Below are 58,526 nucleotides of genomic sequence, written 5' to 3'. Positions count from 1 at the left end.
TTCGGGAAACAATGGTCTATAATCTTGTCCTTGGAAGATTGCCTATTTAGGAGATCTGACCTTTGATCTTGAGAAAGGATCTCTACTCTTAATGAGTATTAAGAGCACTATCTGAATACCCAGCAGAGTTGGCAATCCTGTCTGTGGGATTATTTGGCTGGAAACTATTAAGCGCTTGCTGAAGGGCAGAAAGGAGGAGTTGACCGCAAACGGGAGCCAAAGGGAAACTGGCAACTCAACCTGTTTTTGAAATTACACCTTTGTGGGAAACGATTCTGGCTGAAGATGAACCCCAAAGCCTTAAAGGCACCTCCTGCCCAAGGGCGGGAGACCATTTCTCAATATTTGCTAGGCCTGACTGGGAGAGTTGGTTTGCCTTACTGAAATCCCTCTGTACCTTAAGCCGGAATCAAATATAAGTGGCAAAGGGATTTCATTGTGGCAGAGTCCTTTTAACTCTACTGACCCTCCTTTGATCGGGTGAGAGCCAGAAGAGTTTTGGGAATTCTTGGCTTCAAAGTGCAGAGATAAGTTGCAGCTCAAGTTTGGCCAGAGGCACCCACCCACAGGACAGGGACTCCTTCCCGCCAGGCAAAAGCCCCACTGGTAAGGCTGGTGTGGAGCAGGGCTAACCGCAGCCTAGGGAAAGCACTGAGGGCCAGGCAAAGGCGCCTGAAGGGCCATGTGAGAATTAAGGTGGCTTAAGGTAAAGGGACCCCTGACCATTAGGTCCAGTCATGACCGACTCTGGGGTTGCGGCGCTCATCTCGCTTTATTGGCCGAGGGAGCCGGCATACAGCTTCCAGTTCATGTGGCCAGCAGGACTAAACCGCTTCTGGCAAACCAGAGCAGTGCACGGAAATGCCGTTTACCTTCCCACCAGAGTGGTGCCTATTTATCTACTTGCACTTTGACGTGCTTTCGAACTGCTAGGTGGGCAGGAGCAGGGACCGAGGAATGGGAGCTCACCCCATCACGGGGATTCGAACCGCCGACATTCTGATCGGCAAGTCTTAGGCTCTGGTTTGACCCACAACGCCACCCGCGTCCCTATTATTAAGGTGGCCTACCAGTCGCTTATTCAACACTTGTTCTTACAGTAACAAACAATATGAAACAGAGCTTTGTCTGAAGGGAGGGGGCAGATTCACAGCCGTGAGTACAAATAATATGGAGTACCCGAAAACCTTATTTCGAGGTGCCAGGGGCATGTGGAGTTGAGTTCCTTTTACTCAGACTGAGCAAACAACGTTCACTTTAAGGAATCAGGCAAAGTCTGCTTTGGTCTTGAGATTTTTGTACATTAAACATACTAAAGGACTCAGAGCATCTGCTTGGCATGCAGAAGGTCCCAGGTTTGATCCCCGGCATCTCCAGGGGAAAGACTCCCTGTCTGAAACCCCGGAGAGCTGCTGCTGCTGCCAGCCAGTGTAGGCAATACTGGCCTAGATGGAGCAGTGGTCTGACTCAGAAAAAAGCTGCCTAACTCAGGCTCTGACCTTTATGTCACTGCAGAGGGGGGAACACTCCAGCACGGACCTAGTGGGAAATGGATAATGGGACTGGTCTGGTGTAGTGGTTAGAGTGCCAAACTAGGCCCCGGGGGACCTAGACCCTCTCCCCTCCTGTTGTTTTCAAACCACTAGTATTCAGAAGAATCACTGTGTCTGTTTCTGGAGGAAGAACATACCCGTCATGACTAGTATCCGCTGAAAGATAAGTCTTTATCCTCCACCAACCGGTCTAATTCTCTCTTAAAGCTACATCTTGTGGCAGTGAGTTCCACAGGTGAACTGTGTGGAGAACGACTTTCTTCTTTCTTGCCCCAAATCTCCCAACATTCGGCTTCCTTGGGTCCCACACGTTCTAGCGTCACCAGAGAGGAAGAAGAGAATCAGCCTTCTCCGAGACTGGACATAATTTGTTAAACTCCTGTGATATCACCTCTCTTGAGGTGTGGGGATTCGGCTGCCCCCTTAACTTTAGGACAAACTTTTCAGCCAGGAAACCCCCCAAAGCAGGTGGCAGGCAGGAATGTGATGCTTCTGAATGCCAGAATTGACAACCACTGTACCTATTTCCCCCGTCACTGTGGGGAGAAAAACGAGTTGCCCTCGTTCTGTTTTTCTTTTTTTCCATGCATGCTGTTTTAATGAGAATACGGTACAGATGTCAGTCCTGGGCTCGCATCCAAATTTCCTGCAGTGGGAGGGCTGAGGCTTTTCTTCCTAGGCTGGTGTCAGGGGTGGAGAAACTAGGTCTGTTTTCTACGGACTGGTACACAACCCAGCCGAGCCCTTAAAAGTAGCTCTTGCCTGAAAGGTAACCTTCATCTCTCTTTGCAAATGTTAAAATTAAGGGTTCTTTTGCCTGGATAAAGCAGGGAAAGTGTTGCTGCTCGTGTGGTTTGTGGGTCGTTTTGCAAGGGCGAGGAAGTGTGATTTTTAAGGGGGAATCTCGTCAGATTTATTTTTCTTGCGGTGGTTGCCTGGGTAGAAAATTCTTTCCACTTTGCAAAGCTGGGTTTCGGGTTTGGTTTGGTTTTGGTTTTTTTTAATCAAAATATAAAGGGAGGGCGGATCCGAGAGAAGAACCTTGGGTCGGAAGAGATTTCTGTTGACTTTGTTTTTGTTTAGAAAGCCAAAACTCAGAGCCAAGAAAAAGGGAGAGAATTGCTATGTGAAGAAACAAGGGTGTTTCTTATGCCAAGATTGGGCCTTCCAGAAATGGCTGGGTCAGCAGAGCAGCTACTTTGCATGCAAAAGGTCCCGGGTTCAAAAGTCAGGGTGGGCATGTGCCCCTTCCTGAAACCCTGGGCAGCTGCTGCCAATCAGTGTGGGCAGTATGGAGCTAGATGGACCAATGATCCAACTCAGTTTAAGGCAGCTTCCAGGGTTCCTGTTTAATTCAACCATGAGAACTGGAATCTTGTTTTATTTGTAGAGGAAGGGCTGTAACGCAGTGGTTGAGCATCTGCCCTGCCCAGGTTCAATCCCTGGTGTCTCCAGCTCGGACTGGGGATGCCCCTTTCTCTGAAATCCTGGAGAGCTGCTGCCAGTCAGTGCAGGCAGTACTGAGCTGCAATGGTCCCTATCCATTCTTTCCCAGAACTCGAAGCAAGCACCCCACTGCCTTCGCTGGAAATGGGCTCCTGCACTGGGATTGAGCCCCATTGTACCCACTGGCAGTTACTCCTGAGTAAACAGGCCCAGGAGTGTGCTATTAAGTGGGCCTTTGGGAGGGAAGAAGGCTGTGTAGCCAGGGGGGGGCAGGGAGGGGTAGATGCCCCCTCTAAATAAATAAAAATACATAGCAAACAGGGGTTCTGCTCCCCCAACAAAAATCCTGGCTACGCCCATGGTAAGTGGCAAGATTTACTCCTGAGTAGGCATCCCTACTCAGGGATCCTGAGTAGGGATCCCTACTCAGGGATCCTGAGTAGGGATCCCAGGGACGCGGATGGCACTGTGGCTTAAACCACAGAGTCTAGGACTTGCCGATCAGAAGGTCGGCGGTTCGAATCCCCGTGACAGGGTGAGCTCCTGTTGCTCGGTCCCTGCTCCTGCCAACCTAGCAGTTCGAAAGCACGTCAAAGTGCAAGTAGATAAATAGGTACCGCTCCGGCGGGAAGGTAAACGGCGTTTCCGTCCGCTGCTCTGGTTCGCCAGAAGCGGCTCAGTCCTGCTGGCCACATGACGCTGGCTCCCTCGGCCAATAAAGCGAGATGAGTGCCGCAACCCCAGAGTCGTCCGTGACTGGACCTAATGGTCAGGCGTCCCTTTACCTTTACCTTTAGGCTTCTCTAGGCTTGCAAAGTTCAGCTGCTACCCTTTGCCCCCATAAGCAGGGAATCAATCAGGTCATCTGAGCACTGTATCGTTTTTTTGCTGCATCCTCAGGATCTGAACTGGTGCTGTTTCTGGAACAGAGAGTTTACACCCCAGATCTTGCCAGACCCATCATTCCTAAATTGGGGGTGTGTGTGCGCTGGGTGGAAGCTGGAGTCTTAACAGCATCTGGAGGGCCATTGCTGTACTCCCAGCAGCAAAATGGCTAGTAAATTTGTTGAGGAACAGAGGTTTGCCTTCCTCTTGTGTGGCTTGGCTCACTTACGTGAGATGCTCATATATCCCTGCAGCCAACAGCACCTTTTGAGCATAGTATTTTGGTTGCTTTCTGTGGACCAGGGTAGTGCGTGGGTGACGTTGTATATTTTGCTGTTTCTTCCTTGCAGCTTTCCCAATTTTATCTGTGAAGCTACGTGGATGTTTGCATTTCTTAAAATGGCTTAAAAAAGAAATTAAGAATGTTGTCCTGGGGTATTGAAAACTGCCAAAAATTCCAAAGCGCTTGAAAGAGTAAAAGTGTGGGTCTGTCAGACTGCTTCCCCCCTCCCAATAAAGCGGCAGGGCAGCTGGTGAATGATTTGTGAAGGATCGGGGCCCGCATGGCTTCCCCAGACAGGCTGGTCTCCCCCAGAAGGAAGGCAATGGATACACTGAGCCACAAAGCTACATAGAAGGCCCTTTGAGAGCTTCCATTAATACGAGAAATTCGAAGGGTTAATGATGTGATGATCCAGTGCGTGTTTTTTTCCTTGCTGGATACCAAAGCAGGCGCCATTCCAGACTGTGTTATCAAGGAAATAATACGAGCAAAGGTTAGCGAGTCTAATCAGATGGCCGATACTCTTCTTGGCGTTCCCAATCCGCCAACCATATTATCTGGCTGTTTGTTACCTTTGACCATGGATATTTGCCACATTGGTCATCCATTAGCTGGGTTGATTTTATTTTTAATTTGGTGGATGTGGCGCATAAAGTTTTGATTGCATATACAGGGGCAAGTTGCTTACACGTGAAGAGATGTACAAAAAGGGTGTTGTTACCGGAAAAATCCGAGGGCTCCCTTGGACAAAAACAAAGACACCAACCAGGATAACTTGGAGCAAAACAGCAGTCTGTAGGCTTGGCCTTTCTTGAACTGTTGCAACAGGGTGCTCCCCTCACTTGCAGGAGAGAGGAAGGACCCAGAAAAATGGCGCACAAGGCCTTTTGAAATTGCCACCCTGTAGTTCAAGACTACCCCCAGAAACATCATGCCTACATCACAGAAGAGGTGTAACCTAAGACCACCCCTCAGATACATACATCACAGAAAGGACGGGTTGAGGGAGGAGTTGTGGTGGTAACCTGAGTGTCCTGTCACCTGGCTGGTTCCCCCTTTCCCCCTCCCCATGAGTACTTTCCAGGTGACAGAAGGGAGTTTGCAGTTTCCTGCCCCCAGAGGGAAGAGCTGATTATTGTCCTTTGTTCCAGTCCTGCTGAATCCAGTTCTTTGTGATCTTGATGGTCTTCTGTCTAGGACCCATCAGGGTTGGCATAGCAACTGGGCAGGGCTCCTGTGTATGTACTGGTATGCTCAAGGATTATGGCTGGCCTGTATCAAACCTTCCCCATTTTGTAGTCCTTCCTTCATGGAGTAAAATAAAAGTGGAACAGTGCAAATCTGATGTATGGTTGATTTTCTATGAATTTATAACAGAAGTGTAGTGTGTGTGTGTGTGCATGTGTGTGTGAAGTTTGTACAAACTGAATGATTGGGGGGGGGTCCCTGCTACAGTGTGAAACTGTATAGTCAGGAAAACCTGCTTACTTAGATTACTATCCGCTGATTCAGATGATTATTCTGCATTAAGAATGCGTTTGTGCAGGAAAAACTCGGCCTTGGCCACAAACACCTTGTTCTTGCTGCCGAAGCAGACATTTAGCCCTGGTAACACAGACATGCTTTTTTCCTTGTGAGAACGTGACTTAATTTTTACGCACTGGTAAAGCAAAGGCGAGGGGGTGCTTCTCTCGAAGCCTGCTTAATTTACAGTCCAGTGAAGTCAACTTTTGTTCGAGTAAAAACTGCCCTGAACATCCACAACACAGGCCACAGTTCAACAGGCGTGGCTTCTCCTGTGATAGGAATTTTGAGGTCTTAAGATATATGGTAATGTTCATAAGTGTACCAACCAAGCAGGTACATAGATCAGCACAGGAAGACCGACCTGAAACCATTTTGATTCCTAAACTCAAGAGCCAGTGTGGTGTAGTGGTTAAGAGCGGTAGTCACGTATTCTGGGGAACCGGGTTCGCGTCTCCGCTCCTCCACATGCAGCTGCTGGGTGACCTTGGGCCAGTCAGTGGCGTAGCGTGGGTTGTCAGCACCCGGGGCAAGGCAAGTAATTTGCGCCCCCTAACCCGTGGATTTCAGTAGGGGCAGAGAGCTGCGAGTGCGAGCGCGCCCCCCCAGATGTTGCGCCCGGTGTGGCCGGCCCCCCCTGCACCCCCCACGCTACGCCACTGGGGCCAGTCACACTTCTCTGAAGTCTCTCAGCCTCACTCACCTCACAGAGTGTTTGTTGTGGGGGAGGAAGGGAAAGGAGAATGTGAGCCACTTTGAGACTCCTTAAAGGGAGTGAAAGGCGGGATATCAAATCCAAACTCTTCTAAACTGAGCAAATGTTTTCCCTGTGGGGTGGAGGGGGTCAGGGAGCCTTCCCATTGTCTCAGGAATTGCTTAATGAGCATCTTAATGGGTGTCAGACTATCAGGAAAGACAATCAGGAAAGGCAATCAGATAACCTGGCAAACAAGAAAAACAACATTCAAATTTCTGTTTTAGACCGCCTTTTCTGTGATGTAGGTATGATGTTTCTGGGGGTGGTCTTGATCTACAGGGTGGCAATTTCAAAAGTCTTTATAAGGCCTTGCGCACCATTTTTCTGGGTCCTCCTCTCCTGTGGGTGAGGGGAGCACCCTGTTGCAACAGATCAATAAAGATCAGGCTTCCTAGCTGCTTTGCTTCTCAATATTCTCTGGTTGGCCTCTGTAATTCTCTCCTACCAATAGGGAAACTACGTAAGGACTCTATATGGGCTCTTGGATACCCCATAAGGGAAAAGGGCAATTTTTGTTTACAACACTCCCCACCACACCACCATTTCTGCAGGAGAAAAACCAACCCTGGTGGACTTTGCCCTCTACTCAGGCAAAAGGTGCACCCTTGTAAAGATATGCATTTGAACCCTATACTGAATCCTGTTGCTTATATTCTCTTTTTTTGGAGGGGGGTGTTGTTCAGGGTTCCCTCTGGGCTCTCCCCTCTTAAAACTGACACCCCCTCTTCCAATCTCTGCTCACCTACTTTTAAAGGTAAAGGTAAAGGTACCCCTGCCCATACGGGCCAGTCTTGCCAGACTCTGGGGTTGTGCGCCCATCTCACTCAAGAGGCCAGGGGCCAGCGCTGTCCGGAGACACTTCCGGGTCATGTGGCCAGTGTGACATCGCTGCTCTGGCAAGCCAGAGCTGCACACGGAAGCGCCGTTTACCTTCCCGCTAGAAAGCGGTCCCTATTTATCTACTTGCACCCGAGGGTGCTTTCGAACTGCTAGGTTGGCAGGCGCTGGGACCGAACAACGGGAGCGCACCCCGCCGCGGGGATTCGAACCGCCGACCTTTCGATCGGCAAGCCCTAGGCGCTGAGGCTTTAACCCACAGCGCCACCCGCGTCCCCTATCACCTACTTTTAACAGCCCTCAAAATTGGGTAAAACTGTGCCTGATGTAGAATAGTGGGAAAGCTTAACCAGGTGGATATCTACCTGTCTGGTTGCTGTCAGAAGCCCAGGAGCAAAGTGGGAGAAGACAAGGTGTAACTTTTACCTTTCATCTACCCAGGGAAAGGTATATTTGACTGCAATCGTAACCCCACTTACCTGGGAGTTATCTCCCTGCCCCGTTTAATTAAAGAGGATTTACATCCGAGTAGACATAGCTAGGTTTGCGCTGGCTTTTTTGCGGGGTGGGTGTGATTTGCCTCCTGAGGAGAGGGATCCAGTTCAACCCGATCCTATGTCGCTTTACTGGGAAGTAAAAAATCCCCCTCTGTTCAATGGGGCTTACTCCCAAGTAAATTCGTTTTTAGGATTGATCTTGACACGCTTATTTGGGCGTAAACTCCATTGAACACGGGGGAGATTTACTTCTGAGCAAACGTGACTAGGTTTGGGTTGCACGTAGTTTCACCGTGCCTTTAATAAACTGTAGCATTCTTAATAATAATAATAATAATTCGACATTACTAATTAATAAATACTAATTGATAAATGCCAGTTGATTAAGCTTTTGTGGATTTTGCATTGATTTTAAATGTGCGGTATGAGCTTCGGGGGGCGGGGGCTGCTTCCGTGAGGTTTTTTTGCGGAGAAGTGGAAAATCAACATTGAGCATCAACAGACGCACGTGCTGGGGGAGGGGCTTGTCCGGGACCGGAAGTGGGTCGAGGTCGCCCTCAGGACCGGAAGGCGGAAGTCCGCGCCTGGAAGGGTTGGGAAAGATGTCAACTCTGGGGAGCCGCGTCCAGACGGACACGGGAGGGGGGTAAGGGAGATGCGTGTTTTTTAGGGGGGCGGGGCTTGCAGTGGATGTGCGTTTAAGTAGCTGCAGGACAGGCAGGAATTCACCAGGGACAGCTTTCCCTAGTTTACAGCACATTAAAGCACCCAAACAATCCAGAATAATAAAAAAATTCAAGCTTCAAGGGGAATATTTCAAATCCTCCTCCAAGTGAGCATTTGGTTTCCCCCATATTTGTTTGCCTACTTAATTTATAGAGCTGCCCCATAGGAGGATGACTCTAGGAAGGCAGTGTGGTGGTATGATAAGAAAAGTTAGGAAATTTGATTATGACCGGAATATTGTTATATGGAATAATGATATTGGAAACTGCTACATTTAATTACAAGGAAATTCAGTTGTAAGAGATCAGAGGAAGTCAAGTAATATGTTTATGAAGTTGGATTTTAATTAATCAACTAAGTCTTATTGTATGTGGTGGTATATGTGAGGTTTGAAATATTTTATTTCTTTTATTTATTTTTTCTTTTTCTTTTATTATTGTTTTTTTTCTTTTTTTGTTATGTTAAAGTTATGTTTTTGTATGAAATTTAATAAACATTATTGGAAGAAGAAAAAAAGGAAGGCAGTGTGGTGTAGTGGTTGGAGCGCCAGACTAGGACCTGGGAGATCAGGGTTCGAATCCCCCACTCGGTCAGGAAGCTATTCTGGAAGACCCTGGAGTCAGTTGCAACCTCTTCACCTGCCTCACAGGGTCGTCGTGGGGATTAACTGAGGAGGGGGCGTGAATCACGGCCTCCTGTGAGAAAAAGATGGGAGTTTAATGCAATGACTAAGCCCTCTTGCTGACTTGTGAAATGTTTCTGGGTAGTTCTGACATTCTAAACCCACAGCTTTGCTGGGAAACCAGTTTGGGCCAGCAGGTGACTGGAGGGGGAGGGCGTGCCGCCTGGATTCAATTTATTAAGGAGTGGGTGTGAGCAGAGCCTCCTAAACCCAGGAGCAAAGCTTGGCTTTGGAAGGGGCCATGGGGCGTTCTCCTGACCCCGAGCCAATGGAGAGCCTGCCCTTTTCCCTTTTGCTCTCCGGTTAGGCTCTCCGAAGCGTGTGTCAAGTTGAGCAGTCGGCTTCCAAGGGACCTCCTCTGCATCAGAAGATCCAAACCTTTCTGTCTCCCCTGCAGGTGTCTCACAGCAGCCATGGAGAAAATCAAGCTAGCCGTGGAGCGGGCCCGGGCAGCTTTCAACACAGGAAAGACTCGGCCCTTAGAATTCAGAATCCAGCAGCTGTTAGCCCTCAAGAAGATGATAAAGGAGAAGGAGAAGGATATCGCGGCAGCCCTCATGGCAGACCTCCACAAGGTCTGTGGCGCGATGGCCGTGTCTTTCTATAGCGCCCGTTGGGGATGGATGGCCTCTGGGGGGTCCCTTCCAGTTCTACCGTTCTATGAATTGTATGTGGGGTGGGGGGAAATCTGAGGCCAGGGCTCTCTGGCAACAGGGCCCTGAGGGGGGGAATGTTTGGGGACCCCCCTATTTTCTATTATTGTACTTTTTTATTGTAAGTTTTAAAACTGTTCTGTGTTCCAAGGTGTGGCTCACTTGCCCTAGCACCTTGGAGTGCAGGGCGGGGAATAAATTAAAATAATCATCATAATTTTGGACCACTTGGTGTTTCCAATTACAGATAGGTAGCCGTGTTGGTCTGCCATAGTCAAAACAAAAAAAATTCCTTCCAGTAGCACCTTAAAGACCAACTAAGTTAGTTCTTGGTATGAGCTTTCCTGTGCATGCACACTTCTTCAGATACACTGAAACAGAAGTTACCAGACCCTTCTATATAGTGAGAAGGTGGGGAGGGGTATTACTCAGAAGGGTGGTGGGAATGGGTGATGGGCAGATAGCTGTGATGAGCCTGTTGACAACTCTTAAGGACTGCAATAGGTCTTACAGGAAAAAGCAAGGGGTGAGAAGGTGAAAAATGGCTTTGTCATGTATATATATAAGAGTCGTCAACAGGCTCATCACAGCTATCTGCCAATCACCCATTCCCACCACCCTTCTGAGTAATACCCCTCCCCACCTTCTCACTATATAGAAGGGTCTGGAAACTTCTGTTTCAGTGTATCTGAAGAAGTGTGCATGCACACGAAAGCTCATACCAAGAACTAACTTAGTTGATCTTTAAGGTGCTACTGGAAGGAATTTTTTTTGTTTTGGTGTTTCCAAGTTCTCTTTGAGGGCAGCCGAAGTTGTCATTGGGGTGAAGGGCATGTAATAAATTACAGCAAGAATGAAAGAGGATATTGATGGTACAGATATGAAATTGGGAACTGCTAAATATGTGTTATTATGAAATTCAGATTGGAAGGTGTCGAGGAAGTCTTCTAGCAATGTAAATATACCAGGGTATAAGAAGAAGAAAAAAATCTACTTTTATCATTTGTGTTTCTATTGTTAGGTTTTTATGTTGTGTTAAATGTAATGTTTTTTTCTGTGTTTATGTTTATGTATTATAAGAGAAAACCAATAATTTGGGGGGGGGGGAATTATAACAAGAACAACCTCAAGATTGGGCTGCTGCAAGGCTCTCCACGTGGGGCAGCCCTTGAAGACAAATTGGAAACTTCATCTGTTCCAAAATTACTATAATATTTGGGGATGCAGGGAGTATCATATCTCCTCCCAGTCTTCTCTTTTCCAGGCTAAACTAAGGTCACCAGATGTCCCTGTTTCCCGGGGACAGTCCTCAGATTTACAAATCAGTCCCCGTACAAAATCCATGGAAGTTGAAAAGTGTTCCTGGATTCATTGAAAAACATCTGGTAACCTTAGGCTAAACATCCCCAACCTCCTCATCGGGCTTGGTTTCCAGACCCTCAGTCTCCTTAGTCGCCCTCCTCTGCACACCTTCCAGCTTGTCAACATCCTTCTGAAATTGGGGCGCCCAGAACTGGACACAGTCTTCCAGGTGTTTTCTGACCAAGGCAGAAGAGAGTCAGACTATTCCTTCCCTTGGTCTGGACACTAGACTTCAGTTGATGCAGTCAGGAATAGCATTAGCCTTTTTTGCTGCTGCATCACACAGCGGGCTCATGTTCAGCTTGTGGTCCACTAAAACCCCTAGATCCTTTTCACATGCACTGCTGTGAAGCCAGGCGCCCCCCATCCCATGTTATTGACCCTCCCCTTTCTTCTTTGGGCTTGGTTAAAAGGTAAAGGGACCTCTGACCATTAGGTCCAGTCGTGGCCGACTCTGGGGTTGCGACGCTCATCTTGCTTTATTGGCCAAGGGAGCCGGCGTACAGCTTCTGGGTCATGTGGCCAGCAGGACTAAGCCGCTTCTGGCGAACCAAAGCAGCGCACAGAAACGCAGTTTACCTTCCTGCTGGAGCGGTACCTATTTATCTACTTCCACTTTGACGTGCTTTCGAACTGCTAGGTTGGCAGAAGCAGGGACCAAACAATGGGAGCTCACCCCGTCGTGGGGATTTGAACCGCCGACCTTCTGATCGGCAAGCCCTAGGCTCTGTGGTTTAACCCACAGCGCCACCCACGTCCCTTCCTTGGGCTTGGTTACTGGCTAGTAAAAATAATAATAATAAGCAGATAATATATTAAATAATACTAATATTAATGCTGCTCTGGTCTCCTTTGGGAGGAAGGCTTGGGGTATAGATTTAAGAAATAAAACAATACGTGGCTTGGTTGCCGGTTTACTATTCTTATTATTAATACGATGAAATTCACCAGATTATTGTGGTTGCCGATCCTTCTTAATACATGCCACCTCTTCTTGGCTCCCGGACAGAACGAGCTCAACGCTTTCACCTACGAGATTATGGGCGCTCTGGGGGAGATTGCTCTGATGGTGGACAAACTCCATGAATGGGCCGCCCCTCAGTACGTGGAGAAGACCATTATGACGATGACTGACGAGACCTACATCCACCGTGAGCCGCTGGGCGTGGTCCTGGTCATCGGGGCATGGAACTACCCTTTCATCCTCGTCATACAGCCGCTCATTGGGGCCATCGCCGCAGGTAAGTGGGCGGTTCTTCCGTCGGTGTGGCTCAGGGGGTAGAGAACCTTTTCAATCCCAGGCATGGGAGTAGGGGGGATGTTTCTAGACCTCATGAGGACAGAGAGCTGTTTGGAGGCACGAAAACCACAGCGCTGGGAAAAGCTCGGTCCGAACGGGAGGCAGTAGAAGCCTTCGCAGGGATAAAGACTCGCTCAGTTCAGTGGGGCCGACCCACGGGTTTACGATTGTGGCCGTCATTCTCTCTCCTGACTCCTGCAGTTCTTCCTGAGCTGTGGTCCTGCATTGTTTGCAGACCACGAAACTGCTTGTCCTGAAAACCCGGGTGGGGGTTCCCTTTTCTCCAGAGCCTGGCCGCTGGATCACACCAAAGAACCACCTTGCCCTGGCCTCCTTGCTTAGGTAGGGACGTAGGGCAGCAGCAGAGGTCCTGTCTGGCCTGCAGAAGGTCCCAGGTTCCAGCTCCAGCATCACCAGTTGCAGCTGGGAATTGTCCTGTGTCTGAGAGCTGCTGCCGGCCCGTGTCGACAATACTGGGCTAGATAGGCCAGTGGTATTGCTCAGTGTAAAGCAGCTTCCCAACCTGAGCTCAGCAGGCCCTCCGCCCTCCTTGTGTTCCCCAGTGGCTGATATTCTGGGGCCTCTGATCTTTGGGGTATAACACAACCATCGCGACTAGCAGCCAACCGCTCCCCCTTATCCTCTTTTGAACAAATATTTTGAACAAATATCCCCTTCCTCGAATCTTCCAGGGAACGCTGTCGTGCTTAAGCCGTCCGAGGTCAGCGAACACACAGCCAAGCTCTTTGAAGAAATCCTCCCCCAGTACCTGGACAAGGTAGGCCCAATCTCCTGGTTTGGCGTCAGATTTGTGACCCAGAAGCGCTTAATTTCTCTGCAGGTGAAACAGTGCGTGCTCTGTGCTTTGTTTTGTTAAGGCCTTAAATTCTGCATGTTGACCGTTGCAAATTCTTCGCCAGGGGAAAAGCGACGCCGCCATAACGCTCCACATCCTTCAGATGTTTTGTAATTATTACATATTCTTCCCCCCAAAAGCATACTTCTGCTTTATTTACTTATTGTTATTGTTTTATTAACTTAAATGTCCTGCCTTTCCCTCCCTTCCCCTCCTCTCTCTTTAAAAAGGAACTCGGTGTGTTGTCCCCTAAATGCAACATTGTGCAATATATTTATTCAACTTATTTCCCCGTTCTTCCTCCCAAAGGCGGCAAACATGCCAATAGCAGAATCCCCTTAAAACGTCTGAAAAACCATTTTGGTAACAACCTTTTTTTACAAAGAAAGAAGAAGAAAAGGGAGGGTGGAGTTTAAAACCTCTGAAAGAAGCCTTTCCACACCCTCTGTCACATGTAAAACCATCTGCTCCGACTGATAGCAAAACAGTACATAAGATAGCAGCATTAGCAACATAAAACCAGGAAGAAACAATTAAATAGTGAAACGACAGTTTGAATAACAACCCTAGAGGGAATAGTACCAAGATTAATGAGCCCCCAAACGCTTTGCTTGACAGCCTTTGTAAACAGCTGCTGTTTTAAACCAGGGGTGGGGAGCCTAGGACTCAGGGGCCAAATCTGGCCCACAGGCCTCTCTGTCTGGCCCCCGGGATCTTCCCGAAGTCATGCTTGGCCCCCTCATTCCGGTCCTGGCTGGGATGTGCCCCTGGGCTGTGATAAAGCCTCTTGCTGTTTGGAAACCTCTGACCTTCTGCACAGTTGCAACAGAGCCCCCTGAACCAAAGAGGAGGATCTCTGCCCTTTCTCTGCTTTCACTCCTTCTCCTGCCCGGCTCTTTTGGCGTGCGGCCCTTGGATTGTTTCCTGGGAGGGAATGAGACCCTTGGGCTGAGAAACAGTTTCCCAGCCCTGTCTTTAAACTGGTACTTAGGACTGAGAAGCCGGAGGCAGGTGCACTTTGGCGTGGGTTGCTAAAAAGCTGCAACCGGTTTGACGATCCGGTTTGACTAGCCGATCTGGATGCGTCTTATGCTGAGGTCAGGCTTCAAAATCCAACAGTTTCGTATTTTATTTTGTCTTTTGTTTGTGTCTACCGTTCTGAGCTCCAAAGGCAGTTTCCAGCAAGCTTGGAGTGCCGAAATACACAGCACTCTGCTTATTGCTGCTCTTGCTAGAGCAACGGGAAATAGAAATTAACTACCGTTTAGAACATGTCATGCTGGTAGATGGATATCAGCGAAGCATCAGCAAATGAGAAAATTGCATATTCAGTTCTCCACATTTCTCCAAGGGTTCGTTTGTTCTAAATGTGCGCGGAGATTCGTGAGCCTTTGACTCTAAATTCTTCCTCCTGTGCACATTTTGGTATGCAATTTGTCCTAATACCCACGTTTTTGCAAACCAGCTTTCCCAAATCTGATCCAAGTGTTTTGCATGTTATTCATATGCATTTCTCTGCACGCTTTGCCCCGGGCTGTACATTTCCATGGACGATGCTCATTGCACAATCTGGCGTCTTGCGCTTCTGCTTCTGGAAATGCAAATCATGTATGCCTTTCAGCGCAAACAAAATCAAATCCCTGCCCCAACCTGGCACTGTCCCTAAATTCCAGCTAAAAGCGGCCTGAACTTTATTTCCCCACCCGCTCCCCTCGCTCTTATGGGAGTCGAGCTGTTCTAAGCCACGCTTCTGTTCTGCGTTCCCTGCCAGGAGCTGTTCCCGGTCGTCAACGGAGGCGTTCCGGAGACCACAGAGCTGCTGAAGCAGCGGTTCGACCACATCCTGTACACAGGCAACAGCACCGTGGGGAAAATCGTCATGGAGGCTGCCGCCAAGCACCTGACGCCTGTCACTCTCGAGCTGGGAGGGAAGAGCCCTTGTTACATCGACAAAAACTGCGATATCGACATGGCGTGCAGGTGAGCTCTGCAACGGGTCGCTCTGTGCTTGAGCCAGTGCTGTCATGGTTCTGCAGCTCACGGTCCATTTGTTGTTGTTGTTTAGTCATTTATTCATGTCTGCCTCTTTGTGACCCCCTGGACCAGAGCACGCCAGGCACTCCTGTCTTCCACTGCCTCCCGCAGTTTGGTCAAACTCATGCTGGTAGCTTTAAGAACACTGTCCCACCATCTCGTCCTCTGTCGTCCCCTTCTCCTTGCGCTCTCCATCTTTCCCAACATCAGAGTCTTTTCCAGGGAGTCTTCTCTTCTCATGAGGTGGCCAAAGTACTGGAGCCTCAGCTTCAGGATCTGTCCTTCCAGTGAGCACTCAGGGCTGATTTCCTTCAGAACGGAGAGGTTTGATCTTTTTGCAGTCCATGGGACTCTCAAGAGTCTCCTCCAGCACCATAATTCAAAAGCATCAATTTTTCAGCGATCAGCCTTCTTTATGGTCCAGCTTTCACTTCCATACATCACTACTGGGAAAACCATAGCTTTAACTATATATTTTTTTCAATTTTTTTTTTTTAGTTTTCCAAATATATAACAAACAAAAAACATAAACAAACAAACACTTATCCAAAATCTGATAGTTCCATTTTTGTTCAAATTGTTAAATGACTTCCTCAGATCCCCTTAGCTGAGTTTCCGTGTAGTCCATTGTAGCAGTTTTCCAAAACTATTTTCACATAAAATTTACTTGGGCAATTCACATCTTTCTTTCTTTTCATTTTAACTTTAACTTAGTATTTTACCACATTACATATTTCAGTCCTAGGCCTATTTGGTACTCGCAGATGGTTCTGTTGATGGTATCTTAACATATTTAGCTAAATAGTCTTTAAATTTCTTCCATTCCTCTTGATGTTCCTCCTCCCTCTGGTCACGGACTCTTCTGGTCAGGTCGGCCAGCTCCCAAAAATCCATCATCTACATCTGCCATTCCTCCACTGTCGGTACTTCTTGTAGTTTCCAATTTTTAGCCAGCAAAATTCTAGCTGCAGTTGTGGCATACAAAAACAGTCTTACATCTTTCTTGGGCAATTCCAGTATACTTTATTATTTCTAATTTGTTTATTACCCGGCCATCACCCCGACATACCAGGGCAGGTTGCGGCATTAAAATGCTGCCGGCATCCGTCTCTCTTGAGAGACAGTGGAGTGTGCCTCCGGGGGTGAAGTCAAACCACTGCATTAGTCGTCGTCGTCTTCTTTGGCAATCATTCCTAGCCGAGTAAGATTGTCTTCCATAAACACAGTTTTAACAATGAGTCCATAAGTGACTGTGGAGGCCAGTTCTGGACCCACACAGTGGGGACATTGGTTTCCGGGCAGGAATTCATCACGGTGAAGGTTTGCCAAAGTTGCCTTCCTCTTAGCACGTTTCTCCCTTGCGTCCTGAGTGTCTTCAAAGCCCATGACACCTTTTAATAATAATAATAATTTATTATTTGTACCCCGCCCATCTGGCTGGGTTTCCCCAGCCACTCTGGACGGCTTCCAACAAAGAATAAAAATACATTAAAATGTCACACATTAAAAACTTCCCTGAACAGGGTTGCCTTTAGATGTCTTCTAAATGTCAGGTAGACATCTGATGGGAGGGCGTTCCACAGGGCGGGTGCCACTACCAAGAAAACCCTCTGCCTGGTTCCCTGTAGCTTTGCTTCTCGCAGTGAGGGAACCGCTAGAATGCCCTCAACGCTGGACCTCAGCATGCGGGCAGAACGATGGGGGTGGAGACGCTCCTTCAGGTCTACTGGACCAAGGCCATTGAGGGCTTTCAAGGTCAGCACCAACACTTTGAATTGTGCTCAGAAATGCACTGAGAGCCAGTATAGGTCTTTCAAGACCGGTGTTATGTGGTCTCGGCGGCCGCCCCCAGTCACCAGTCTAGCCTTGGCAAAGGCTGTTCTCCAGTTGGAGCGTTTGCAGGCAAGCAATGAAGTGACCTCTCTGGGGTGCAAGTCTGGGCAGTGTGTCTAGGGGTCCTGAGCTGCCCACATGACAAGACCCCCCCTCGCCCTCGCTGATGTGATCCAAAGGAAAGCAGAGCAAGATGTTTGGCACCAGCTTGGCTGCAGGAGTTGCCAGAAGGAGACATACAAGGCACCATCAAACCATCTTAGGGTATTCTCCTGAGCCTTTTCTTCTCCCAAAGAGATCCCACAAGGCATTAGACTTTTTCTTTTTAATGGAAAAAAAACAACATCATGTAAAACATCTTGCAACCATAAGATATATATTTTATTTTTTCCCAAATTTTTTAATTAAATTTTCACAATTATAACACATACAACATTAACAAAAAAGAAAAACAAAAACAGAAAAGCATACCAAAGAAAAAACAATACAATACAAAACCACAACAGTAATAATAAAAATGTAATCTTAATCCCATACCCAGTTTTGTTTACATTGTAGATTGACTTCCTCAAGTCCCTTCCTTCTGAATTTCCTTGTATCTGCATGTAACAGCTTTCCAATATCATTTTTAAACAAAAATATTTCCAACTTTTGTCTGTCTTATTCACTTTTCTTACTGTTCTAAATCCCATTTATTTAATTAAATCCTAATTTAATCCTGGGCCTATTTGGTACTTTCAAGTAACTTTTAATTTTTTATATTACAGTATTTATTCAAATAGTCCTTAAATCTCTTCGCAACCATAAGATATAAGGTGGGTCCTAAAATCAGGCAACTCAGGCGTCAAAAAAGCAGATTAAAGAGGAGCGTCTTCAGCGTTTTCTGAAAGCTGTATAATGAAGGTGCCAGATATACCTCTGCGGAGTGGGTGTTCCACAGCTTAGGGGCCGCTGCAAAGAAGTCCCTCTCCCGCTGAGCCGTCACCCGTCAAGGCTCTGCTGGTGGAGGAACGACCAAGATCTCGGGGTCTTAGTGGACCACAAGCTGAACATGAGCCCGCTGTGTGATGCAGTAGCAAAAAAGGCTAATTCTATTCTAGGCTGCATCAACAGAAGTCTAGTGTCCACATCTAGGGAAGTCAATGTTATCACTCTCTTCTGCCTTGGTCAGACCACACCTGGAGTCCTGTGACCAAATCTAGGTAAAGGTCCAGTCGTGGCCGACTCTGGGATTGTGGCGCTCATCTCGCTTTATTGGCCGAGGGAGCCGGTGTACAACCTCTGGGTCATGTGGCCAGCATGACTAAGCCGCTTCTGGTGAACCAGAGCAGCGCACGGAAACGCCGTTTACCTTCCCGCTGGAGTGGTACCTCTTTATCTACTAGCACTTTGACGTGCTTTCGAACAGCTAGGTTGGCAGGAGCAGGGACCGAGCAACAGGAGCTCACCCTGTCGCGGGGATTCGAACCGCCGACCTTCTGATCAGCAAGTCCTACTTTGTGGTTTAAGGCACAGCACCACCTGTGTCCCTGTGTCCAAATCTAGGGCAGCCCAATTTAAGAAGGCTATTGACAAGGTGGAGCTTCCCATAGCTAAAGCAGAGCTTTCCAAGTTTCATGCTTTGACACACTTTATAGACACACATCATTTCGCCACACAGTAATTCAGTTTTACTAGCGAACCGGAGATTAATCTAATCTGTTTCCAGTCCCGGGTGGAGCGCAATTGCATGGCCCGCCTACACACTGCAGCCAACACACTAATGTGTTTGGAAAGCTTTGATCTCAAAGGTTGCCACATGGAAGGTGACTTGAGTTTGTTTTCTCCTGCTGTGGAAGGCAGGATTTGGACCAATGGATCCAAGTTACAAGAAAGGTTCCAACTAAACATCTGGAAGAACTTTCTGACTGCAAGGGCTGTTTGACAGTGGAATGGTCTCCCTCAGGAAGTTGTGGACTCCCCTTCCTTGGAGGTTTTTATGGAGATAATAATAATATTATTATATATTATAATATATATAATTATAATAATTATAATTATAGTTATTATAATTATTATTATACAGTGGTACCTCGGGTTACAGACGCTTCAGGTTACGTACGCTTCAGGTTAGACTCCGCTAACCCAGAAATATTACCTTGGGTTAAGAACTTTGCTTCAGGATGAGAACAGAAATCATGCTCCGGCAGCGCAGCAGCAGCAGGAGGCCCCATAAGCTAAAGTGGTGCTTCAGGTTAAGAACAGTTTCAGGTTAAGAACGGACCTCCAGAGGTTTCTCTCTCCTCCTTTTTCCCGGCAGGCGGATCACATGGGGGAAATTCATGAATTGCGGACAGACCTGCATTGCCCCCGACTACATTCTGTGCGACCCTTCCATCCAAAACCAAATAGTGGAGACGGTTAAGAAGACGCTGAAGGTGAGGTGTTAGAATCGGGGAGATGCGTTCACAGGTGCCTCGTGCCATCGAAGGTACATGGCTTTACAGTCATGGCTTGGAAGTCGAACGGAATCTGTTCCGGAAGTCCGTTCGAATTCCGAAACATTCGGAAACCAAAGCGTGGCTTCTGATTGGCTGCAGGAAGTTCCTGCAGCCAATCGGAAGCCCTGTTGGACGTTCGGGTTCCAAAGAACCTTCGCAACCCGGAACACCCACTTCCGGGTTTGCAGCATTCGGGAGCCAAAACGTCCGAGTACCAAGGCGTTGGGGATCTAAGGTACGACTGTATTTTTCCATCACATTTCTAAGCCAAAGACCTGGAATGGGTTAGACCCAAGGCTGTGACGCTTTGCGGTTTAAAGTTTTTGAGTTTAAAGTTTTTCCTTGCGTTCACGCTTTTCTGTTTGCTTGCTTCTTAACAAGTCAATTAAATGGCTAGTTAGGACTACAAGAAGTTTTGTAAGGAGAAACACATGAAATATTGCAAAGTAGAGAAAGAACAGAGATATTAGTTATGAGATTTAAATGTAATAGTGAAAGTCAGAAATGTAAATTAATTGAATAGATTGGGAAATTTTCAGATGTGATTGATGGAAGTCAAAAAATTGTATAAGATATAAAAGTATGTTTAGTTACTGTATTTTCTGGCGTATAAGACTACTTTTTAACCCAGGAAAATCTTCTCAAAAATCGGGGGTCGTCTTATACGCCGGCTACAGTAGCTGCTCCTGCAGCAACTCCCCACCAAGGACAAAACGACAGCAAATTAAATCAGAGGACACCGAGCTCACTAGATGAAGCAGAAATACGCTTGAAAATTGGCCCCAGAAGCCCCCACAATCACTAGCAACAGAACTGGTGCTCCCGGTAGTAGACCACTAGCAAATTCCACGAGAAAAAAAAGCAGTTTAAAATCCTCCCAAAATGCTTCAGCAGGTCCGACAAAAGCAATAACCGAGCGAAGTTCAGCGACATCCTAGTGACTAAGGAAGCGAGCCAAAGAGGAAGTCCTCCGGCTCGCTCCTCTGTTTAAACGGACCCGGCCATGCCCCCCCCACGCCCCCAGCCACTGGGAAGTGGAGCAGATTTCCAAGCCGGACTAGAGACTGGTTTTTTAAATGTTTATTTGGTGTGCGTTGGAAGAGGGGTAGTCTTATCCGGCGAGTATATCCCAAACTCTATATTTTAACTGGAAAAGTTGGGGGTCGTCTTATACGCCCAGCCGTCTTATATGCCGGAAAATACGGTAAATGTAATAGTGAAAGTCAGAAATGTAAATTAAGTGAATAGATTGGAAAATTTTCAGATGTGATTGATGGAAGTCAAAAAATTCTATAAGATATCAAAGTATGTTTAATTATTGTTGAAAATGATACGTTAAAAAACTAATAAAAATTTATAAATATATATAAAAAAGTCAATAAAATGAAAACAAATTTTAAGAAACCAGGAGGCTAGCCCTCCCAGCCACCCTGAGCCAACGTGGCCTCGTTGACCCTCCCCTGGCAGGAGTTTTACGGCGAGGACATGAAGAAATCCCCGGACTACGAGAGGATTGTGAACAAACGCCATTTCAAGAGACTCATGAGCCTTCTGGAAGGGCAGAAGATCGCTTATGGCGGGGAAGCAGATGAATCCACGTGCTTCATAGGTAAGGCCGGGAGGGATGTGAGTTTCGTTCTGAATCTCAGGAGGTGTTTTTGGACGCACGGAAAGAAGCAATCTGCATGCCTCTTCTGTGCAGAGGAGGAGGAAGAATGAATCGGTTGGGTGGATAAATACATGTTGTTGTGCATGTGATTAAAACAGGGTGTTTACAGCACTATTGCAAAAGGGGAAGCTCTGCTTCTGCCTGCAGAAGGCTGCGGGTTCAATCCCCAGCTCTGACTCCGCAAAAAGCAGCTTCCTACATTCCTCTTTAAATCAGACCATGAGGACTAGAATCTTGCTTTGTTTTCAAGAGCTGTGGCCGAGTGGTAAGAGCGTCGGCTTTTGCATGCAGCTGGGGCTGGGATGCCCCACCTCCACCCCAATGTCTGAAACTCTGGAGAGCTGCTGCCAGTCAGTGTAGGCATCCCACCAGATGTCAAAGGGAACAATCACCACCAGACTTTTAGAAGACATCTGAAGGCAGCCCTCTTTAGGGAAGCTTTTAATGTTTGACACATTACTGTATTTTAATATTTTGTTGGAAGCCACCCAGAGTAGCTGGGGAAGCCCAGCCAGGTGGGCAGGGTATAAATAATAAATTATAATTATAATTATTATAATTGTAGGTAATACAGTGGTACCTCAGGTTACATACGCTTCAGGTTACAGACGCTTCAGGTTACAGACTCCACTAACCCAGAAATAGTGCTTTAGGTTAAGAACTTTGCTTCAGGATGAGAACAGAAATCGTGCTACGGCGGCAGCAGGAGGCCCCATTAGCTAAAGTGGTGCTTCAGGTTAAGAACAGTTTCAGGTTAAGAACAGACCTCTGGAACGAATTAAGTACTTAACCCGCGGTACCACTGTACTGAGCAAGATAGAGCAGCAGTCTGACTATGTATATAAGGCAATGTCTTGTATTTAAAGGATCGTCCTTTTAGCCAACTTTAAAAGTGCCCCAGGAAGCAGATTATTTTTTTAACAACCTAATTTTTAATACAAAGATGTGCAACAGTTGCAAACAGCAAACAGCTCCCCCCCCCAATTTAATTTCTCACACTGGAAGGAAGCCCCCCTCCCCTTTCTTTAAGACATGGGTGTTGTCTGAGTCGTCAGAGCAGGAGGCTCTTAATCTCAGGGCTGTGGGTTCGAACCCCGTGTTGGGCAAAATAATAATAAATCGTAATAATAAATTTTATTTATACCCTGCCCTCCCCGGCCAGAGCCGGGCTCAGGGCGGCTAACACCAATAAAATCAAAGTGAAAACAAAATAGTGGGGAAAGAGGGGTGGGGAGAGAAAGAAAAAAAACCCCAATTTAAAATACAGGTTAAAATGCAATTTTTAAAAGGTAGCTGATAAATGAAGACCATAAGGGGAGGGAAACATAAGGGTCAGACCGAGATTCCTGCCTTGCAAGGGGTTGAGCTAGATGATTCTCGTGGTCCCTCCCAACTCTGCAATTCTATGATTCTGTGAAATCTAAAAGCAAAGCAGGTGTGCTGTTCAGAACCTCTGCATCAGAAGTGGGGGAAACCTGAGCAACAAATAGGCAGCAAGGTGGCGCCCCCACCTGGCCGGAGTTGATACTGAAGAGGCTCCCTTATAAGATTTCTGTGGCATCAGGCTCACTCAACCACTTGGGTACAATGCCCTTGCCATGTAGGGTCCTCAGGCTGAATATTGCCAGGTGGAAATGTTGGGGTGATCCTATTATTATTATTATTATTATTATTATTATTATTATCATTATCATCATCATCATCATCACCTTTCAGCTCTTCCCCCAAATCACAGGTGAATTGCAGGGGAGGCTGGTTGTGGGGATTGGTGGAGAGTTTTTAGAACTGAGGGCTAGCAGCTTGAGAAGCTTATATGGAAGCTAGTGTGGGATTTGGAGCCCAATCCTTTGAAGTTCTACTCAGAAGCAAACTCCCTTCTGGTGCCTGCTGACCTGTACAAGTTGACTTGTCTCTTAATCCCCTTTTAATTAACTTTAGATCCGTGTTCTTTTTAATACCTGTTTCAGCTTATTAATAATTTGAATGCCTTTTTTTTGGTAAACTGCTTGGGCTTTGAAAAAAATTGAACTGTAATTAAATACAGACTTATTATTATTAAAAAAAAAAAAAAAACCAGCTGCAAAGTGAGCGCAAATGGATTCCGTGCCGGGTTTACTCCCAGGAAAGCATGCAAAGGATTGGCACGAGAATCTTTTCGGCTGGAGATGTTCTGGTTCAATTTTGGAAATGTTAGGTTTTTTTTGTATCCTGTTAATGCACCATTAGGATGCGGGTGGCGCTGTGGGTTAAACCACAGAGCCCAGGACTTGCCGATCAGAGGGTCGGCAGTTCGAATCCCTGCGACGGGGTGAGCTCCCGTTGCTCGGTCCCTGCTCCTGCCCGCCTAGCAGTTCAAAAGCACATCAAAGTGCAAGTAGATAAATAGGTACTGCTCCGGCGGGAATGTAAACAGCATTTCCGTGCGCTGCTCTGGTTTCACCAGAAGCGGCTTAGTCATGCTGGCCACATGACCCGGAAGTTGTATGCCGGCTCCCTCGGCCAATAAAGCGAGATGAGCACCGCAACCCCAGAGTCGGCCACGACTGGACCTAATGGTCAGGGGTCCCTTTACCTTTACCTTAATGCACCATTAATTAATTAAAGAGGTTTATATACCACCCATTCGCTGGGTGGTTTCTAGTACAGTGGTACCTCGGGTTACAGACGCTTCAGGTTACAGACTCTGCTAACCCAGAAATAGTGCTTCAGGTTAAGAACTTTGCTTCAGGATGAGAACAGAAATTGTGCTCCAGTGGCAGCAGGAGGCCCCATTAGCTAAAGTGGTGCTTCAGGTTAAGAACAGTTTCAGGTTAAGAACAGTCCTCCAGAACAAATGAAGTACTTAACCTGAGGGACCACTGTACTGCTAAGTGGGCAGAGCACCCAGGTTCGATCCCCAACATCTCCTGTTTAAAAAGGACCAGGTTGTACCCTGGACTCACCTCTTTTCTCTCAGCACCAACCATTCTCACGGACGTCAACCGGGAATCCAAGGTCATGCAGGAGGAGATCTTCGGCCCCATCCTGCCCATTGTCACCGTCAAGGGCCTGGACGACGCCATCCAGTTCATCAACCAGCGGGAGAAGCCCCTGGCCCTTTACGTCTTCGCCGACAACAAGAAGGTAAGAGTTCAGAGGTCAGGTTTCGCACTCGGGTGACGGAGCCTCTCAGGACACAAACCACTTCCGGGCTGCGTCAATTCGTTCCGGCCTCAGTCCTGGTTGCAAACCCTTTGGGTTTCAGTTCTAGTACTTAGAGGCAGATTGCCCCCAACAGTGGAGAAAGTAGCCGTTCTTCCTGGTAGCCACTGAGAGCATGAATTTGTCATTTTTTAAGCCAGGGTTATTTTTATTAATAATAATAATAATAATAATTTTTATTTATACCCCGCCCTCCCCAGCCAAGGCTGGGCTCAGGGCGGCTAACAAGCAATAATAAAAACAAGTTGAATGAATACAACTTAAAAACAAGATTAAAATAAACATTAAAATATTGAAATGCAGCCTCATCACAGGAGGAGAAAGGAAAAAGAAAAAAGAATATTACTATTCCTCCTTTATTTCAGTCTGTGTCTGCATTGGACTTGAAACTTTTCACATATGGAATTGTTTGTGTACAGTGGACGCTCGGGTTGCAAACGTGATCCGTGCAGGAGGCACGTTCGCAACCTGCAGCTTTTGCAACCCGCAGCTCTGTGTTTGCGCATGCGCAGGTGACAATTCGGCTCTTCTGCGCATGTGCAAAGTGTGATTTAGTGCTTCTGCATGAGCGCTGAAACCCGGAAGTAACTAGTTCCGGTACTTCTGGCTTTTGGCGCGTCCATAACCCGAAAACGCGCAACCTGAAGCGTCTGTAACCCGAGGTATGACTGTATCTGTATGGGATCGTTTTAAATTGTTTCCATGGTGCCATTGCATTGAGACTGTTTATGGGAAGCAGTTCACGGGCAGCATCAAATCCACAATTTCTTACACTTTATTTTGTTCATGAATTGCTTCCTAGGACGCCTCTGGACGTGATTTTCGCAGTGCAGTAGAGGCATTTATAAGAACAGTAAAAACAAAACAAAACAAATTACATATATAAAAACAGTTCGAGCAACTTCAAATCTAGTGCAGATGCCATTTAAAGATGTCAATTAGAAGATTCTGTTGGAAGATGAAAAGTCTTCAACGGGGACCAATAAGGTGATAGAAAAGGCTGCTTTCTGATTTTTAATGGGAGTTCCAGAAGGCAGGAGCCTTCACGCTATAGGCCGAATTCTAACCTTGTATGGAATGGACTTTCTGATAAGATCATAATAATAATAAATAATAATAAATGTATATCCCGCCCTCCCCAGCCGAAGCCGGGCTCAGAGCGGCTAACAACAGTAAAATAATACAACATTCTAAAATCAATTCATTATAAAATCAGTTCAAATCAGATTAATGGCAATCATTGGGCTAGAGTTCTATGAGGATTACCAAAGGAGAGGGTCAGACTGTGCCCTGGTCAAAGGCCTGGTGGAACAGCTCTGTCTTGCAGGCCCTGTAGAAAGATGTCAAGTCCCGCAGGGCCCTAGTCTCTTGTGACGGAGCGTTCCACCAGATCGGGGCCACAGCCGAAAAAGCCCTGGCTCTGCTTGAGGCCAGCCTAACCTCCCTGTGGCCCGGGACCTCCAAGATGTTTTTGTTTGAAGACCGCAAGGTCCTCCGTGGGACATACCAGGAGAGGCGGTCCCATAGGTACGAGGGTCCTAGGCTGTGAAAGGCTGTCTCCTGCAGAGTGCAGTGATCCTTTGATCAGAGCATTCCGGTTTTGAGCTGTGTGACCAGGTCGCGCTGTGGGTTAAACCACAGAGCCTAGGACTTGCCGATCAGAAGGCTGGAGGTTCGAATCCCTGCAACGGGGTGAGCTCCTGTTGCTCGGTCCCTGCTCCTGCCAACCTAGCAGTTCAAAACCACATCAAAGTGCAAGTAGATAAATAGGTACCACTCCGGCGGGAAGGTAGACACCGTTTCCGTGCGCTGCTCTGGTTCGCCAGAAGCGGCTTAGTCCTGCTGGCCACATGACCCAGAAGCTGTATGCCGGCTCCCTCGGCCAATAAAGCGAGATGAGTGCCGCAACCCTAGAGTTGGCCACGACTGGACCTAATGGTCAGGGGTCCCTTTACCTTTACTATGCCTCTGCCCACCAGGAATTTGGTCCTAATTCCATTTCAGGTTCTCGTTCATCAACCCATTCTGGTAACACAGCGGAACCAAACCTGCCTCCCCCAAATACTGACGTGTCATTTATTCCGTCCCGCCAGTTAATCAGCCCAAGAGCGAGTTGATGGATCTGTTGCTTGAGCTAGTTATAAGCTTGTGGTCTCATTTCCCTCTCTTATCTTATCCACCCCCCTTCTTTTTCCCCTCCCTCCCAGATAATCAAAAGGATGATTGCAGAAACTTCCAGCGGAGGGGTGACAGCCAACGATGTTCTGATGCACTTCACTCTCCCTTGCTTCCCGTTTGGAGGCGTTGGTGAGTCAGTCGCCCCTCAGGGACATGGGGGGGGTGCCAAGATGGCAGGGGAGGACATGGGATTGGGTGGGGGCTTCCTTGGCAGACTTTCCTAGTCAGGAGGAGTTTTGCCTCAGGCCTTGGGGCAAGCTGTTCTGCCTCAGACCTCCCTCCCTGTTCTGAGGTTACTTATGGCAGCCTACTTTACAGGGCTGTTGTGAACTATAATAATAATAATAATAATAATAATAATAATAATAATAATAATAATAAAATTTATTTACACCCTGCCTTCCCCGGCCAGAGCTGGGCTCAGGGCAGCTAACACCAATAAAATCACAGTACAGTGGTACCTCGGGTTACATACGCTTCAGGTTACAGACTCCACTAACCCAGAAATAGTGCTTCAGGTTAAGAACTTTGCTTCAGGATAAGAACAGAAATCGTGCTCCGGCGGCGCAGCAGCAGCAGGAGGCCCCATTAGCTAAAGTGGTGCTTCAGGTTAAGAACAGTTTCAGGTTAAGTGCGGACCACCAGAACGAATTAAATACTTAACCCAAGGTACCACTGTAAAAACATAATGGGGGGGACGACCCAATTTAAAATACAGGTTAAAATACAATTTAAAATGCAGCCTCATTTTAAAGTAGCTGATAAATCAAGACCATAGGGGAGGGAAACATAAGGGTCAGACTGAGTCCAAACCAAAGGCCAGGTGGAACAGCTCCGTCTTGCAGGCCCTGCTGAAAGATGTCAAGTCCCGCAGGGCCCTAGTCTCTTGTGACGGAGCGTTCCACCAGATCGGGGCCAGTGCTGAAAAGGCCCTGGTTGAGACCAACCTAACCTCCTTGAGGTTAGAACCTCCAAAGTGTTGTTATTTGTGGACCTTAAGGTCCTCCGCGGGGCATACCAGGAGAGGTGGTCCCGTAGGTACGTGGGTCCTAGGCCCTCCCTAAAGCCTGGCACTCGCTTGATCCTGGTTTGCCCAGGGGGTTTAGATTCACGTGATCTCCCTCGGTATGCTTTGTGATTTTTATCCGTGGTCCTTTGTCCCATTGGCCGACATCAGGATTTTACAGCATTGTACCCACATTGCGCGCTGCTCTGAAATCCATTTCAATGAAAAAACAAATGAACACATTAACACACTTTGAGCATGCAGTGCTATATAAATTATGTTTCTTTATAATTTATTATATACTTAGCTTAATATAACCAAATATTGTTTTTATTTTTGCTAATTTATCATAACGTTATTTATACCAGTTTTATTTAGTAACAATTATCATAACCATCATTATTACTACGTAATAATGGGTTGTATCTGTCTTACTCAGAGTAGGCTCATTGAAATGAAGGGATATACTTTAACTCTCAGTCTGACTTAGTGGGAGTCTTTTCTTGCAGAGCTATATATTGTTGGATGGTTTGTGGTTTTCTCTTTTTTTTGGCAGCTTGAGGACTTGTGACTTTTTCCGGCTTCGCTATACAGTACATAATTGGTTGAGGACTAGTTGCTATTTTTTTGACAGATCTGTAGGCTAATTGCTTTGAGGGCTAGTGAATTGTGGGGGGGGGGGGTTTAGCAGATCGATTTACCCAGCTTCCCTCTCTTACTTGATGGGTTTTTGTTTTGCTCCTGCAAGGTCAAGAGAAGTGGAGCAACTCTTTCCCCCATGCTTAGACCTTGCTTGCCATTGTCTCACCCCCCCCCCTTCTAGGTAACAGCGGAATGGGGGCCTACCACGGCCGGTACACCTTTGAGACCTTCTCCCACAAACGCGCCTGCCTCGTCCGGGCCCTCAAGATGGAAGCTGTCAACAACCTCCGCTACCCGCCCAGCAGCCGCAAGAAGGTAGATTGGGCCAAGTTCTTTGTCCTGCAGAAGTTCAACAAACGCAAGATTGGGCTCGCCCTCCTGGCAGTCTTGGGCATCCTGGTGGCCGTCGTGGTCAAGGTGAGCTGTTGGCATATACTGGCTGGACTAATCATCATAATAATAATAATTTATCATTTATACCCCGCCCACCTGACTGGGTTTCCCCAGCCACTCTGGGCGGCTCCCAACAGAATATTAAAATCATGATAAAACATCAAACATTAAAAACTTTCCTGATACCCCTCTAACCTGGGGAGAGAACAGCAAAGACCTGGTGAAGAGAGCACAGCAGAGGTTATATTTTCTGAGAATCCTCCGGAAAAACAATCTCTCAAAGGACCTGTTGATGGCATTCTACCATTGCACTGTGGAGAGCATACTAACTTATGGTCTGTGCGTGTGGTTTGGGAGCTGCACGGCCAGGGAAAAAACAATGCTATCCAGGGTTGTAAAGACTGCAGAGAGAATTATCGGGTGCACTCTTCCCACCTTAGATCAAATCTATGCTGCCAGGTGCCATAAGAAAGCGGCAGAGATAGCACATGATAGTACCCACCCTGGAAATGATCTCTTTCAGCTTCTGCCTTCTGGAAGAAGGTATAGAGTAATAAAGGCCAGGACTAGCCGCCTGAAAAACAGTCTCTACGTTAATGCAATTCTGGTTCTAAATGCAGCATAAGGGGTCTCTGTAGTATAGTGTATTTTAAAATGGGGTTTTAGAGTTTTTAGGGGGTTTTGAATGTTTTGTGTAGTTTTTATGTAGTTTTATGTAGTTTTTATGTAGTTTTTCAATTTCATTATTCCGCAAGGGACAATGACAATAAAGATATCGTATCGTAACTTCCCTATACAGTGGTACCTTGGGTTACAGACGCTTCAGGTTACAGACTCTGCTAACCCAGAAATAGTACCTTGGGTTAAGAACTTTGCTTCAGGGTGAGAACAGAAATCGCATGGCGGCAGCAGCAGGCCCCATTAGCCAAAGTGATACCTCAGGTTAAGAACAGTTTCAGGTTAAGAGCGGACTTCCGGATTGAATTAAGTTCTTAACCCGAGGTACCACTGTACAGGGTTGCTTTCAGATGTCTTCTAAAAGTCAGGTAGTTGTTTATTTCCTTGACATCTGGTGGGAGGGCATTCCACAGGGCAGGTGCCACCACCGAGAAGGCCCTGTGCCTGATTCCCTGTAACCTCACATCTCGCAGGGAGGGAACCGCCAGAAGGCCCTCAGCACTGGACCTCAGTGTCCAGGTTGAACGATGGGAGTGGAGACGCTCCTTCAGGTATACTGGGCCTTTGAGGCCATTTAGGCCTTTAAAGGTCAGCACCAACACTTTGAATTGTGCTTGGAAATGTACTGGGAGCCAATGCAGGTCTCTCAGGACCGGTGTTATGTGGTCTTGGTGGCCGCTCCCAGTCACCAGTCTAGCTGCCGCATTCTGGATTAGTTGTAGTTTCCGGGTCACCTTCAAAGGTAGCCCCACGTAGAGCGCGTTGCAGTAGTCCAAGCGGGAGATAACCAGAGCATGCACCACTCTGGCGAGACAGTCTGCGGGCAGGGAGGGTTTCAGCCTGAGTACCAGGTGGAGCTGGGAGACAGCAGAGGAATGGTTGGAGGCACCAGCAGAGACTCAGAGCCCGAGGAGTGGGGGGACGATGAGGGAGAAGAGGGAGAAGACCAGGAAGAGAAGTCGGAAGCTGAAGAGCAACCAGGGCTTAGTGAGAAGGAAGAGGCTGTAACAGAGAGCAGTCCAGAATCAGAGTCAGTAGCTGGAGCAGGAGAGGAGGGAGGCCGAGAGGCCGAGATGAGTTTGGAGGGGCACAGGGGTCTCCCCTTCCTGCAGCAACCTATCTCGCCAGCAGCCAGTGTGGTGTAGTGGTTAAGAGCGGTGGACTCGTAATCTGGGGAACCGGGTTCGCTTCCCCGCTCCTCCACATGCAGCTGCTGGGTGACCTGGGGCCAGTCACACTTCTCTGAAGTCTCTCAGCCCCACTCACCTCACAGAGTGTTTGTTGTGAGGAAGGGAATGGAGAATGTTAGCCGCTTTGAGACTCCTTTGGGTAGTGATAAAGCGGGATATCAAATCCAAACTCTTCTTCTTCTTCTTCTCTCCCCCCTTGTCTCCCAGAACCAGGAGAGGCACGAAAAGGGCAGGCGTACTCTCAGATTGCGTAGGGAAAACGCTGGAGAGGAAGGGACCTAGGCAGCTGTGAGAAGGCAGGGATTTTCAGTCTCCGCAACAGCTTCATGGGGCAAGGCCTGAGAGAGATGAGTCACTGTACTCCTTAGGCCTGACGCTCCTGTGCAGATAGTGGATTTTTCGTGTGGTTTACTGCTGGCTCGCTCCTGTCGGCCTTCCCAGTGGAGCTTAACTGGGAGCTAAGTTGTCCGTCCTTGCTGGGACTCTGCTGAAAGGAGGTGGGGTGTCGGAAGGGCTGTTGGGTCACGGAAAAGGGCGAAGGCCTGGTTCCTGGCTGCCCTGGAAGGCAGAACTAATGAGCTTGGGTTAAAGGAGGGTCGATTTCGGCTGAACTTTAGAAGGAACATCAGAACAGTAGCGTGGAAAGCAGGGAGACCGGACGGTAGGAGGAGCCAGAGCAAAACGGTAGGCGGAGCTAGAGCCAGTAGTTCTGATTGGTTGTAAGAAGGCAGGCGGGGCGGGAGTTGGCTGAAGGCCAGTTGTGGTTGGTGCACTGTTTTAAGGGCTGTTCCTTTATGGGGGATTTTCGCTCTTATTTTACTCCTGTTGTAAATCGCCCGGCAACTTGTGCAAAAGGTGGCATACTTTTCTTAAGACAGAATTTGTGCTCACACACACGTCTTTGTAAACCGCTCAGAGGCAACTGATGGTGCGGTTCATTTCTTCATTATCTTACAGATTCTGTCATTTTTTGTTACACCGTTGTCATTTACTTCTGTACATTTCTATTATCATTACTTCACCTCATTGCTCACCGCCTTGGGACTGGAAATATTCAGTGAAGAGCAGGTTATAGACGCACAGAAATAAAAAATGAAAATAGATAGGCACTGGGAGGCCCCATCTGATTTTCTAAGTTCTGCTCTTCCGGCCCCCATTGCTGCCTTAAACCGGATTCTGTTCTCTGACATCATTGCCCAGAGGGAACCTTTTGGCTCTCCAGACATTGCTGGACTCCAACTCCCATAATTCCACTGGCCGGTGGCCCTGCAGCCTGCTGGGAGTTGAAGTCCAACAACAGCTGCAGCCTCTGTACAGGTTCCCCAAGCCCTGGCACTCCTCTGTGTGGGTGTGTTCCTTCCCTACAAGAACTCAGCCCACGAGCCGAACGCATGTTAAGTCTGACAAAAGCAGGGGTTGCCCCCTTACCCAATCTATTTCTCATTTTCTTCTGGTTCTCCCCAGAACGGCCGGGTTGGGCTAGGGATTAAGACCTTGCTGGCTGCAGTGGCCACACAGAGAATGTGGAACCTCGGTAGGAAGTGATGAAACCCATATTCAAAGCCGGCGCAGTTCAGGGGAGGTAGGACTCTCCTTTCTTGCTATTCCGTGCCCATCTCCCGTGTGGCCCCTGCATGCGGCTTGCACAGATGCGGGGGCCACATGGTTAAAAAATGGCATGCGCTCGGTTGTGACTGAGCAGCATCGGGGAAAGAGTTTAGTTCAGGGGTGAGGAACCACAGCGGTCTTGCAGGCACAGTGGGTGAAAAAAACCCATCATTCCAGCAAAATGATCAAGGGGATCAAAATGATTCCTCTACTAGGAAAAAATGGCAGCCTTTGGGGCTTTTCGGTTCGGAGAAAAGGCAAGTCAGAAGTGACAGGATAATATATAATAATACTAATAATTTATTTATACCCCCCCAATCTGGCTGGGCTTCCCCAGCCACTCTGGGCGTCTTCCAACCAAATATTAAAATACAGTAATGCACCAAACATTAAAAGCCTCCCTAAACAGGGCTGCCTTCAGATGTCTTCTAAAAGTCTGGTAGTTGTTCTTCTCTTTGACATCTGGTGGGAGGGCGTTCCACAGGGCTGATGCCACTACCGAGAAGGCCATCTGCCTGGTTCCCTGTAACTTTGCTTCTCACAGCGAAGGAACCACCAGAAGGCCCTTGGAGCTGGACCTCAGTGTCCGGGCAGAACAATGGGGGTGGAGACGCTCCTTCAGGTATACTGGGCCGAGGCCGTTTAGTGTTTTCAAGGTCAGCACCAACACCTTGAATTGTGCTTAGAAATGTACTGGGAGCCAGTGTAGGTCTTTCAAGACCGGTTTTATGTGGTCTCGGTGGCCGCTCCCAGTCACCAGTCTAGGATAGACGTCTATAGAATTATGCGTGGCACGGAGAAATTGGACAGAGAGAAGTTTTCCCCTCCTCTTAACACGAGAACTCGTGGGCATCTTCAGAGGTTGGAAGATTCAGGACAGATGGAGGAATTGTTTCTTCACGCAGCGCATTGTTGAGCTGTGGAACTCCCTCCCACAAGAGTGGTGCTGGCTTTAAAAGAGGCTTCAAATGCTATCAGCGGCTCGGTTCGGCCTCCAAAGTTGGAGGCAGTGATGCTTCTGAATACGAGTTGTTGGGAACTGTAGAAGGAGATGGTGCTCTTGTGCCCAGATCCTGCTTGCAGGTTCCCTGTGACAGGCATCTGGTTGGCCCCGGGGAGAACTGGACTGGGTGGGCCATTGGCCTGAACAGCAGGTTCTTCTCATGTAACCTGTGGCCAGGCTACTGGCTGGGGGCGTTGGAAGTCCAGCAACACAGAATCATAGACTTGTGGAGTCGGCATCTAGTCCTGCAATGCAGAATCTCAGCTATAAACACATGATAGATGGCTATATCCAATCTTTGCTTAAAGACCTCCAGTGAAGGAAGGAGAGTCCGCCATCTCTTGTGGGAGTCTGTTCCACTGTCAAATGGCTCTTATTGGCAGAGAGGTCTTCCTCAGTCTCCCCATCCCTGATCTAGCAGTGCCTGGGACGCAAGATCTCTCATCATTTTTGTGGATAACAAGAAGATCAAGTTATCTCTTCTGATATGCATCCAATGAGATGCTTCTGTTTTTGCGTGTGGCTTGCAATGATCTGCTGACAAGTTTAGAATGGGAGAGTTGGAAGGGACCCTGCAATGCTTGCTCCATTTGCGGTGGCCGCTCGCTATATTTGACATGTGTCCATCGCGATCGCTCGCGAAAAAGACCATTTGCTGGCAATCCCCCGCAGAGCTGCTGCTGATCAGATTCTAAGAGCAGATGAGTCAATGACGTGCCTCAGTTTAAGGCAGCATTGGACATTCTGCCATGCATAGCTTCAGATTTCTGGGGGTTTTTTCCCTTTAAAAAAACCACGCACAAATGAAGGAAAACACAGTAGATTCAAAGAGCTAATGGCATTCAATCCTCTCTCTTTCTTCCAGGTCGCGTTTTTCTGAGTCCGGGGTTCACCGACACCATTGACGGAACAAGTCGTGTTATACAAGCTGTTCTCACCGGGTTAAGGGGGCTGGTTACTAAAGCACACTTCTGTAAGGAATTTTGCCATTTCTTTTTAATCATTAAACACACTAAAAAGTCAAGAGGAGGATCTGAGCGACAGTCTGCGCCCACAGCCTCCCGCTGTGAACGAGGGCGTTTCAGGCAGCGGAACTGAAAAGCGCTGTCAATATGCTCGCTGCTGTTCTTGAAGGGCTCTTCATACACACACACACACAAATGTCTGAGGCTTTTTGAAAAGAAAGAAATGGCCTTGCTCTGTGCCAGATGGGCTGATACATCAGTCCCCGTCTCGCCTCTTTGGCTTAGGTTGTCTTTGAAATAATAAGCAATAATCAGAAACGAGGAACGTGAAATGCTCCAAAAGGAGGCTGAAATCAGAATGGGGTTGTGGTTTTGGGAAGGAGTGTAATTGTACAGAAAATAAACAAATCAAAGCCTTCGATAAATGGGGTGCTGGTCCCAAATTAAATAATTAAACCAATCAAATACTAATGGGACACAGGGTGTATATTCCAAAAGGCCTATAATGAGGCTAGTCCTCATCCGCCTTTACTCCCCTTCAGAAGGGGAAATTTCCTGGTGAAAATTTGTACCCTTAAACCGCTTCTGTCCCAGAGTTGTCCATGCAGAAACAGTCACGAATTTCTGCGCCTGCTTAGGATTACCGAGAGGGTTAGGGTATCGCCTGCAAGACGCTAATGGGCAGTTGTCCCGTTGCAAAACGAAAGGGCGCTGTGCGAGAGAGCAGGCTGGTTTCTGGCCTGACTCTGTGCCAAATACCTTCTTGTATCTGGTGGAGGTGGAGAACCTCTGGACGATGCAGGACTCCCAGCTCCCAGCATCCCTGACCAGGCGGCCTGGGGCTGATCTGGAGCTGGGAGCCCTGCGAAATCCAGACGGGCTGCAGGCCAGCTGCCCAGTCTGATTTGGCTTGCAAAGTGACACGAGCCCAGCGAAGCGGCCTTAGCGTGTGTTTGTGTGACCAATTTCAGTCTGCACTCCTTGACGCCCAGAGGTGGGGAACCTGTGGCCTTCCAGATGTCAACCCCATCACATTTAAAGCACTGTGATGCCATTTTCAACAGTCATGACTCCCCCCCCCCAAAAAAAAATAAATTATGGGAGCTGTAGCTGGATAAGGGTGCTGGGACTTGTTAGGAGATTCCAAGTTCCCCTCCCAGAGCTACAGTTCCCAGAGTTCACTACAAAGAGGTAGGAGAAGAGAAAGGGTTTTGTTTTTTAAAAGAGAGGTTTCCAAAATGGGCGTTTTAATACAGCCTCCCCGCAACCTGGCATCTTCCAATATGTTTTTGGACTACAAAATCCATCAGGTTGGTTGAGGCCGATGGGACTTGTAGTCCCGATCCTCTGGAAGGCACCGGTGGGGGCTGGTCTGATGCACTACAACTGACTCATCCCATTTCTGTGCTGGAAGGTGGATTAAATTCAACCAGCGCGACCTACAGATTTGTTTCCAACTGACCTTTTCCAAGGATTTCTCTTCCTTTCCTTCTTTTCCCCTTCAAAAAATAAACACTTCTTACATAAAGTATTTTAGATGCAGAGAATGAAAGAATTATTAGTTTAGAATTATTATCAAAATATTTTATATGGGAAGATGGACATATTTCTCTCTCTGTGTGTTTAAGAAATGTGGGTGTATCCTTGTAACTTACGCAAGCTGCAAATATAACATGATTAAACTCGAGAGTGGGTTGAAGCTTTTTAATGATTAAGAGTTTTTCCTGATTTGACCTTTGGGCCTTGAGCGCTTTATTGATATCGTTTCATGGTTGCATCCTACTCAGAGTAGACCCATTGAATTAATGAGCACAGCTGACGGAGGCCCATTCATTTCAGTTTTGGTCAACTCTTGAGCAGAACATAGCGAGAGGCGGTCCTTCCTCTCCGCAGCATGGTTTCTGCCCTGCCAGAGGTAGGCAACAGTTGGACTCCAACTCCCATCAGCCCCAGCCAACATGGCCCCCAACTGCAAGGGATGATGGGAGTGTAGCACAGTGACATCTGCCAGGCAGCAGTGTGGCTATTCCTCTCTGAGCCAGAGCTGGGTTTCTTGCACCACCAAGTTCTGGGTTCAAGTCCGGCCTGCCCTCACTGATGACATCAAAACACAGCCCTGCGCCCAGCTATTCTGGGGTCCAGTTTCTTGCTTCTAAGTCAAACAGGACCCCCCTCCCTCTTTCTTCCTTCCTGGACCAATCAAAATGGGGTGTGTGTGTGCCTGAATATATCCCTAATCTTTAACGGTGAAGAACCGAATCGTGACGCCGATGGCTAGGATGATGACGGCAGCTGCAACAGCCAGTCCCCGCTGGACGATCAGTTGCCTTGTAGTCAGGACTTTTCCCACAGTGGAGAGGCCTGTCACCGTCTCATCCTGCAGCTGGAGCTGGTAGGTTGGCCCGTCGGTCTTGGAGAAACTAAGGAGGACGGCTCCGTTCTGAGCGTCCGTCTGGCCTGCAGCAGGCGGGAAAGGAGAGAGACACGACTGTCAGCTTGGCGTCTGGTTAGCTGCTGTGAGAACAGAATGCTGGACCATATAGGCCTCTGGTATCCATTTTCCTCACTCTGCCCTCGCTTGGATTTCGCTCGCTGTCAAGGGAGGCAGCACACGGTCAAATATCCTTCATGGCGGCATACAAGGTTCCAGCCACGATTCACCTTCAGAAACCATTTCTGCGTATGTTTTCTGAAGCGTTGCGCCTCAGTGGCCAGAGCGAGAGACTCTTTAGTCTCAGGGTTCGAGCCCCACGTTGGACGAAAAAACCAGGCGCACTGAGTCCAGTGCCAAATTTACGTATAAGCTAAAAAAACAAAGGGGGGAAAAACCTGGATATACGTTTCCAAAATATAAGATAAAAAACAAATAAAATAAAACCTACATACAGCAACAGGGTTTTGTGTTGTGTAGGCTCCTGTGATGTAAATAATGGGCCCCGCCTGCTAGCCTTTTGTTATGTGCAAATGGCTTTAGATACCTGTTAGGTCCATAAATTACCAAATAGCATATATTCAACACAAAAAACAGCGGGGATTTGTTGTTGACAAAGGACAGCTGGACATACAAAGGGCCCCATTACCTTAGGGACTCATCAAACCTAAATCTAGCCCTGGCACTGACGGTTTTGTGCCACAGCGCAGCGGGTGGTTAAAATAAGTTTGTGGAGGAAGGGGGACATGACTTTCCCCATGTTTTATAAAACCAACCAAGTCAGCCACCCAACGGCATAGCCCCCTCCCTTTGCATCTGTGGGGTTGGTGTTAATGGGTATTTCGAGGCTACCCTTGGGCTTTGAAGGAGCCGCCGGTTCCCCTGTTTCTAAGCCTTGCAGTCGAAAAGCGGCCACACTTCTGAGGGCGACAGACACTGGACCTCCTTTGAGGATCAAACAAGCAAAAAACAAACCCGTGTTCCATACCGGAAGAAGGAGCCATCTTGGTTGGGACGGGAGCCGAGTTCAAACCCTCCGGGGGCAGCCTCTGGGTCAATCCTGCACGGTGCTGAGCCTGGAGGACGGATCCAGACAGTTCGTTAAGGAAGCACTTTGTGCGGCCAGGGATTTGGGTGTGTTTTTTAAAGGTTTCTAGGACCTCTCCGCAGGGAGAAGGGTTGCAGCTTAGTGCCTGGTGTCCCTGCTTGGCATGCAGAATGTGCCGGTTTCAGTCCCTGGCAGCATCTCCAGGTTGGGCTGTGGGCGGTGGGACTCCCTGCCACAAACTCTGGAGAGCAACTGCCAGCCAGTGTCCATAATACTGAGCTGGATGGACCAAGGGGCTGGATCAAAGTAAGGCAGCTTCTATGTTCAGCACTTGCAGTAATTTTCCAGTTTTACCCTGGAGTGACTCACAAGATAAAAACAGGATAAAGAAACAATAGAAAATTAACTCTCCTTGGCCATCTTATTGTTTCCTACTCCAACAGAGCTCCTGCTGTCTAGGTGGGCCTCATGTGGCCCCTGACATCATTTTATGTGGCCCCCAACACCGCCCCGTTCTTCCTATGCATTTGTTCCTTTTTCACCTGTTGGGTCTGATCTGAGTGGCTTCAAAAGAGAATTTGACGAATCCACAGAGGTGTCCGTCGGCAGCTACAAGCCAAGGTGGCCACGGATGAAAGCCCTAAACGGCCTCGGCCCAGTAGACCTGAAGGAGTGTCTCCACCCCTGTCACTCAGCCCGGACACTGAGGTCCAGCTCCGAGGGCCTTCTGGCAGTTCCCTCCCTGCGAGAAGTGAGCTTACAGGGAACCAGGCCTTCTCGGTAGTGGCGCCCACCCTGTGGAATGCCCTCCCACCAGATGTCAAGGAAATAAGTAGCTATCTTATCTTTAAAAGACATCTGAAGGCGGCCCTGTTTAGGGAAGTTTTTAATATTTAATGCTGTATTGTTTTTAACATTTGATTGGAAGCCGCCCAGAGTGGCCGGGGAAGCTCAGCCAGATGGGCAGGGTATAAATATATTATTATTATTATTATTATTATTATTATTATTATTATTATTATTAATCTCCCTACCTCCTCAGCCGCCTGCTTCCAGTTCATCCGGCCAATGTAGGTTATAGAGCATATGCAAGGGATAAGGGCGCATATCAACATGCCCAGCCAGAGGCCTGAGGGAGAAAATGGAGAGAGACCACACAGAAGGGTCAACGGGGGTTATATGTCATGGGCAGAGCGCCTGGCCTGCATGCAGAAGGTCCCAGGTTTGATCCCCGATGGCATCTCCAGGTAGAAGAATAGGAACTCCTTCCTGAAAGCCACAGCCAATCAGTGTGGGCAATACTGAGCCAGACGGACCAATGAGCAAACTTGGTATTAAGGCGGTACCTATGAGTCCCATTTTGGCCACGAAAACCAGCACAATGGCCACCGGCAATCCCACGGCATAGTACCCGACTGCGTTGAAGATGGCGCCAAGCTTCTGTTTCCCGGTGCCACGCAGGACCCCGCTGGTGGTACACTGCGAAGAGGGGAAGAAGGGGTTGCAATATGATTGCGTCTCACACGGGGGTTACCTTCTGGGGGTAGCCCATACGCACAACAAGGTGTGGGATATATGCAGCCTCATAAAAGGGTAAAGGGACCCCTGACCGTTAGGTCCAGTCATGGATGACTCTGGGGTTGCGGCGCTCATATCACTTTATTGGCCAAGGGAGCCGGAGTACAGCTTCCGGGTCATGTGGCCAGCATGACTAAGCCGCTTCTGGCGAACCAGAGCAGCGCACGGAAACGCCGTTTACCTTCCCACTGGAGCGGTACCTATTTATCTACTTGCACTTTGAGGTGCTTTCAAACTGCTAGGTTGGCAGGAGCAGGGACCGAGCAATGGGAAGTCACCCCGTTGCGGGGAACCGCTGACCTTCTAATCGGCAAGTCCTAGGCTCTGTGGTTTAACCCACAGTGCCACCTGCCTCCATCCAGCCTCATAGAACCACTCTAAATGCATGGAAGGGGTTAAGACCATAGAGTAAGCTGTCCTGTCAGGCTTAGCTAGGTTTCAACACCCGTCCCTTGGGAGGAAGGGTGACCAAACTCTTTGGTCTTTCCCTTCCACCTGACCAGTAAGGAGGTCTAAGCTGGCTGCTCCAAGCTTAGACCGTATGACTTTAGCGAGCCATCTTTGTTTTTCCATAGAAATAATTTAGGAACAGTGTAACACTTGGAAACTATACTACCTGTGTTTTCTTGCTGCTGTATGGAAAAGCACGTGAATCTGACTTTGGAAAAGTTTGTAAGTAAACCATTTTAACTTACCGACCATGTGGTCTCTTTCTATGCGAAGGGAAGTGGGGGACTTTGGAAGCCTATATTTCCACACTTTGCTGCATGCTTTGTGGTTTTAAATCTATGCTGGGGTTTTCTCACCAAAGAGTACTTGTCCCAAACCCAGATCTAGACACCTGGGTAATTCTCCTTTTATTCTACCATCTATATCCACTGTTCCCTTTAACCAAATACAAAATACAACAAAAAGCGTATAACGAAAACTGTCCCCATGAGCTCACCTCTATCCTTCTGGAGCCAGTATGCCAAGAAGGCCTTGGCCCCCCAAAAAACAAGGCAGAGAGCTTTAAAACTCTTTTCTCCTGTTCTCTTATTATTCGTGACTTTCCAGAGCCAAGCCCTGATTCTTTTCAAAAAATTTACTGTCATTTTAACATTTAAAAATTTGACTTCCTTCCCCCTCTTTCTGCAGTTCCTGAACTTTATTTTTAATATTTTCTGCATATCCAAATTAACTATATTTGTTCATTTATTCATCTAAATATATATTTTTATGAAACTGCAGGTTATTTCAATAATCCTGCCAATGTTCTTATCAGTTTACAATTTATTTGTAAATATTCAGTAAACCATTTCCATTTGTTTATAAAAAAAAGTTTGTTATCTTGATTTCTTAATTTTCCAGTATGTTTCGCCATTTCTGCATATTTCATAAGTTTTTAGTATCCATTCTTCTTTTGTTGAGACTGGATTAGACCTCTCCTTAAGAAGGCATGAGAACAATGAGTAGGTTGTGCATTGTGCAAAGCATTAAAAAACCCCAACCCAACCTCAATTCAACTTCCTGATCTGATTTTAGGATGTATTTTAATTGATTGCCTGATTTTATGTTAATGTGTTATATGTTTGATGTTAGCCGCTCTGAGCCAGGTTTTGGCCGGGGAGGGCGGAGTATAAATATTTATTATTATTATTATTATTATTATTAAACAAGATGAGAGACCACCCCCACCCTATTTCCCTTAAAAGTGGATATACTCACACAAAGGGCTTCGAAAAGGTGGAAAGCGACGTAGACGGGAATGACCTTTGCCACGAGTTCAACTACCTCCCTATTTGCAGAGAGGCAGAAAACAAAAAGGGATACCTCAGTGAGTAGAGCAGTGTTTTTCAACCTTTTTGGGGCAAAGGCACACTTGTTTCATGAAAAAAATCACGAGGCACACCACCATTAGAAAATGTTAAAAAAATTAACTCTGTGCCTATATTGACTATATATAAAGTAATTCTCTTGAATAGGAATCAAATAAACACAAAGTATTTTATAATTACTTTATTATGAAATAGTAAGTAAACAGAAATATGAAAAATTATAAAATACTAGTGTGCCGTGGAAGAGTGGTTGAAAAACACTGGAGTAGAGCATGAGACTCTTAATCTCAGGGTAGCGGATTCGAGTCCCACACAGGACAACAGATTCCTGCATTGCAGGGGCTGGACTAAATGATCCTTGGGATCTCTTCCAACTCTACAATCCCACGATCCCTCCGGAGGGCGCCCCGTGCTTCGGGCTGCAGGCTGCTGCCTGCAAGCCCACGGGAACTCCTGCCGGGCGCGCGAGGCTTGCAGATAGCTTCCTGAAGCCTGGAGAGCAAGAGGGTTTGGTGCGCACCGATGCCTCTTGATCTACAGGCTTCAGCAAAAGCCTGCATTCGCCCCATAGGACGCACACACATTTCCCCTTCATTTTTGGAGGGGGAAAAGTGCGTCCTATGGGGCGAAAAATACGGTATATCCATTTCACAGGAGAAAAATTGGCATCGCTCAGAACACGCCAGGCGAGGTGCGTACGCATACCAAAACTGCGACTATTGAAGGTGGCATGAAACTGCTTTAAATATATATTGCAGATGAGGCCTTGATTTCGGACAGTAGGCTGAGAGTTGTTAAAGACCTTCTGATCGGCAAGCCCTAGGCTCTGAGGTTTAACCCACAGCGCCACCCGCGTTGTTAGGAGACTCCTATTCCCCTCATAGGGCTATCATTCCCAGAGTGGTTTAGCATTCAGCCCCTCTTCCCAGGGAACCTGGGGAATTGTAGTTCCGTGAGGGGAATAAGGGGTCTCCTAACCACCCTCAACAAACTACACTTCCCAGGATTCTTTGGGGGCAGCCATGACTGTTTACAGTGACATCGTAGCACCTTTAAATGTAAGGTGTGGACTTGGCACCACGTTGATGCTAAGTATTATTGTCAGCCTAAAAAACACATGTTTTGTGACTTACTCATCGCTGGTAAATATATAAGCTAGGACGTCCTTTGTGGATGCCGTCAGGGTGCCCATTAGCAGGAAAAAAAACACTGGAGAAGATCAAAGAGAATTTATAAGTTTAAGTTTTACCCACTGAAATTAACAGACACCCAAGTTAGTCATACCCACTATTTTAAATGGGTCTACTCTAGGTAGGACTAGCATCAGACACAAGCCAGAGAGTACAAACGGAAGAAAGGTGGCAATCACTGTAACTGTTGCTCTCAAAAAGGGTTAAAGTTTAACCCTATGGTTGGCACCCAGCTGTCCTGAAATGCCTTGAGGGGAGAAGTTATGGCTTTTGCCTTCTTTGTCCCAAGAAGCGTTAAAACAGGGGTTGGCAACCGTTCGGGGGGACCATTTTGAATGTCGAGAAAGCGATGTGGGAGCCAGTCACAAAATGGCTGCCAAGGGGGACATGGTATAAGATGAAATAACTGTGTTCCATTGCGGGGGGTTAGACTAGATGACTGCTCCCGGGGTCCCTTCGAATTCTGCAGTTCTATGAAACGAGAAGAGCTTGCTGATAAATTCCACGTAAAGGTAAAGGTACCCCTGACCATTAGGTCCAGTCGTGGCTGACTCTGGGGTTGCGGCGCTCATCTCGTTTTATTGGCCAAGGGAGCCAGCGTACAGCTTCCGGGTCATGTGTCCAGCATGACTAAGCCGCTTCTGGCGTACCAGAGCAGCGCACGGAAACGCCGTTTACCTTCCTGCCAGAGCGGTACCTATTAATCTACTTGCACATGACGTGCTTTTGAACTGCTAGGTTGGCAGGAGCAGGGACCGAGCAACGGGAGCTCCCCCATTGCGGGGATTCGAACCGCCGACCTTCTGATCTGCAAGTTCTAGGCTCTGTGGTTTAACCCACAGCGCCACCCGTGTCCCAAATTCCACGTACCTGTGCACAAAATGGAGACCACAAAGGATTTCCGGGCTTCCTCGAAGTTCCCAGCCCCTAAGGCGTTGCCCACCAGCACGCTAACAGATGCACTGATCCCAAACGGAATCTGGAAAGGACAGCGTTGCTTTTGACACCTTAACCAAAGCTTTTGGGATCATCGATTGTGTTTGTATGTTCACTGGAAGCATCTCACCCTTGAGAAACCACCACCGCCCTGAAAAATCTCAAGCTGGCATTCTTCAAAACATACCCATGCATCCTAAATAATATCATGGTATGCAATGGGCAGTTTCTGCAACTTTTGCCCCACCCATATATATACATAAAATATATGATATACAGCACAACCCTGATCTCTGAGCAGCGAGAGAATGAAGGTCGATGGAGATTGCAGGATATATGGTTTTGTTTACACGTCTAGACAACCTGGGCACCGGATGCTCACAGCATGAACATCCCAGCAGATGGTGTTATAGCTCTGGGTCCAGCACAGAGCAAGACAAGCCTCTTTCCACCATCAGCCAAAACTCTCAAACACACACGCAGTCCCACTCGGCCCATCGTTATTATTCTTATAACTATATATCTATTTATACGCCCATGGGGACTCAAGGCAGCCTACAGATAGAAACAAGAATCACTAAAAACAAAGGGGGGGGAATCATTAAAAAGCAATTAAACACCAATAAAATTAAAACTATATACATGTATAAGGTAAAGGTAAAAGTACCCCTGACCGTTAGGTCCAGTCGAGGATGACTCTGGGGTTGTGCACTCAGCACGCTTTACTGGCCGAGGGAGCCAACGATTGTCCGCAGACAGTTTCCGGGTCACGTGGCCAGCATGACTAAGCCGCTTCTGGCGAACCAGAGCAGCGCACGGAAACGCCGTCTACCTTCCCGCCGGAGCGGTACATATTTATCTACTTGTGCTGGTGTGCTTTCAAACTGCTAGGTTGGCAGGAGCAGGGATCAAGCAACGGGAGCTCACCCCGCCACGGGGATTCGAACCGCTGACCTTTTGATCGGCAAGCCCAAGAGGCTCAGTGGTTTAGACCACAGCGCCACCCGCGTTCCTATATATGCATATATAAAAGCTATTAAAACAATACAAAGTAAGTGCAATAAAACAACATCCATACTTCCCCAAAGTTTGCTGAAACAAAAAAGCATTCACCTGCCGCTGAACCTATTGTTCTCCCTCCTAGGATGACTAGGTGAGATGGGGAAAAGTCTCCCCCATGTTGTCTCTATGGCAACACAGCTCACTCTTTTGAGATGCTGTTGAGGGCCCTTCGCTGGCCATTATCTTACAAAGAAACTGGTCTGACCAGTTCAGCCTCCTCTTCTGCTCAGACCTAACCTGTACAGGATCACAGCGACCCAAAGGCACCGTCCAGACTTGCCCTACCCACCCACCCCAAAATGTAACACTATAATAATTTGTACGTGATGCAGCACAGGAGACGGTCTTACCATGTAGGCAATTGTGGCCACTTCGTAAATGATGGATTGGCACGATAACTCCAGGACCCCAAGGAGACCTGGGTTGGGAGCAATTGAGGGAGGAGGGAAGGCAGGACATGGGAATCAGTGACAGAGGACTGTGCTGAGCTTTAGACATGTACACATTCAAAGCATTCAGACATTCAAAACATTGCGGCCCTTAAGGCATCTCTCTCCAGCTCTCAGGAGTCTCCCCAAGAAGGTGAGGTGCTACTGAGACAAACCCCTTTATAACCGGGGGGAGCAGGAAGTTTGAAAAGTAAAAAGTATCAGCCATATTTTTATTTCCTTGCTCTCCTGTTGTTTGGAAATAGTTTAATACAGGCTGTTAGTTATGTGAGGTGATATTTACTATACTTTTCCGTCTATAAGACGCCCTCATGTATAAGACACCCCCAAGGTTGTTGAGTTTTTTTTAGGGGGGGGATTGCCGAAAATCATCCTCCCGCACGCATCACAAAATCCGCCCCCCGTCTGTCCCATCGTCGGCAGAAGCTGCCAATCGCCCGTCCAATTGCCGCAGCATCAGCCAATCAACACCACCCATTGATGAAGCAACCAATAACACACACAATAGCCAGGAAGAGCCGCAGCAGCAACCAATCAAATGTCCACCCTATTCACTACCCCTGTATAAGACGACCCCCATTTTTTAGCATGATTTCTCAAGAAAAAAACTAGTCTTATACACAGAAAAGTACGGTATTTGTCAACCTAATACAGTGGACCCTCCGGATATGAATTAAATTCGTTCTGTGGGTCCGTACTTAAGCTGAAAAGTCAGTAACTGGAGATGCCACTTCCAGGCTTGCCACGTTCGCAACCCAAAAGTTACGTAACTCGAGGGTCCACTGTAGTTCCATAGCTTTAAATGTTTGTAAGGTTGGTGTCCTTTTTTTATTTTTCAGAATCTGTACTTGGTACAGTGGAACCGCATTTGTCAAACGTAATCCATTCTCGAAGACCATTCGACTTCTGAAACATTCGACTTCCGAGGCGTTTTCGAAAACAGAAGCAATTCTGGGTTTTTGGCGTTTGAAAACCAAAACATTCGGCTTCCAAGACACTCGAAAACTGAGGTTCCACTGTATGTATTACTTTTTCTAATAGGTGGTATGTATTATTTACTATTTGCATGATAAAATTCATTATATAAAATGTTAGCCAAGTTCTACATTTGACATTTTGAGCCCCAGATAATCTAAATAAATACTGTGTGTGTGTGTGTGTGTAAAGGAATAAAAAGTTAACAGGGCACTGGTTGTTATCTCTGCCTCAGTTCCTGAGCTGCAATTGGTGCCTGTGCAATTATGTCACCGGCCTAGCCGTGCAGATAGTTGGATCTGGATACAGTGGTACCTCGGGTTAAGTACTTAATTCGTTCTGGAGGTCTGTTCTTAACCTGAAACTGTTCTTAACCTGAAGCACCACTTTAGCTGATGGGGCCTCCTGCCGCTGCCGTGCCGCTGGAGCACGATTTCTGTTCTTATCCTGAAGCAAAGTTCTTAACCTGAAGCACTATTTCTGGGTTAGCGGAGTCTGTAACCTGAAGCATATGTAACCTGAAGCGTATGTAACCTGAGGTACCACTGTATTGTATTGTATTGTATTGTAATTGCCATGCTCCAATACGATTGGCTTGGTCTTCTGGCCCCTCCCACTGCCCATGACACCTCCCCTCCCACTGACCTATCATAAAACTTCCGATTTCGAAGGTCCACCATTCGATGCAGGTCATGAGCATGCTGGGAACAGCTAAGGCCATAAACACGTCCCATTCCTGGAGGCATTCGGTGGACCATCCTAGGATTTGGAGGGAGCAGGGAAGAAAGGGAGAGAAAAACAGGGCAGATTTCAATTCTATTTTCTGATGAGGCAACATTTGTTATGTACATAGAGAGAAAAGTCTTGCTAATGCTTCACTGAGGAAACTGGACAAAAGCAGCATATAAATTTGAAGAGAACCGGACACAGAGGTTTTGTCTTTTTAAAGCAGGTCTTGTATACAGAAGAGACATTCAACCAAACAGAGGGGAGAAAACGTCCTCAAAGCTACACCTCCAATCAGAGCATGTGTTACCTCAGGGAGGATCATGCCCCTCCACATGGTTGCTAAGCAACAGCTCCCCCTCCCTCTGGGCTAGCTGCCTTTAACAGAATTAACCCTTGAGTTACAAACTGAATGATCCCTGCGGTCGCACTTCCAACATGAAACTGGGAAAGGAAACTCGGAAGAGACGGGGGCATTGGGAAATAAGCAGGCTACCTCCCCAGGTTTCAGCGTGAAGCTTTTTCCATTTGATGTACAGGAAGAGGGCAATGGCTTGCGAATACTGTGCGATGGTGTTGGCCCAGGCAGAGCCCCTGGAATGAGGAAAGGAGGGGGAGATTAACAAATAAGCGAGGGCCACGTTGGAAACATTACATAGTAGAGCGTTGTAAAACGGTTGGCAACGTATGAGGTGGGGGCTAGAGACCGATTTTTCGGGTCCTTCCCTGGCACCCACAAACCCTCTGAACCCGCCCACCCACTGCTCCCCTGGCCATGAAGTAGGAAAAGGGGGTGACTTTCCCCCCTCGCTAGAAAAATTCGTAGAGCTGAGGGAGGAAGTTGAGAGAGTGACGCTCTTTCCCTCTTTCTGCTCTGTGGTGCTTTTCTTTTTTTTAATCAATTTTTATTAGGAATTTAAACAAAGCATATTATCTTAAAACATATCATCCTTAATTCCCCCCCATTCCCCCCCCCCCGACTTCCCTCAGTTCCAATCCCTGATTTCTCTATAAATGCTATTCTCTGCATGCTACAAAGTTGTATAGATCCTTAATTTGTCTAACTGGTTGTTATCGATAAAAAGTTTGTGATGCTCTGTGGTGCTTTTCAAGGCTCAGGTGAATTCGGCTGGATTTGAGTTAGACCCAAATCCTCTCTTTCGGTGGTGTGTGTGTGTGTGTGTGTGTGTGTGTGTGTGTGTATGTGTATGTCGATCTGGGGAAGGAGGGAAGAGAAGTAATAGAGGAGAATGCCTTCCACAGTGTTCACACAGACACCCAAATGTCCCCACATGCCTAAAAGGGTTGGCAACCCCCATAATTAGGCCTTAGGAGGTCACCCCGACTTTCTTTGTGCAGGCAGGAAGCGCCAACCCCATGGCACCGTTCGGGTCCATTCCCGAAAATCGCAATAACTGAGGGAATGGAAAAAAAGCAACACACACTTCATTGAAGGACCGAAGATCACAATGGGTCTGTTGAAAGTGATATAATTGCCGTATTTTTCAGTCCCCCATGTATAAGGAAACCCCTTTTTTGAACCCTTAAGAAATCAATATTTTAAACATCAAACTGAGCAACTTTGTTGAGCTTTTTTGGAGCGGATTGCCGAAAATTGTTGTGTTGGGGTTTTTTTGGAGCTTTTTTTTTTTCAGCTTTCAACGCTACTGGTGAGTTGTGTTTATTTTAACCACCTGAGTATAAGACGATTCGCAATTTTTTTACTGAATTTTTTTTAGCAAAAAACTCGTCTTATACATGGAAAAATACGGTATACCTCCTTCAAATTTTTAAAAAGCTAACCAGGAAAATTGAAGGGGAAATGCATTTAAAAATGTGGTTAAATGCAGGAAACAGGGACAAGGAGGAATGACTGTTACTTCCACAGACATGATGGAGGCATTTAAGGAGCAAGTAAGACTGCCCCCCAACTGTCTTTTAAAGAGAGGTTCTTTCTGGTTGTAGATCTGGGCTTGCTGTCAAAACAACAACCTTGCAGAGACCTTGATTGTCCAAGAACGTCCCCACCCAAAACCCTTGACTTGATATATACAAACAAAGGATTTTGCAATACATTCCTAGCGTTCCACCGACGAAAGAAAGAAAAAGGTGGGTAGGGGGTGCATTCAAAATTCAGGTTGGTCCTGCCACCCGTTTCTCATTTACCTAACCCCCATGTGAAGCTGGTAGAGGAAGACATAATTTGCAATCAGATTGACGATGTTTCCAGCAATGCCACACAGAACCTCAGGCCAGATGATCCTCTGAAACAAGATATTATTTTAGCAATGAGATGAACCAGGTGCTTTATCACTGAGCTACCAACATTTCCCTAATAATAAGAATAATAATAATATATTATTTATACCCCGCCCATCTGGCTGGGTTTCCCCAGCCACTCTGGGCGGTTTCCAACAAAGTATTAAAATACAGTGGTCTGTTAAACATTAAAAGCTTCCCTAAAGAGGGCTGCCTTCAGATGTCTTTTAAAAGTCTGGTAGTTGTTGTTCTCTTTGACATCTGGTGGGAGGGAGTTCCACAGGGCGGGCGCCACTACCGAGAAGGCCCTCTGCCTGGTTCCCTGTATCTTGGCTTCTCACAGTGAAGGAACCGCCAGAAGGCCCTCAGCACTGGACCTCAGCATCCGGGCAGAACGATGGGAGAGGCAGTTGGAAAACAGGGACACTTGGGAGGGTCCAGGGAACTGCACCCCTTAAACTGAGTCAGCCTATCTTGCTCAGTATTGCCTGCACTGACTGGCAGCAGTGGCTCCTCAAGGGCTTCAGTCGGGCCGGAGATATTCCCAGGCCTCCCTGGAGATGCTGGGGATTGAAACCTGCTGCCTGCTCAGCTGCCTTTCCTGCCTTTAATTCCCCAACAAGAGAAAGAGCATCTTACCTGATTCTGCAGGTACCTCATCTGGATCTGGTAAATAAACGTCGCCTGTGGAGCAAGGAGGAATGAATACAACCTGCGATCCAAAGCAGGGGTGTGTGAGCAAATTAATGCTCTCTTCCCCCAGTGATGCATCTATCTTCTTTATATCGCCTTTTCTCAGTTGCCCCTTTTGGAAAACAAACGGGGCTTTCGACAGGCGGCAGTCCAACCAATGTAGCACCTGTGCTGCTTCGTGACCAGTTGGGTCACAGCCTGCCTTGCGGATATCTTCTAGAGCAGTGTTTCCCAACCTTGTGCCTCCAGCTGTTTTTGAACTACAACTCCCATCATCCCTGACTACCAAGACCAGTGGCAAGGGATGATGGGAATTGTAGTCCAAAAACAGCTGGAGGCACAAGGTTGGGAAACACTGTTCTAGAGGCACAAGAGGCCTGGAAGTGCCCCTCCGGGGTTTCAGGCAGTGGCCGCTTCCAAACCTACCTGCAGAGGACTGAACCTGGGGGACCTTCTGCAAGCAAAGCAGGTATTCCCAGCACTGAACTGCCACCCGTTCCACTTAAAAGACCCCACCGAGAAAATGAAAGAAAGCAGGATGGAATAGGAGACTTACGGGAAGCGCTGGGATGAAGATCATGACGTAAACCTGTGTGAGCCTGGAGCAATGAAAACAAATGAGCAAAGAAAACAAAACCCCAAAATTAGCAGTTTATTATCCTGCAGCTGATATTTGTCCCCATCCCTGGGGGGGGGGGGCATCCCATCATAACAGCGCAGAAGCTACCCCACCCCGTGCCCTGCCAATGCCTTTATTTTCTGGCATTCCTGGGAAGCCTTGTCAAGAAAAACAAGAAAAACGATTGCATGCCGCAGCTATCCCAGAATCCCTCACTTCAAGGCCATCGTGACTGCAGAAATGGGCACTCTAGCCCCAACTCTTTGTGCCCTCCCTCTTCAACCTCAGGGCACGTTTAAAGCCCTACACCACTTTAAAGAACCAGGCCTCCCCCCAAAGAATTATGGGAGCTGTAGTTTCTTATGAGTGCTGGGAGTTGCTAGGTGAACCCGGTTTCCTCCTCGGAACTACAGCTCCCAGGGTGGCTTAATCAATCAATCCTTCTTCCCAGGGAACTCTGGGAATTGTAGCTCAGCATCCTTAATGTACTACAGCTCCCATGATCCCTTGGGGGAGGCTCACTGGGCACCATTGCTATATAGCTTCAAGCACCAGTCGAAAACATTCTTTTTTTTAACCAGACCTTTGCTGTTTAATGATCTAGGGTAGAGTTTCCCCAAACTTGGGTCTCTGGTTGTTTTTGGACTACAATTCCCATCATCCCTGACCACTGGTCCTTCTAGCTAGGGATGATGGGAGCTGTAGCCCAAAAAACCAGATGGAGACCCATGTTTGGGAAACCCTGATGATCTAGGGCTGTTCAGAGTGGGTGGCATGTTTTAAAGTATTTCTTTTTCTTCCTGGTTTCAACTTGTGGATGTGCTTGTTCGTTTCTGTAAGTCGCTTTGAGTTGCCTGTAGCAAGATAAATTAGTAGTAAATTTAATAACAACCACCACCACTATTTAAAGTGGTATCGTGGTGCTTTGAACGTATGGTGCAATTGTGGCCTCAGTTTCGCCCTTGTATAACTCAGGAGAGAGCAAGATGGTGGCAAAGCAAGAATTAGTTGGCTCTGCCTTTCATTGACTCTGTCTCTTCCTATCATTGGTTTTGGCGCCACCTGCTGTTCGGCTCCCGGCCTTCCGCCCTACCAGCCCCAGTGGGCACTAGCCACCTTTGGAAATATGGGGTATTGTGTGTGGACATGGGAAAGGGGGGAAATCACATGCACAATGATCAGCCTCAAGTCCAATAAACGGCTGGGTGGAGGATTTCCCTTTTCTTTCTCCCCACCTGGAGACATCTGGGTCCTGTCGGATGAGTAAGAGGAGCTGCTCTGTGTTGACGAAGACGGCCCAGCAGGGGAAGCAGCAGAGAAGCAGAATGAGGATCCCCCGTTGCAGGATGGTGCCCACCCTCTTCATATTCTTCCCGCCATACGTCTGGGGAGGGGGGGGCGTGTGAGTGAAGGTCCCCAAAAAAGAAGAAGGATCATTTAAACTCTCCAGCCTTTGGATACAAAGGTAACTCACAACAGGAGTTTTATTCAAATACTTCACTGCTCTGGGGTGTTCTAGAAAGAGAAGGCATTGTTTCTCTAGGTGAGGAGCCTGTGGCCCTCCAGATATTACTAGATTCTGACTCGCATAATAGATATAAAATGATAATTCCCTGGATGACAAGATCCAGGTTTGGGGCAAGTACTCTTAAAGCATTGAAATAAAGGCTGTTCGAGCTTTAACATAAGCCTTTGTGATTTCCAAATTTTCTCCTAGCATAGAAAAAGACCACAGGTTTAGTTACAGATAGGTAGCCATGTTGGTCTGCCATAGTCAAAACAAAAAAAAATTCCTTCCAGTAGCACCTTAAAGACCAACTAAGTTAGTTCTTGGTATGAGCTTTTGTGTGCATGCACACTTCTTCAGATACTTCTTCAGATACACTTCTTGAGTGTATCTGAAGAAGTGTGCATGCACACGAAAGCTCATACCAATAACTAACTTAGTTGGTCTTTAAGGTGCTACTGGAAGGAATTTTTTTTGTTTTGACCACAGGTTTAGTAACTTTAAAATGTTTTACTTACAAACTCTCCAAAGGTCAAATTCATGTGCTTTTCCATACAGCATTTGGGGGGGGGGAATGCACAGGCAGTAAAACTTCCTGTGAAAGTTCCTAAATTATTGGTATAGAAACACAAGAATGGCTTGTGAGAGCTGTGCAGCTAAGCTGTTGCTCCAGCTTAGCCTCTTCACATGCTGAGCTTCTGAGCTAGACTGGGGTGGGAACAAAGACTTGATTACCTAGTTCCTCCTAAGGTGAAGGGGAGCGACCTAGTTAAGCCTAGCAGGACAGCTTACTCTATGGTCTTAATCCCTTCACGCATTGATTAGATTTAAGGATGTGGGTTATATGAGGCTGGTTATCCCAGAGTCAGTCCCACAAAGGCCAAAGGTCAGGGGAATTATGGGAGTTGTAGTCCAGCAACTTCTGAAGAGCTACAGGTTCTTGTAGCATTTTGCAAGCTTATAAATCATCTACAGAGTCTGGATTATAAGGAACAAATTTTACTTAGCTGTTTGCGGCTACTAAACTATATACAAAACTGAAACTAGTCCCATCTTCAGAGTTTCCTTTCCCTGCAGGTCTTACCCAGCACTGATTCCCTCCCAGTGACCAGCCTTTCAAAATGTTCAGGCAAGACACACCTTGACGCTGGCCTTGTCTCAGACTACGTTTCATACACCAGAATTCGAACACACAGCGGCAGCCAGCCATTACTCACCTGTGATATTAACGTATCGCAAGCTGAAGACAACCCAAATCCAACAGAGATGCCTGTTACATTTATAACCTAGGGACCATCAGAGAGGGGAGAAATTAACAGGCAGACAAATTGAGGGGTTCTAATGTTGAATGCTAGAAAGAATGGCACAATCTTATGGTCTGGAGTCTTCACTGCGAGAAGCCAAGTTACAAGGAATCAAGCAGAGGGCCTTCTCGGTGGTGGCACCCGCCCTGTGGAACGCCCTCCCACCAGATGTCAAAGAGAAGAACAACTACCTGACATTTAGAAGACATCTGGAGGCAGCCCTCTTTAGGGAAGCTTTTAATGTTTAACAGACCACTGTATTTTAATACTTTGTTGGAAGCCGCCCAGAGTGGCTGGGGAAACCCAGCCAGATGGGCGGGGTATAAATAATAGTATTATTATTATTACTATTATTATTATTATTATTATTATTATTATTATTATTATTATTATTATTGTCAGAGGCTGTCTGCCTTCGAGCAGGATAAATTATTTGTTCATCAAGCCCACTATCCAGCCCACTACTGCTGGATCAGGCCCATGTCCCCTCTAGTCCAGCATCCTGTTCTCACAGGGGCTAACAAGATGCCTATGGGAAACCTGCAATCAGGATCTGAGCACAAGAGCAATTCTCCCCTCCTGCGGCTTCCAGCTCCTGGAATCTAGAAGCATCACTGCCACCCATAGCCATCTCTTCCTCCATGAAATTGTCTAATCCTCTTTAAAGCCATCCCAGAGTGGCTGGGGAAACTCAGCCAGATGGGCGGGGTATAAATAGTAAATTATTATTATTATTATTAATATTATTATTATTATTATCCAAGTGGATGGCCATCACTGCCTCGTGTGTTCCGTAGTTTAACTGTCAGCTGTGTGACAAAGTCCTTCCTTTCATCTCTCCTGAATCTTCACACATTCAGCTTCGTTGCATGTGCCAAGTTCCAGCGTTATGAGACAGAGAGAAAAACTTTTCTCTATGCCGTGAATAGGGACGCGGGTGGCGCTGTGGGTTAAACTACACAGCCTAGGACTTGCCGATCAGAAGGTCGGCGGTTCGAATCCCTGCGACGGGGTGATCTCCCGTTGCTCAGTCCCTGCTCCTGCCAACCGAGCAGTTCGAAAGCACGTCAAAGTGCAAGTAGATAAATAGGTACCACTCCAGCGGGAAGGTAAACGGCGTTTCCGTGCACTGCTCTGGTTCGCCAGAAGCGGCTTAGTCCTGCTGGCCACATGACCCGGAAGCTGTACGCCGGCTCCCTCGGCCAGTGAAGCAAGATGAGCGCCGCAACCTGGACCTAATGGTCAGGGGTCCCTTTACCTTTACGCCATGAATAAATCTACCCTGTTCTCCTCTCACTCGCCTTTTCTCTAAACTGGTAAGTCCCAAAGGCTGCAGCCTTTCCTGACAGGGAAGACACAACCACCCCTTAAACTTTTCGGCTGCCAAACTCTTCTCGGGGTTTCTCATGCTTCTTACAGCTGAGCCACCTGTTTTCTAAACCGAGAAGCTCCAAATAAAATAGGAACATGGGAAGCTGCCCTATGCTGAATCAGACCATTGGCCTGGCTTGCTTGTCTACACTGACCGGCAGCAGCTCTGCATGGCTTCAGGCAGGGGGTGTTTCCCAGACACACCTGGGCTCTGAATCTGGAACCTTCTGCACTCAAACCAGGCATTCTACCACTGAGCTAGAACCTATCCTATAAGAATGAGACAGAATTTCTCGTCATTCTAACGCAAACTAATGGATGATTTAAACAGGAGCATAGGAAACTGCCTTATACTGAATCAGGCCATTGATTAATGTCCATCGAGCTCAATACTGTCAACACTGACTCACAGCAGCTCTCCAGGAGATGCTGGAGATTGATCCCGGGTCCTTCTGCATGCAGAGCAGGTGCTCTACTATTGAGCTACAGCTCTTTCCCAAATTCAAGGCATGCTTTACTAATCCAGCCAAAGTGTGTGAAAGGCCAACAATGACCCTCTCTAGAAGGAGTCTTCCGCTCCCTTGCCTGGCTCTGAATGAGTCGTCGTTCTGGGCACACATCCTGATTGGACGTTGACTCATTCAGAGATGCAACGAGGAAACTCGGCAGAGGTCCAGGGACATTTTAAAACACATACGCACAGACAGACAGACAGACACACACACACACATATATATATATTTAAAAACACTCACCGCAATGGCAAGGGTGACAGAAGCCAGCTCAACCTTGCCAAGGTGGCCACAGAATATTGTGCTGACGACATGGATCATAAATACGAGTAACTGGATGAGTGTCTGTTGGGGGAAAACAATTTAAGGAAATTTGGAGACATATAACCCTAGAAACTGTCATATTGTGCTGGGAAGAATTTATGGTGTGGATTGTGGAAAATGGAATGACATCTTTGTGAATTTAGCGGTGATTAAAATCCTGCTGCCCACCCTTTAATATGAGCACCTTTAGCTTGGCAGCCAAACAGGCCTACATTTGGAAACCTGAGCAGCTAAATAGCTCAGATCTAAGGTCTTGAAATCAGACTTTAGATGGGAGTTATGCAGCAGAGTTCATCTCCATCAACTTAGCTCAGGACTCAGCGAACTTTTTCAGCAGGGGGCCGGTCCACTGTCCCTCAGACCTTGTGGGGGGCCGGACTGTATTTTGGGGGGAGGGGAGAATGAATTCCTATGCCCCACAAATAACTCAGAGATGCATTTTAAATAAAAGCACACTTTCTACTCATGTAAAAACACCAGGCAGGCCCCCAAAATAACCCAGAGATGTGTTTTAAATAAAAGGACACATTCTACTCTTGTAAAAACACGCTGATTCCCGGACCATCTGCGGACCAGATTTAGAACGCGAATGGGCCAGATCCGGCCCCCGGCCTTGGTCTACCCATGACTTAGCTCTCAGGCAATTTAACCGTGAGCAGCAAGGTCCATAGAATCACAGAACTGTAGAGTTGGAAGGGACCATGAGTGGCTCGAACCCAGAACCCCAAGATTAAGAGTCTCGCGCTTTACTGACTCAGCTATCCAGAGCGGAGACAAAAGCTGACAGATATCAGCTTCAGATTGGGACAGGAAGTTGTCTTGCCAGCACAGAGAACTGGCGTCTTAACCACGGATTTGGGGTCTTACCAGCGGCCCTGCCAGCACCAAAATTTTCTTTGTTTCTTGCCAGAAGTTGGAAGGAATAAATCGGCATAATTCCCTGCAGCAACTTGGGGCGGAAGCCTGTGGCTCAGCGGCTGAATCCTCGAGGGATGTCTTCTTAGGGATGGACGATGCTCCGAGATCCATAAGCAGAAAGGGACCCTCTCTCCCGGGTGGATTCCTTTTTTAAAAAAACAGACCGTGATTACGCCTGATTTGACTGATCCAAGAGGGCACTTGTCTAACAGCAGCAGAACGGACTTCACTCAGAAGCCGGATACTTGGACCTCCTTGTCCTCATGCCCCTACGATTTTGGGCTAAAGGGTGATGATTAAAGTCTCTCCCGAGCCAATAAAAGATGAAGGAGGGGCAGGCTGTTTGGGCCGGTCTGCCGTGAGCAGAGATCCGCAGGAGGCTGGCTCCGAGGACCTGGGGCATGTCCAAAGTAACCGTCACAAGACCAGGACATTTGAGAAGCTTTCCTCCACGCAAGGGAGAGCCAGCGAAACAGGATACATATATATATAAGACTTTAATGATGAGTCAGGCCCCTACGTCCGTCAAGAATAATAGCGCTCCCGGACAGCACTGCCCTCGAGTGCTGGAACTCGGAGCCTAATTCGGAGCAAGTGGCTAGTCCTCATGGCTGAGAAGAATCGGGGCAAGGCTTAGTGAAATGTCAGAAGCAGGGCAGGTCAGCATAGCTGTCAACATTTCCCTTTTCTTGCAAGGAATCCTATTTGGAATAAGGGAATTTCCCTTAAAAAAAGGGGGAAACGTTGACAGCTATGGGCAGGTGGCGAGGAGAGAGGGAGGACCTCCAGCCAAGAGGAGATAAGGACTCTGAGCCCCGCTCAGTATTTAACAAGGCTGGAAGCAAATATATACATATTTGCCTTTTTTATAGATAGCAAACCTTAGACGGGAGTTCGATTACAGCTGCTTAGCTCTCGGGAACAAGGTTTGCGGAAGCCCAGGACAAAGACAAAACGTGAAGAGTAGGTGCAGTTGGAAATAATGGGCGCGACTAACTTGGGTCCATTAACTTCAGTGGGTCTACTCCCAAGTAAAACATGGTTGGATACAATCCACTGCATGTATGTGTGTAGGCAGACTGTGTATGTTTGTGTGTGAGAGAAAGAGAGACTCATACAGAGGGTTAGCAACAAAAATTTGCAGCGTGGTATGCTTCTGTTCGGGACGCGGGTGGCGCTGTGGGTTAAACCACAGAGCCTAGGACTTGCCGATCAGAAGGTTGGCGGTTTGAATCCCCGCGACGGGGTGAGCTCCTGTTGCTCGGTCTCTGCTCCTGCCAACCTAGCAGTTCGAAAGCACGTCATGTGCAAGTAGATAAATAGGTACCGCTCCAGCAGGAAGGTAAACGGCATTTCCGTGCGCTGCTCTGGTTCATCAGAAGCGGCTTAGTCACAATGGCCACATGACCCGGAAGCTGTACGCCGGCTCCCTCGGCCAATAAAGCGAGATGAGCGCCGCAACCCCAGAGTTGGCCATGACTGGACCTAATGGTCAGGGGTCCCTTTACCTTTTTACCTTTATGCTTCTGTTCAGTGGGCCAGCCAGCTAGCCATGCCCTCTCTTCTGAGGCTCCATTCCATTTAGCCTCTACACACAAAACTGGATTCTGTGACAACAGAGGATGCTCACTTTGTTCACCTGCCTGTTCTGGGTTCCTTCCCCTCATAGGATCCTCCAAAACCCCTTACACCCATTTTTCTCGTGGGTACCTTGTGGTTCTCTCAGGCTTGCTAACAGCACCCTTCCATGCAGGTGACCAGCCCCAGATTGAAGCAACTGGAGCCCCTGGACTGGGAGACCTTGGGAGGTCCAAACTTAGCAGCATCTGATCACGAGAAATAAAACCACGTTCTCTTCTTTACTGTTACCAAGCAACTTGGCCTAGGTCGTTAAATCTGCCTGTTTTTCAATTATTTTTTTTAATTTTTTTTTTTTTGCAAGAGGCCAAGGCCTCCCTAGATTAGGAGCCCCTGGGCTGCGGCCTGCTCAGCCTGCATGTAAATCCGGCACTAGATGTGACTCGGTTTTAGCTAAGCTAGCTACGTAAGGAGAGGGAAAGAGCTCACTTTTTCAATACGTAAAGATGGGGAAGGAGCTTCCCTCGTGATCTTGCTCGACTCCAACTCCCATCAGCCCCAGCCAGGAAGATCAAAGGTCAGGTGTGATGGGAGTTGGAGTCCAGAAGCCATTAGAGGAGTCAGCGGTCCACAAAGGGGCGCTGCTCTGCTTGGGAACGATTTGTGACAGGAACAGAGGAAATGGACTTAGATTGAGCCAGACCCATTGCTCCATCTGGCTCAGTGTTGTCTACACTGACTGGCAGCAGCTCTCCAGTATTTCCAGGCAGGGAGCCTTTCCCAGCCCTGCTTGGAAATTGCAGGGGATCGAACCTGGGACCTTCTCATGTGCACTGCTGCCCGGTTCCAACTTTCCCCTTAGAAGTAAAAGCAAGGCGCCAGTCCTCATGATACCAGGTATTCAAAAGTAGGGAGTCCATGGCTTGGCTTTGGAAAAACAGTAGTACTTAGTTCATTGGGAACAAGTGCTCTAGGGTTTTAGATAGAC

The 58,526-nt window shown here is 47.5% G+C and overlaps 2 protein-coding genes and 1 long non-coding RNA gene across 8 annotated transcripts; 1 reads left to right on the top strand and 2 right to left on the bottom strand.

Moving 5' to 3' along the window:
* The first annotated feature begins 2,171 nt into the window (after window positions 1-2,171).
* On the top strand, window positions 2,172-35,940 carry ALDH3A2 (aldehyde dehydrogenase 3 family member A2). Of its 3 annotated transcripts, none has more exons than XM_081890453.1 (12): window positions 2,172-2,322; window positions 9,588-9,765; window positions 12,215-12,446; window positions 13,198-13,283; window positions 15,133-15,341; window positions 19,528-19,645; window positions 21,176-21,317; window positions 24,334-24,500; window positions 26,786-26,885; window positions 28,586-28,821; window positions 32,130-32,247; window positions 34,142-35,940. In XM_081890453.1, the coding sequence occupies exons 2-11, from the start codon at window positions 9,604-9,606 to the stop codon at window positions 32,208-32,210; spliced, it is 1,533 nt and encodes a 510-aa protein (XP_081746579.1). In that variant the 5' UTR covers window positions 2,172-2,322; window positions 9,588-9,603; the 3' UTR covers window positions 32,211-32,247; window positions 34,142-35,940. The 3 variants fall into 3 exon arrangements, with proteins under 3 accessions (XP_081746579.1, XP_081746578.1, XP_081746580.1); XM_081890452.1 differs by lacking the exon at window positions 2,172-2,322 and adding an exon at window positions 8,321-8,428; XM_081890454.1 differs by lacking the exons at window positions 2,172-2,322; window positions 32,130-32,247 and adding an exon at window positions 8,323-8,428.
* Window positions 10,944-11,992, bottom strand: LOC309358052. The gene is made up of 2 exons (XR_014163312.1): window positions 11,961-11,992; window positions 10,944-11,592 (listed from the first exon to the last, which is right to left on the bottom strand). It is a non-coding gene; the product is annotated as an uncharacterized lncRNA (long non-coding RNA).
* LOC309357839 (multidrug and toxin extrusion protein 1-like) lies at window positions 35,932-57,862 on the bottom strand. Of its 4 annotated transcripts, XM_081890390.1 has the most exons (18): window positions 57,671-57,801; window positions 55,910-56,105; window positions 54,962-55,063; window positions 52,749-52,817; window positions 51,260-51,408; window positions 49,962-50,004; window positions 49,352-49,396; window positions 48,620-48,717; window positions 46,950-47,047; window positions 46,373-46,486; window positions 44,654-44,721; window positions 43,176-43,284; window positions 42,249-42,324; window positions 41,006-41,075; window positions 39,067-39,199; window positions 38,755-38,849; window positions 37,661-37,748; window positions 35,932-36,698 (listed from the first exon to the last, which is right to left on the bottom strand). In XM_081890390.1, the coding sequence occupies exons 1-18, from the start codon at window positions 57,784-57,786 to the stop codon at window positions 36,475-36,477; spliced, it is 1,893 nt and encodes a 630-aa protein (XP_081746516.1). In that variant the 5' UTR covers window positions 57,787-57,801; the 3' UTR covers window positions 35,932-36,474. The 4 variants fall into 4 exon arrangements, with proteins under 4 accessions (XP_081746516.1, XP_081746517.1, XP_081746518.1 ...); XM_081890391.1 differs by lacking the exon at window positions 49,352-49,396; XM_081890392.1 differs by lacking the exon at window positions 57,671-57,801 and having other exon boundaries at window positions 55,910-56,086.
* Window positions 57,863-58,526: the final 664 nt, after the last annotated feature.

The sequence above is a fragment of the Podarcis melisellensis genome (genome assembly GCF_964234715.1).
Source record: "Podarcis melisellensis genome assembly, chromosome: 15".
NCBI classification, from domain to species: Eukaryota; Metazoa; Chordata; class Lepidosauria; order Squamata; family Lacertidae; genus Podarcis; species Podarcis melisellensis.
Note: the sequence above shows the minus strand (reverse complement) of the source record. Positions and strands in the feature narration are given on the sequence as shown.

Coding starts and splice junctions, on each gene's coding strand:
- ALDH3A2 (XM_081890452.1), top strand. CDS start 8,385: ATGTCAACTCTGGGGAGCCGCGTCCAGACGGACACGGGAGGGGG. Junction 15,342..19,527: donor GATATCGACATGGCGTGCAG/GTGAGCTCTGCA, acceptor TTTTCCCGGCAG/GCGGATCACATGGGGGAAAT. Junction 21,318..24,333: donor TGAATCCACGTGCTTCATAG/GTAAGGCCGGGA, acceptor CTTTTCTCTCAG/CACCAACCATTCTCACGGAC.
- LOC309357839 (XM_081890390.1), bottom strand. CDS start 57,786: ATGCTGCTAAGTTTGGACCTCCCAAGGTCTCCCAGTCCAGGGGCTCCA. Junction 55,064..55,909: donor TGGTGCTGGCAGGGCCGCTG/GTAAGACCCCAA, acceptor TTCCCCCAACAG/ACACTCATCCAGTTACTCGT. Junction 47,048..48,619: donor CAGCTTCACATGGGGGTTAG/GTAAATGAGAAA, acceptor TCCTCATTCCAG/GGGCTCTGCCTGGGCCAACA.